This window comes from Convolutriloba macropyga, chromosome 11 (assembly GCF_964194025.1).
Source record: "Convolutriloba macropyga chromosome 11, txConMacr16.3, whole genome shotgun sequence".
In the NCBI taxonomy this organism is placed as follows: domain Eukaryota; kingdom Metazoa; phylum Xenacoelomorpha; order Acoela; family Convolutidae; genus Convolutriloba; species Convolutriloba macropyga.
The window spans coordinates 15,283,604-15,345,779 of NC_134478.1; the positions used below are offsets into that span (position 1 = coordinate 15,283,604).

The 62,176-nt window shown below is 36.4% G+C and overlaps 1 protein-coding gene across 1 annotated transcript; it reads right to left on the reverse strand.

Annotated features, from left to right (window-relative positions):
• Positions 1-26,297: 26,297 nt before the first annotated feature.
• Positions 26,298-55,486, reverse strand: LOC142349266 (uncharacterized). Its single transcript, XM_075400710.1, has 8 exons — positions 55,086-55,486; positions 54,947-55,020; positions 54,577-54,726; positions 53,765-53,947; positions 39,007-39,259; positions 38,034-38,507; positions 28,596-28,844; positions 26,298-26,765 (listed from the first exon to the last, which is right to left on the reverse strand). The coding sequence occupies exons 1-8, from the start codon at positions 55,450-55,452 to the stop codon at positions 26,458-26,460; spliced, it is 2,058 nt and encodes a 685-aa protein (XP_075256825.1). The 5' UTR covers positions 55,453-55,486; the 3' UTR covers positions 26,298-26,457.
• Positions 55,487-62,176: the final 6,690 nt, after the last annotated feature.

A 62,176-nucleotide genomic window follows, 5' to 3' on the forward strand; every position in this document is an offset into this window, starting at 1 on the left:
CAGGGATCATCCTTCTTAAGAACTGTGAAATTGGTTTTTTTATCTCACTTAGTTTTATAGAATTTCATCAAAGTCGGGGACATTCACTGGAGTAAGTGAGGAAGGAATCCCAAACCTTCCGTTTGCTAAAGCAACTTAACTAGACTCGATGATTTAACCACAACACCAAGTGAGACAGAAAGTTTTAGTTTTAGATTGATTAAATATGGATTAGGGGATATATAAAAATTTTTATTATTTTAATATTTCTTTCAATTTTTGCTCAAGTTTTCATTTTTGTTCAAGTTTTTTCGCAAGTTTGTTTACGTGCTTGTTATACGGTCTCACTAGTTTTATACTAGTATCTGGGGACGTCCACTGGAGTCAGTGGGGATAGATCCCAAACTATCTGTCTGAAAACGATTAATTACCAGCTTAACTCGACACTAGTGGGTTGCACCAAGTGAGACAAGTTAAAATATAAAAGAAGTGAATATAGAGAGAATGTATAGTAGTGGATAAAACAAGGAAATCAACAAGTAGTAAAATAGGCCCTATTCGACATGCACGATTAGCGTTTGGAGAACAGGCCAAATTTTGCTGGTGGTTGATTTCCTTGATTTATCCACTACTCGAATATACAAGTTTCTCGCTGTGAATTGTAGGATTAATAATTAGGCAAGATTTCCAGAAATCCTACTGGGATTTCCGGGAAACAACTAACAGCGCAATCAGTTCATTAAATCGGATACCAAGTCAGTAGTGTAAAACGTCGCGGGCTTAAGACGCAGGAGCTCTTCAGTCAAATGCGTATTTTTGGGTTGTGAATTAGGGCAACATTCCTTTTGCCTCAAAAATTCATCGCACAAAGAAACAGACAAAACAATTTTTATCAATAAGACACACACGTACTGATAAACAGTAGTCGATTATAAGAGATGATATAGTTTCATGTCTAAGTTTAGAGCATAAAATCTAACTAATGATTACGTTTTCAAACGAAAAAATTAATGTTTTTTGCCTTTTCTATCATCAACAATCTAGAAGTCAGAGAGCAAAGACCGTGAAAACTTTTACTTCTTGACTATAATTTTTTCCGAAAAACAGTTCATATCTGCACGCAACTAATTATTGAGAACAAAACTTGTTAAAAGTTTATTCATAAATAGAACGCTATAATCCTAACATTATATTTTATTACTTTTTTGTTAACCAGAACAACTGTAATATATTGTTAGGAATAAATCGTTCTGGCCATTAAGAAAAATTGCAGACAGCAAAACGAACTGTGTTAATCATTCTAGGCTCCAAGCGAATGTCTGTGGACATTTTCCAGACAATCGTTGTTGAAACGGAAGAAAAAAGAAAAGTAGACTGCGCATCAAATTTAAATGGGAAAAAACTTAAAAGAAACACTTTTTTACGAAAAAATCTTTCTTTGAACTTAGATCCATTCACAGTTTCATTTTCCAGATAAAACAATATCACAAAACGTACTGGGGTTAAATTGACAACATTAAATAAGGAATAGACAAAACGAAATTGGATAACTCACGCGTATTTTTTAAAAATGGATTTTTTTCACTGAAAAGCTGAGGATAGAAAGGACAGAAAATATGAGCAGAAATATTCGTGGTTTGAAGTAACGTTCATGTCATTGGCAGTTGAAGTCATGTCATGTCATTGTAATTGTCTCTTCAGTTATCAAAGAGAGAACTAAAAAGACAAAGCCACAATTGTGTAAATCAGAAATTATCAATCAGTGGCACGACGCTCTATTGTTTTTGGGAGCCTGTCTCAGCTCATCTAGGTTGTTGCAATTCAAGCATCTAATAATAATAATAATAATAATAATTTGTTCGTACCGCGATTACCATAAAATAGTATCAAAGATTTCATACAATATCGATTACAATATGCGACACTATAAGGTCGCCGACAACAATTTCTTAACGAATAAACAGATTGGCCTCAAAAATGGACCTGGTTCTATGTCCATACTACATCGATAGTTATTAATATCCACTCCAGGTCTACGCACCAAATCTTATGATTTAGCTTTTTTTTCTAGCAAGTGCTGCGATTACTGTGAAGTGGCCAAGTCCATCTTGACCTTGACACAATGTTGGAAATTTTTGCCATGAAAAATACATTTAATGAGGAAGTTGGCATTCCAAAAAAATATAGGTAATCGATAAGTCCAAGATCGCCCAAAAACTATATCAATTAGCATTGCAGCAAGTAAAATTCAGTAGCTAGACACTCACTTCAAGCTCCCTAGATTTGGATGACACTATCAGATTGGAAAACCAAACACAACTGCTTGGGGATCCTCATTTGGATAATTCTAAATTGATGTCGAATTACTGTCCCCCTCTCTTTGTGTGAGTTGAAATAGCATACATCTCCCCCTGAGTGAGTTTCTGGGTTGAATTCAGAGTCTGGGTCAATGGCATCATATCAACCAATACATGCGTTTGAATTATTCAAACAACTAGCAAAACTAATAAAAAATCAACCACTAAGTGAAATTTTTTCAAGCATAATAGCGGACTCCTACTTTAATGAAATCACTTTAGAGAAAATGTGGAAAGTATGTACAAATTGGCAGACAAATATTCGATAGTAGTTCATTGAAATGCAAAATTCATATCATCTGTGACGTCATCTTAGGTTGTTCCTGATTGTTTAATGAAGTAAATGATTTAGGTCAAAATTTACGATGTAAATATTAAATTACTGCAATATTTGCTTCTGTTTACATCAGCACGGATGTTTTTACGTAGCACTAGATGCCTTGAATAAATGTCACTTTTGCACCAAATAAGTGTTAACAGCCACACTTGCGAGTCTGATGCAAAAAAGTTCACGGGGTTCATGGTTAGCTCAGAGGCTACCCTAACCAAGTGCTAAGATTGTTGATTGCTCAGGTTTTTCCTTCAAAAAATCGGGGGGGGGGGGTGACAACCTTGGACAGACTTCAGTTTCTCCAGTTTCAAAGTTAATTCCTTCTGCCGGATGGCTCTTGCAAGTGAAGACAAAAGTAGCTATCTAGCCCTCTTAAATCATTACTGGCAGATGGAAGAGATTGCAAATCAGACATCTTTAGTCTCATCAATATCTGCAGGCTAAAAGATCTAAATGAGACAGTAGTTAATACTGGAAACGGAGCAAAAGAAAACATACAATAGAATGCTGAGTTCTCTTTCAATCATTTTTCTTCACTGGGAGGAGACCCAGTGTGGCCAACTCACGTTCATCGAAGGAGCGTGACTTGACAAATGGCAGCTCGAAAGATTAAAATCAAGACAGGAAACAGAGCAACGCTTGCCAGAGCGTCTACATAAGCTAAAAAAGAGTGTGACAAAAAGCAGCTCCGTCAAAAAAGAGCAGTTGCGATTACAAGATGAAGAATAACGTATGCGGCAGCAGAAGCATGAGCTCGAACACGAACGAGAGAAGGCAGAGGCCGACGGAGAACGAAGATTTTTGAAACGTTATCTGACCAAGGAAGCTCAAGATCATCTGGATCAATGGCAGATGAGATAGTCAGTGTTCAATCATGAAGCAGTCAAGAAAAACAGCAGTATGGGCGAAATCAATAGCTCAATAGTCTGACTTTAGCCGACCATTATCTCCAAACAATGCTGTCGACCATCCCAAGAGTAACACAAAAGATATAGGCGTCAAAGGTTTCAGCCCTTGTCTGAAAACTACACCTCCGTTTCAACCAGGTATGGGACTTTTCTCAGCGCCATTGATTGGACCAAGAATGCTCAGGAGGCTAGATATCTAGAAATCAATTTCGGGGACTGTCCCACAAGCGAAGTTACCCAAGACGAAATTTCAGCAGCAATGAGGGTCAGCATTTCTTAACATGCAGCAAAGTCAGTACACCAAGCACAACTCTCGAAACAGGTCTATAGAGAGCCAAAACCAAATGACAGTGATCCATGCCAGGTTAGATTTCAACCAGTAATGAGCAGTGGCTTCGGAGGATAACCAAATTCAAGTTAACTGAATTTTCAGGAGACCCACTACAGTGGATTGAGATGTCTGGACCATTTGATGTCACAGTTGATCAACAATTGCTAAGTGATAATGAAAAGATGCAAAGCATGAAGACCGGTCTCACGGGTCCAGCAAAAACAGCAATAGCTGGAATAAGGTTCAGCTCAAAATCTTACTATCAAGTCTGTGATAAATTCAGCAAGAGGTATGGCAGATCATTGTCAATTCCCAATTCAAAAAAATTACATGCCCCCTCGATTGCAGCACGACGATTCCAGCAGCGTCGTCGAACTTGCAAACGTGGTCACAAGTTTGTTTAAGACGTTGAGTAAACAGCTCTACACATCCTATCTAGTATCAGAAGGTGTACTGAGTTCTACAACCAGAAAACTTTCTTCCCAAATGAATGAACAATTGATGCAATACCTTCAAGATCGTCAACTACACCAAGAAAATCTGGTTATTTTCAAGAGTGGCTTGCCACAAAAACGATCATAAATAAAAACCTATTAGCCCAAACCAGTTAGTATTTCGATGGAAATAAATTAAAAAGCCGCGGCCAGCCAAAAACGAGTACTTTTGCGTCAAAAGCTGACTACTCAGCAAAATTTAAAAAATTTAGGTTTTTATTTTTACAGATGGACAGCATGCCATCTGTAATTGCTAGAAATTTGAAACAATTAAGCTAAAAGAACGACTGGAACAGTTGCAGAAGTTCATACTGTGTCTCAATTGCTTATGACACTGTCATCGCTCAAAGATGGCAAAAGTAGAATCTGCAGTGTGCCAAATTGTGGCAGCCATTGCGGTAGCAGCAAACCTTCTACAAGGAGGACTCCGATTGGGGCAGGTTAGGTTGTCAACGGGCACATAAACCTAACTGCGCCAGCAATTTGTGATTCTTAATCCTCAATCTCACTTACAGACATATCAATTGTGTCCAAACTTTATCTGAAAGATCGGAAATCATCTTTGTCAGCAACAGGAATTCACGGATTGCAAGATGTAAGGACGGAAATAGTGCCGACGGCTGTGTCAGCCCAAGCGAAATCGCAAAAATTTCAACAGTTTAAGTTTATGTTTACAAGAATGTGAAGTTGGGCAATCAGATTATAGATCTGCTACAACTGAAAAACCGATACTCATATTTGAGGAAATAGCTTAATCATAGTTATAATCAAAACGAAGTTCGATTCGTCCTTGGACAAACTGTTCTGACATTCATCACCCTCTAGAGTTCAAGAAGTGGGAAGAAAGAACCACGGTGTGGGCAGTGAGATCAAAGGTTGGCCGGGCACTAAGTGTTCTGCTTCAGGGGAAGCATACAGCAACACTTGGTATAACAAAAACTTCAATTGCAGATGACAAATTATCAGGTCGGTTAAGTCATGGTGGGAAATCGATTCCTAAGCATCTAACTGCGATGTCAACGATTATTTGAATTACAAACAGCAAGCAATGAAGACGTTAGAGCAGAGAGCTCGCTTCACTGATGGAAGGTACGAAGCTGGAATTCTGTGGCGAGTAGATGACGTGAGGCTGTCGAACAACTTTCAATCCGCTATAGGACATATCATGTCCCTAGAACGACTACTACAGAAAGGCGAGACTCTATGAAGGTGCTATCAGGAAACAATTGCCACAGATGACAAAGCAGGAAGTGTTTGGAAAATGTAACAAACAAATTGAGTCAAACCAAAGACAAATCGCAATGGTTTTTGCCACGTCATCCTCTTATCGACACAAATAAACCCGAAAAACTCAGAAGAGTATGCAACGCGGCATCGAACTACCAAGGTGTGCCCATCAACGACAAACTTTCATGTAGACCGGGCCTACTTCAGAGTCTGATCGGAATCATTTTTCACTGCCGAGAGCAACAAATAGCATTAGCAGCCCATATAGAAGCGATGCTTCTTCAAATTGCTGTCTCAAGCGATGACAACCGATGTTTAAGACTTTTCTGGCGAGAGGATCCAGAGCAGATCATACAAGTTTACCAGTACACACGACAAGCTTTTGGAAGCGAAAAGCTCGCAATTTTGTGCGAATTATACTTTTCATCAAGGAGCGAAAGATAATGCAAGCAACTAAGAAAGACTCGTCAGAACGGTCCTGTGAACCATCTACATAGACGATTTCCTCAAGTCAGCCAGAACCTCCCAAAAAGCATTCTAGATGCACCAGAAAGTTCGAAACATCCTCAGCAGAGGTACATTTAGGTTAACGAAACGGATAGGAAGTAAAGAAGAAGTCTAGTCACAGATACAAAAAGGAGACAGATCAACGAAATTTGTGAACACTTTCAAAGCTGAAACACAATCTTCTTCAATTTTTAGATTAAACAGGAATGTGAATACAGACACTCTCATAGTCTGTAGCGGAACCGAGCAAGAAATTGCAGCTAAAACAACTCAGAGAATCGTCCTATCTTTTGTCTGCGCAGTGATTGACCCACTTAGAATATGCTCACCCCGTATTCAGTGTTTGTTGCTCTGATTTGACTGAAATAGGCACAATGTCAATAAACAGACGTTCTTTTGAAAACAAATGTACAGACTTGAGGCTTCACATTTTCACCCACGCCTCAGAAGCAGCGTGCATAGTGGCATCTTTCCAAGACCAAGTGTCGTTAAAACTGACTTATCTTTTTTGGAAATACGTGCAGCTCCTATCAGCCACACAACAGTTCTCAGGTTCGATTTTCAAGTCGCGGTATACGGAGTCCGCTTCGAAATGCGGATATTGAGAAAACATGATGTAAAAATTGACAAATTTGATCATTGGACAGATTCGTTAACGGTGTTATAGGGGCTACAATCCGCTCTCAAGAAACAACAAGTCTTTGTGGCCAGCAGAAAAGCAGAGGTTTTGGAATAGTATTCATTGGATTATTGAAGACATATTAGAAGCATCGAAAACCCAGCAGATATTGGCACCAGAAAAATGTACATCTAAGATCTCAAGGAGTTCGTGTGGTTAAACGGACCGGTACGACTCCAGACAAATGACAAAAGGAGGCCAAAGCCATGATGCCAAGTAAACAAAACTGATCATGTGTCATCAGTACCGTAGCAACAGAGACAAAAAATGGATCAACCTTTTAATTCGAGACAATACAGTAACTTCAACCGGATCATTAACCTTAATGGCTATGGCATGAGGTTCGAAAGAAAACATAGGGGATTTCTCAAATCAAATGAGATCCACCAAGCAGAACAAAACTTGTTTCAATTTGTTCAAAAAAAAGGCTTCACGAATATTTCAAAGCCGATAACAAAAAGCAACGAAATCACAAAAACCTTAAAAATTTCCAAATCGTCAGCCTTTATAGAAGAGGAAGGAACAATCCGATTGAGAGGTCAACTGAAAAAAATTGAGTTTCGGTTACAATGCCACGCATCTAATAATACTGTAAGCAAAATAGCTAGTCGTACAACTTCTGTTGGTGAGAGCACATCGCGACAACCTATACGAAGGCACAGAGAACGTGAGAAATATTCTTAAAGAAGAAATCTGGGTAATTGGGTTAAGTGATGTTTTAAGAAAGGTAAAGTCAAGACGTGTCAAATTTTGGCACAGAAACAACAATTCAATTCATTCACCGACGGCAGACTTACTACAAGAGCGACTTGGTTTACATGTGATCCCATTTAACCATACCAGAGTTGATTACTTCGGACCTTTTGAAGTCAAGTTTGTACAATTTTCACCGGAGAGATGGTGTTGCCGTTTCATTTTTCTGACAACCAGAGCAGTACAGATCGAAGTGGCACAGCCATTAGATATCGAGTCATGTGTTGCTGCAGTTTCGAGATTCATTGAAAGGGGTGGCTACCCAAACATCATCAGTGACAACGGAACAAATTTTGTTGGAGCAGCTAACAAGCTGACAGCATTCTTGAACAGCCAGACAGGGCTTAGATTGAGTACCGTTTAGCCCAGAGAAAGATAGTTTGGAAATTGAAACAACCTGAGCGCCACGTTTTCAGTGGAATCTGGGAGAGACCAGTTCAAAGTTGAAAGAAAGACAAGATTGCAATCTAGGGCAACCAAAGCTAAAAGAAAGAGGTACCCAGCACAACAATATGTTTTGTGTAAAAAACTCAACGCCAGACCCCTGACAGCATTAAGTGACAATCCTGAAGACTTGACAGCAGTGAAATAAAATCATTTATTGTTAGTACAGAAAAACGCGAATGCTTCATTTTTGCCATCCAGTGGGTGTTAATAAGATAGAAAAAATTATTCAAAACGTCTCAATCATACGCAGACGTGATCTGGAAGAGATGGACTCCTAAATATCTCGCGCAAAAGAACCAGAGATCGAAGGGGAAAAAGAACTTGCGCGAAATATGTAAGAAGGCCTGTTGGTATGACCACTAGATTACTCTTTGAAATACTGTGAGTAATCTGGAACTAATCATGCAAAATTTCTCTGGGAACGACGGTGTTGTGCGCTCAGCGAGAGTCATAATGGCATATGGAGAGCTGAAACAGCCAGTCGTCAATTTAGCGCTAGTAATCTACGAAAGTGTTTCCAAGATTGAAAACGGGGTTGGCGCCACTTCAAATTATTAGTAGAAGCCAACAGAAAGCAAGAATAAACTGCGAAACTGAAATAATTTAGAGTTTTTCAAACCTCAACATTGACTGATTCCAAAAACTTTACAATTTGGGACTCCAAAATCATCCAGCCCCCTACTCCAATTTTTTGAAGGGAACCCTTGAGCACCCAACGGTCTTAGCACTTGGTTAGGGTAACCTCAGAGCTACCCATGAACCCTGTGAACACTTTTGTATCAGACCCCCAAGTGTAGCAAAAAAGTGTAACTTTTTTGGTGCAAAAGTACCATATATTCAACGCATCTATTGCTACGTAATAACCATCCGTGCTTATGTGAACAAAAGCAAATATTGCAATGATTTAACATTTACAATTCAAATATTGACCTAAAAAGTTTTACTTCATTAACCAATCAGGAACGAGTTATGATGACGTTGGAGATGATACTCCTATTATTGTTTACTTTAACCCATTTATTTGGTTGGTGAATTTGTATCGAATTTAAATCCTTAAGAAACTGGTACTGAGGTCAAATAGTTTTCAAATTGACTTTAGTTTGATTCCTAATGAACATTAGTCTTTGTCAAGTTTAGGCTGCTATGTTGTAAAATAGGAAAATTTTTTTAAGTCAGTTGAGCTTTCTTATAAAAAGTTAGAATTGTTAGTAACACCTACTGAATCCCTAAAAACTTCAGTAAGAGATTGGATTAGTTTATCTCTTAGGATATTCCTAATTTCAATCAAATCAAATCAAAAGTTCGACGAAACTATCAGGCAATCGAATTAAGTGAAGAACCAGGCTGATGTAAAGCACGAGAAGCACACTGTGATGTTTCGGTTCCGCTGAGACTCTTGAGCAGCTGCAACACATCTGGCATCGGATCAATAATTTGAGAATGAATCATCTTTCACAATTGATCCGATTATTCCATTAAACACCTGAATTCAATAGAAGCTGATGCAAACTTGATGTATTTTCCACCCCAGGGAGCTAATTTTGCAGAATTGCAGTCAGTTACGCAAAAAACACATCAATTTATTCATGCAAAATTTGAGGTTTGATCCAAATTGGTTACTCACTCTAAGAGAGCACAACACACCCAAATGACTGAAACATCTCCTACAGGAAAGAGATTGAAAGAATTAGCGACAGAAATAGAGATAGATAGAGAGAGAGTGGGAGAGAGAAAGAGAAAGAGAAAGAGAGAGAGAGAGTCTGTTTTTTACACTGTTCTGACTGAATAAACGTAGAACTGATAAATTCGCAGTTGTAGACATAGGCAACTTACTAACAATATGGGGGACATAACATGTTTTAAGATAAGCAATACCATATAGAGAATAATACAGGGGGACATATGGGGACATTTCAAGCAAAAACTTCTAAGTGGTAATTAACAATTGTCCCCCTGTAACAATCCGAACTAAATTGTCTACCATTGTAAGCGTAGAATAAATGGGACAAAAACATCAGAAAAGCGTCACGTAATTCAGTTGTTGTTTCTATAAGCCGAATACTCATTAGACTGAAAAATGAATTTCCTCTTGATTTTTAACCCTCAATTACGCGTTTTAATAATAACACAGTGGTGGGGGTGGGCGGGGGGGGGGGGGGGGTGGGAGGGGGAGATTTGCAATTTTTGGCCGAAAAATTTCCGGAAAGGCGAAGTGTCGGCCAAAAAGTCCTAATCTATGTTTGCACTGACCAAACTAAATACTAGAACAGAACCCATCAAAATTACTAAGCCTTTGATGTGCAAGATCTTTTTGAAGCATCTTGAAGAAAAATTGCCACAAGTAAAAATCATCAAAAAAGTCAAATTGGCTCCAAAATTGTTCTTCTGTTCTACTCCATGTTTCGGTGTAATCAAAGTCAGTGTTGACTCGGAAAATCATAAAAAGGCGTTCATATATTAAGTCCTGAAGAACTCTGCTTCAATTCACAAGACGGAAATCACGCTAACTCTTATCATTAACTTTCGGATTATGTCTCGGCCAGTAATCTTAGATAGTAATATCGACCAGATATTATCTGGTAATCAACAAAATTTGAAAAGAATGGTACGAAATGGTAAGAATAACTTTTTTGATGATATCAGATTTGTTTTTCTTAATCGTTCTTACGTTTATTCTGAACTGCTTTCCTCAGATTTCTACAACACGCTTTGTTAGTTTTTTTTCTCGAGAACAAAAAGGTAATATCAAGAACTAGAAAACACAACACCTTAGCTAAGAGTTGCATGCAAAGTACAAGAAAAGCGCAAGAAACATAATATGGAAGGCAAACGACGGCAACCAAAATAAAAGGCAAATTTCTCCTACGCAAACTAAAAGAACAGGAACGACAATTGCTTTTTTGGATAGAAAAAATCCGTCACTGGTACGAAATAACATAGCTGCGAAATAGTATTACTAACTACATATTTCCATTAGCGCAACCGATACATAATTCAGCTCTTGAGTTGATAATGGTACAATTTCGTTTAAAAACTTAAAAAAATTCAAAACGTTTAAAATTCATAATTTTTTGAACATTGCTTTAAATTTGACAAATTGCAGCAGTTAGCACTCCTATTTGACATTCTCTTTTTCCCTGCTCTTAATTTTGACCTTAAATTTTTCGTCAGTGGCTTTTCAAGTTTTAAGTACTTTAAAATCTTCGAGCAAAAAATCGCAACTACTTTTCGAATTATACCAAAGACAGCGCCCCGATGCAATTTAAAATCCTTGAACATGAAAAAGTCTAAGAGTACCAATATTTAACTTCGCGCATTTTGGAGCCTCTCAGCTTTAGATGTTGTCATTGGAGCACAACAACTAGCTGATTCAGGTGACGGTTGTATCGAACTGTAGTTGCAGATCATTGGTCAACAGGCCTTTCCTTGCGTTGTGGTTCTGCGTCGTGTTAGCTTCAAGCTAACTACCTGTAACGTATCTTATTAACCTTTCGTATTATTTTCGTTCTATCTGCTCATATTTTCCTAGGTCTATACTTTTGGGCCCTATTTGCCGATTTCAAGAGTTTTGAAATCTACTGCAAGAATTAGTAATGTGTATATGGCGACCTCCGCAGCATAGAGCCGCGATACGGTCGCCATACACACATTACTCTAATTCCCTTTATATATCCACTACTCTATATTCACTTCTTTTATATTTAAAATCTATCATTTCCTGTCTCACTTAGTGCAAACCACTAGTGTCGAGTTAAGCTGGTAATTAACTGTTATCAGACTGATAGTTTGAGTTCTATCCCCACTGACTCTAGTGGACGTCCCCAGATACTAGTACAAAACTAGTGAGACCGTGTAACAAGCACGTAAAACCAACTTGCGAAAATTGGTGTAACCACTTCGTGGATAACTTGAAAAAAAAACCAGCTTAACTCTTTTATAAATTTTAAATTTTGCTAATAAAAATTAATTGTAAATTCGAAATTCACCGTTACAACCCTTAATACCTTTATCACCAAATGGATCAATGGCTATCTTGTAATGTTCTTTTGTTTCTAAATGATGTTTCTTACTATCAATTATATAATTAGTTACATATTTAATTTTTGCATCATATATAGCGTTTTTATAGTCTTCAATAGTAATTTGATTTTTGATAGTAGCTTTAGTTATTTTTTTAAAGATTTTCTCTTTTTCACTTTTAACTGTAACATAACAATAAGCTTTAGCTTAAAGGAAACATGCTTCTATAATAGTACCATTAGGTAATTCATCATTCATATTACCTAACTCATTATTATGTAAAATATCTTTTATCTTATTCATTTCGGTTTCTATATTACTATATAAAGGAACATTTATGTTTACAAATATACTATCAGTATCTGTATAATGATAACTACAATCTAACTCTTTCTCAAAGTAATCAGATATAGCTTTATACATAAATATTTTAGCTTTTTTTATAATAACAAAACCAAAATAATTAAACTTATCTAACTTAACATTACCTCTTGTTTTATGTACAGCCAATAGATCATCATCAAACTCTACAGCATATTAAAAAAACTAATATTTTCTACTAATTTAATATATCTGTCTACTTCATTAACTAACTCTACATCTTGTCTATTGGATACATTTTCTATTGTTTTTCCATAGAAGGCATTATTCATCATTTTAAAGAATACATCTCCAAATTTATCACACTTAGCTTTAGCTTCTTTTCTTTTCTGAATATTAAACCCAAAATAGGGCTTTAACCACTCACTCTTACTATACTCTAGCTTTTGCTTAACTGTAATATCTTCCAATTTTAAACCACTAGCTAAATACCAATCTAACATCTCGCCATCAATCACATAATCTACCTTATCCGTTAGATTCAACATTAACTTCTCATTGGGCTTATATCCTTTCTTTTTATTAACATTTTGATAATCTCTAAACTGATCTACATTTGCTTTTGTCTTCTCTGGAAAGAATGTATCCTTGTTTGTTTTCTGTTTCAAGTCATCATTATACTTTATATCAATAGTATAGATATAACCCTTTGTAGAGCTAGATCTGGTATAGCCCAATTTTTCACATACATTGATCTCACCAATAGGTAAAGCTTGAACCATAGCAGAAGCGTATATTGATTTGAAGTCTAAGTATTTTAGATAATTCTCTTTCCCTGTATACTCAGGATATTTTCTTTATTTTTACATTTTCCGTGACAATCACCTAATACTGAAGCTAACCTAATATTGTTTCAGCTTAGAATAGAATGCTTCCTTAGGTGGTAATGTTGTTTCATGTAGTTTGTCTATACTATCAAACCATTCATATGGGAATATACCTTTACGTCACTCTAACCCAAATTTGTTTAAAGTTACACACTCTTTATCGCTGAATGTTTTACTTATAGCCTCTAAGCTAAGTGGATGGAAGAACCTAAACATATCTAATGCTTTTGCATAACCCAAATCAATACTAATATAATTCTCATCAGTTTTAGTTAATACTATAAGTCTAATCTTCTTTGCTAGTTTAGTTACAAATAAGTGATTATCATAACTAGTAGAGTTAAATGCATATATTGGTACGAATGCATTCTTATCTTGGAGGTTACATTTATTGTGAGCATCTCATCTAAATTTACCATTTAGATGATTATGGTCTCTAACAATGTCATTACCCAAGTTCTCTCTACAATAGAAACATTCAGTAGTAAGTGGAGTAATAGTATCTTCACTAAGTGGAATATTAATTTCAATTATATCTTTAAATAATTTATTATAATAATTTACTCTACTTATAAACCAATCAACTATATCTTCACCACAGTTATATTCATATCTATCTTCTAATATATCAGGATAGTCACTTTTTATATATAAACCACAAGCAATAGGTAAGTGTTTATCATCTTTTATTATACATTCAAAGTCATAATACATAGCAAATGGTACTCGGTTTTTATAATGGAACTTATCAAACTTTAGATATTCATCTTTACGGAATAATCTTCTTCCAACATGTTTCTGTGTATTACATAAATCCAAATGTTTATTTAATGCATCTTCAGACTGAAATGACACACAACATTTTAGACATGGATAACATTTATGTCTAGTTGATTTTCTTAATAAGAATGATACACCTTTACATAGGAAGTAATGATTATCCCAGTGTAATATATTACATCCTTCAGGATCATTATGATTGATTAAAACAGGATTAATAGTTTTATTTTTATTTAGATTGAATACATTAAATAATATTTTATTTTTATTTAATTCTTGTATTTTCTGTAAATCTTTATAACCATAGGGAGGTGGAATCTTTGGTAATTTTATCTCATTAATATACTCTGGTTTATTATATTTACTAACTCTATTTGGATCACGTGATGCAGGATGTAGATAAGCAATTAAACACCTCAATAAACATTTTTTATCAGTAGTATGTATATAAAGTATATATCTTGATTGAAATGGTAATTCAGTAATACATCCACCACTAGGATAAAACCTATGTATATACATTGTTCTTTTAATAAATCTTTGCAGGCTCCAACCAGATTGATTCATTTCTTTTTCTTGCATTCTGGTCTCCAACTCGCTATTCAACATATCCAAGTCATGAGGACCATTATATTGTCTAGTCATTAGTCTAAAAGTAAATTCGTTTTCTTCTAAATTATCATCTGTGGGTTTTGTATACCTAACCACATCAAAGGTGTTAAACTTGATATGGGGATGTATATTGTGCAATGTCCCCAATGCATTAATGAATTTAGGATCTTCATAACTCCTACTTGTTGTAATCAATTGATTATACTTCATGTTATGATCCAAGCCTAATTCATTAACTTTATCTCGCCACTTCTTATCAACAAGTTTTTTCTGATTATTATTTTCTTTATGTTCTTCTGATTCATTGTGTTTCCTTTTATTTTCATATCTGGTATTACATATATTGCAATATCCTTCAGTTAGATTATTATCTTCCCTAGCTATATTATTATTATCATCTCCAGTTATATCCTTATCAGTTAAACTGCTTCGCAGATCCTTACCCCCAACTTTTTCCAGATGCATCTTTGTTTTCAAATGTTGATCCACACTATATTGACTCAGAGAAGTCTTACATACTACTCAACCAAACTTACTCCCATTCTTTATTGTTTCCCCATTAACTAGTCTTACCTTATTCCTATGTTTTAATGTTGTCACACGATTATTATAAGCGGTATTATTATCTAGATATATCTCACAACTATCACAATACTTTATTCCTTCTTCTGGATACTGCTCATCTAACTTTTGTTCTATATCTTTTTTAGTAAATTTTATTCCATCCTCATTAGCACTCTCAATAATTTTATTTCTATTATATAGTCGTGCGTTCTTTTTATGTTTAAGTGATTGAATATGTCTGTTATATTTCTTTAGAGTTAATTCTTCCTTACATTCTTCACACTTAAATTTATTTGTTTTAGGCTTTTGGACATATACAAAATCATCAGATGAAGATGATTCTCTATCTGTATCCGAAAACAAATCCTTATCAGAATCTAAATCCTTATCCTTATCAGAATCTAAATCCGGATGATATTTAGCATCAGCCTCACGCATTAGATTTTTCATCTCCTCGCCCCTTTGTTTTATTTCAGCCGCATATTCACGTATGACTTCTTTGCTTCTTCGTTTACTTGATTAAGCCTTCTAATTGGTTCTAATGGATCTTCTTCTTTATCTACCAGTTTGATTTCTCCCCTTACTTTGTTTTTTTTTCAACATTTGGAACGCCATGCTAGTAGAACCAGAGGGACCTTGTCCATGAGATGGAGCTTGTCTATGAGATGGAGCTTGACCATGAGATTGGACTTGTCCATGACATTGGGCTTGACCTCTTCCAGAACATGTAAAGAAATTTAATATCCACAAAGCTGGTTCCCAGATCAGCGAAGCTGGTTCCCAGATCGAAGTTTAGTCCTATTAAGATGTTACTTGCGTTCCCGTTATTTATTATGATGATATGTATTATCATAATCGCTTATAGGAATTATGATAATTATTCTGATTTAAGGAAGAGATTCAAAGGATATAGGAATGTTATACAAGAACCATTTGAAACTAAAAAATTTGAAACATTTTAAACTTTATTATTTATGGTCCATCTAATTCTGGTAAAAAACAATTATAAAAGATTTTTGTGGTTTGTATGATACTGTTAATGTATTCTGTATTGATGGCAGTGATTGGAAGGGATATAATGTATATGGCATCGATGATTTAGAATTATTAGATAATTTAGATAGTTTTGCTAATAGTCTTATTATATTTGATGATATGGGAGAAAACATTAGACTACCAGCTATAGTATGTTTGTTAGCTAGTTGTCTTGTAAGTATTTATGCAACTCATAATCGTATTAATTCTAAATCTAAAAATGAGGGTGATATGTAGAGAATGTAATATTGAAATTGATACCAGTAGTGGATATCCAGAACATGAGCTATTGGATCATTATAATACTTCACATAAAAATTTAATGGGAAGATGTATGAAATGTATGTATAGAACATATAGTGGTTATCACTTTTTCGATAAATGTAAAGTTAATAGAACAGGCAATATAACATCAGTACATAGTTATATTGATTATACCGATATTAATGATGGTGATAGTAATGATAATATTGATAACAATAAAGATAAAGATAAAGATGATTTGAATAAGGTTTTGGACGAGCTAAAATATAATATTATAGAGAATTTGAAAGATTACGTTAAAAATGATTTAAAAATAGAAATTATAAATGAGATAAAAACAGATATTATAAATGAGATAAAAACAGATATTATAAGTGACTTGAAAACAGAAACAAATATTAAAAAGAAAAGTAATGAAAATGATAATAGAACAACTAGAGTTCGTTGTTTATGTAAAATTGAAAAGGATAGAGATTGTTTTTATAAATCTGGTTGTTTATGTAAAGATTGTTGTTCTCAAAAAGTTTCATGTCCCATATGTAATATTGTTATAAATAGATCTTCTCTTAGTAAACATAAAAAGGGCACATAATAATCAATCCCGAATTTCTAACAATATCTAAGAAAATTATTACAAATTCCAACGATTACATGAGATTACATAAGATTACATGGATTATTATAGATTATATAGATTATTTTAATCATGATAATCCCGCATCTGTTAGAAATTCGGGACTGATTACTATGTGCCCTTTTTTATGTTTACTAAGAGAAGATCTATTTATAACAATATTACATATGTGACATGAAACTTTTTGAGAACAACAATCTTTACATAAACAACCAGATTTATAAAAACAATCTCTATTTTTTTCAATTTTACATAAACAACAAACTCTAGTTGTTCTATTATCATTTTCATTACTTTTCTTTTTAATATTATTTTCTGTTTTTAAGTCACTTATAATTTCTGTTTTTATCTCATTTATAATATCTGTTTTTATCTCATTTATAATTTCTATTGTTAAATCATTTTTAACGTAATCTTCCAAATTGTCTATAATATCATATTTTAGCTCGTCCAAAACCTTATTCAAATCATTTTTATCTTTATCTTTATTGTTATCAATATTATCATTACTATCACTATCATTAATATTGGTATAATCAATATAACTATGTACTGATGTTATATTGCCTGTTCTATTAACTTTACATTTATCGAAAAAGTGATAACCACTATATGTTTTATACATACATTTCATACATCTTCCCATTAAATTTTTATGTGAAATATTATAATGATACAATATTTCATGTTCTGGATATCCACTACTGGTATCAATTTCAATATTACATTCTCTACATATCACCCTTATTTTTAGATTTAGAATTAATATGATTATGAGTTGCATAAATACTCACAAAACAACTAGCTAACATATATACTATATTAAATGGATGATTGAGATCATAATTGCTTTTATCAATCAAACCATAACCTAGTGACATATTCTTACCATTTTTTATTTTAATTTTTGCATTATCTATATCCATTATATCTATACCATTAATATTATTATTAATATTATTACCAAGTTTTTGAAAGTAAGTATTTACACCTCCTACTATAGCAGTTATACCAAATATAGCAACATGTCCACTATATATCTCACTAAAAACATTTTTTATATTTGTATATATTTTATACAAATTAATTGTTTTATGTATTCCCTTAAACTCTAAATATTCTTCAAAATAGAACATTAACTCCTTTTGTTTAATTTGAGTTGGCTCTATCATTCTATCTGTTAAACAACTACTTTGTATAATATGTTCCTTTTCCTTAAACTATGTATAATCAACATACTTCTCAATATCAAGATCACCTATTCTAGAATCATATACAACATTTTTATCTTTATCTAATACAATATAATAGTCACTAATAGTCTTATAATTTATTAGACCATAGTTATAACATTTAAATCTACATAGATTAGAATCAATTTTAAACTTCTCTTGTACTCTTTCAAAGAATTGTTGTGATTTATTTAAAGTAATATATATAGCTGGGGTGTTATCTCTTGCTTTAGAATTTAAATCTGTTACAGTATGACCTACACATATTATATTAATATTGTGATGTCTACCTTTAGAATACAGTGAGTCTATAGCTAAATTTTTCCCCATATCATCAAATATAATAAGACTATTAGCAAAACTATCTAAATTATCTAATAATTTTAAATCATCGATGACATATACATTATATCCCCTCCAATCACTGCCATCAATACAGAATACATTAACAGTATCATACAAGCCACAAAAATCTTTTATAATTGTTTTTTACCAGAATTAGATGGACCATAAATAATAAAGTTGTTTTTTAGTTTCAAATGGTTCTTGTATAACATTCCTATATCCTTTGAATCTCTTCCTTAAATCAGAATAATTATCATAATTCCTATAAGCAATTATGATAATAAATATCATCATAATAAATAACGGGAACGCAAGTAACATCTTAATAGGACTAAACTTCGATCTGGGAACCAGCTTCGCTGATCTGGGAACCAGCTTTGTGGATATTAAATTTCTTTACATGTTCTGGAAGAGGTCAAGCCCAATCTCATGGACAAGTCCAATCTCATGGTCAAGCTCCATCTCATAGACAAGCTCCATCTCATGGACAAGGTCCATCTGGTTCTACTAGCATGGCGGTCCAAATGTTGAGAAAAAACAAAGTAAGGGGAGAAATCAAACTGGTAGATAAAGAAGAAGATCCATTAGAACCAATTAGAAGGCTTAATCAAGTAAACGAAGAAGCAAAGAAGTCATACGTGAATATGCGGCTGAAATAAAACAAAGGGGCGAAGACATGAAAAATCTAATGCGTGAGGCTGAGGCTAAATATCATCCGGATTTAGATTCTGATAAGGATAAGGATTTAGATTCTGATAAGGATTTGTTTTCGGATACAGATAGAGAATCATCTTCATCTGATGATTTTGTATATGTCCAAAAGCCTAAAACAAATAAGTTTAAGTGTGAAGAATGTAATGAAGAATTCAATCACTTAAACATAAAAAGAACGCACGACTATGTAATAGAAATAAAATTATTGAGAGTGCTAATGAGGATGGAATAAAATTTACTAAAAAAGATATAGAACAAAAGTTAGATGAGCAGTATCCAGAAGAAGGAAAAAAGTATTGTGATAGTTGTGAGATATATCTAGATAATAATACCGCTTATAATAATCGTGTGACAACATTAAAACATAGGAATAAGGTAAGACTAGTTAATGGGGAAACAATAAAGAATGGGAGTAAGTTTGGTTGAGTAGTATGTAAGACTTCTCTGAGTCAATATAGTGTGGATCAACATTTGAAAACAAAGATGCATCTGGATAAAGTTGGGGGTAAGGATCTGCGAAGCAGTTTAACTGATAAGGATATAACTGGAGATGATAATAATAATATAGCTAGGGAAGATAATAATATAACTGAAGGATATTGCAATATATGTAATACCAGATATGAAAATAAAAGGAAACACAATGAATCAGAAGAACATAAAGAAAATAATAATCAGAAAAAACTTGTTGATAAGAAGTGGCGAGATAAAATTAATGAATTAGGCTTGGATCATAACATGAAGTATAATCAATTGATTATAACAAGTAGGAGTTATGAAGATCCTAAATTCATTAATGCATTGGGGACATTGCACAATATACATCCCCATATCAAGTTTAACACCTTTGATGTGGTTAGGTATACAAAACCCACAGATGATAATTTAGAAGAAAACGAATTTACTTTTAGAATAATGACTAGACAATATAATGGTCCTCATGACTTGGATATGTTGAATAGCGAGTTGGAGACCAGAATGCAAGAAAAAGAAATGAATCAATCTGGTTGGAGCATGCAAAGATTTATTAAAAGAACAATGTATATACATAGGTTTTATCCTAGTGGTGGATGTATTACTGAATTACCATTTCAATCAAGATATATACTTTATATACATACTACTGATAGAAAATGTTTATTGAGGTGTTTAATTGCTTATCTACATCCTGCATCACGTGATCCAAATAGAGTTAGTAAATATAATAAACCAGAGTATATTAATGAGATAAAATTACCAAAGATTCCACCTCCCTATGGTTATAAAGATTTACAGAAAATACAAGAATTAAATAAAGATAAAATATTATTTAATGTATTCAATCTAAATAAAAATAAAACTATTAATCCTGTATTAATCAATCATAATGATCCTGAAGGATGTAATATATTACACTGGGATAATCATTACTTCCTATGTAAAGGTGTATCATTCTTATTAAGAAAATCAACTAGACATAAATGTTATCCATGTCTAAAATGTTGTGTGTCATTTCAGTCTGAAGATGCATTAAATAAACATTTGGATTTATGTAATACACAGAAACATGTTGGAAGAAGAAAATTCCATAAAAATGAATATCTAAAGTTTGATAGGTTCCATTATAAAAACAGAGTACCATTTGCTAGGTATTATGATTTTGAATGTATAATAAAAGATGGTAAACACTTACCTATTGCTTGTGGTTTATATATAAAAAGTGACTATTCTTTTTTATTAGAAGATAGATATGAATATAATTGTGGTGAAGATATAGTTGATTGGTTTATAAGTAGAGTAAGTTATTATAATAAATTATTTAAATATAAATTTGAAATTAATATTCCACTTAATGAAGATACTATTACTCCACTTACTACTGAGTGTTTCTATTTAAGAGAGAATTTGGGTTATGACAATGTTAGAGATCATGATCATCTAAACGGTAAATTTAGAGGATATGCTCTCAATAAATGTAACTTCCAAGCTAAGAATACATTCGTACCAATATATGCATTTAACTCTACTAGTTATGATAATCACTTATTTGTAACTAAACTAGCAAAGAAGATTAGACTTAAAGTACTAACTAAAACTGATGAGAATTATATTAGTATTGATTTGGGTTATGCAAAAGCATTAGATATGTTTAGGTTCTTCCATCCACTTAGCTTAGAGGCTATAAGTAAAACATTGAGTGATAAAGAGTGTGTAACATTAAACAATTTTGCGTTAGAGAGACGTAAAGGTATATTACCATATGAATGGTTTGATAGTATAGATAAACTACATGAAACAACATTACCACCTAAGGAAGCATTCTATTCTAGGCTGAAACAAAGTGGTATTACAGATAAAGAATATAAGCAAGCAATAGATTATTGGAATAATACTGGATGTAAGTCAATAAAAGACTATATGATGTTATATCTTAAAACAGATGTATTATTATCAGTGGATGAATTTGAAAGGTTAAGAGATAAGTGTTTAGAATATTATGAAAATGATCCATGTTACACATATTCTACTCCTGGAGGGAGTAGAATTATTCTACTCCCTCCAGGGACATATTCTACTTGGTTATGTGGATTGAAATATACTAATGTTAGACTTAAAAATTATAAAGAAAATACAGTTAATATTTATGATACAATACAACATGGTATTGGAGGTGGGTTAGCTTCAGTATTAGGTGATTGTCATGTAAAATGTAAAAATAAAGAAATAGATCCTGAGTATACAGGGAAAGAGAATTATCTAAAATACTTAGACTTCAACTCACTATACACTTCTGCTATGGTTCAAGCTTTACCTACTGGGAGATCAAAGCATGTGAAGAATTGGGCTACACTAGATCTAGCTCTACAAAGGGTTATATCTATACTATTGATATATAGTATAATGATTACTTGAAACAGAAAACAAACAAGTATACATTCTTTCCAGAGAAGACAAAAGCAAATGTAGATCAGTTTACGGATTATCAAAATGTTAATAAAAAGAAAGGATATAAGCCCAATGAGAAGTTAATGTTGAAGTTAACGGATAAGGTAGATTATGTGATTGATGGCGAGATGTTAGATTGGTATTTAGCTAGTGGTTTAAAATTTGAAGATATTACAGTTAAGCGAAAGCTAGAGAATAGTAAGAGTGAGTGGTTAAAGCCCTATATTGAGTTTAATATTCAGAAAAGAAAAGAAGCTAAAGCTAAGTGTAATAAATTTGGAGATGTATTCTTTAAAATGATGAATAATGCCTTCTATGGAAAAACAATAGAAAATGTATCCAATAGACAAGATGTAGAGTTAGTTAATGAAGTAGATAGATATATTAAATTAGTAGAAAATATTAGTTTTAAATATGCTGTAGGGTTTGATGATGATCTATTGGCTGTACATAAAACAAGAGGTAATGTTAAGTTAGATAAGTTTAATTATATTGGTTTTGTTATATTAGAAAAAGCTAAACTATTTATGTATAAAGCTATATATGATTACTTTGAGAAAGAGTTAGATTGTAGTTATCATTATACAGATACTGATAGTATATTTATAAACATAAATTTTCCTTTAGATAGTAATATAGAAACTGAAATGAATAAGATAAAAAGATATTTTACATAAAAATGAGTTAGGTAAGATGAAGGATGAATTACCTAATGGTACTATTATAGAAGCATGTTTCCTTAAAGCTAAAGCTTATTGTTATAAGGTGAAAAAGAGAAAATCTTTAAAGTAATAACTAAAGCTACTATCAAAAATCAAATAACTATTGAAGACTATAAAAACGCTATATATGATGCAAAAATTAAATATGTAACTAATTATACTATTGATAGTAAGAAACATCAATTAGAAACAAAAGAACAATACAAGATAGCCATTGATCCATTTGATGATAAAGGTATTAAGGGTTGTAACGGTGAATTTAGAATTTACAATTAAGTTTTATATAAGTATTAGCAAAATTTAAAATTTATAAAAGAGTTAAGCTGGTTTTTTTTATTCAAGTTATCCACGAAGTGGTTACACCAATTTTCGCAAGTTGGTTTTACGTGCTTGTTACACGGTCTCACTAGTTTTATACTAGTATCTGGGGACGTCCACTAGAGACAGTGGGCATAGAACCCAAACTATCCGTCTGATAACAGTTAATTACCAGCTTAACTCGACACTAGTGGTTTGCACTAAGTGAGACAAGAAATGATAGATTTTAAATATAAAAGAAGTGAATATAGAGTAGTGGATATATAAAGGGAATTAGAGTAATGTGTATATGGCTCTATGCTGCGGAGGTCGCCATATACACATTACGGCCATATACACATTGGCATTTCCAGCAAGTTTTCAAGTCCCCCGCCCACTCTTTAAGGGTTAATGATGCCTCTTTACAAATTGGTGTTGCTTTGAGTGCAAGATACAATGAGCAAAATTTCACTTGTGGCTGAGGCGGGGTTTTAATACTATTGGGGTTCTGATTGTTGGGGGATTAATGATGTTATAGAAGATACAATTTTTAAGAAAAACGAACATCTGGAAGTTTTTATTCAAATCTGTAATCGATTAATCTCACCTGTTGACCTTTCGTTAACTTTTAGCTAGGATTCGTTTTTTGCACTACAAAAATACCTCCTTTCTGTGCTTTTACCAGGAGTCGGAAACGAAGTATGTTCATATATGCCTACATATATTACTACTATTGAGTGTAGCTTGAGACTCATTTCTAAACTTATTTTTCGTTTGCGGTACTTTCATATTATAATTATTTAGAAATTATTTAGCAAATAACGCTCCACTACTCCATTTGTCCAAACATCCAGACATCATCCAAACAATACCATTAAAACTAATTAAACTGTAACAAAAAATCCAAGAGAACCGCAATCAAGCTTCTCAACTTTGAAAGCTATCCGCTGAGGACAAAAAACAGCCGATTTACGTTGCAATTGTATCAACCTGTAGTTGCAGACAATAGATCAAAAGGCTTTTCTTTGCGTTTTGGTTCCGCGCTCTGTGATAACGAATATGATTTTACCTTCAAGCTAACTAGTTGTTATAAACATTAAACTTTCATTTTAGTATCGTTTCCACTTCTCAATGTCTTTGTTTTTCAGACCTCATTTACCAACTTCAGGGGTTTTCCACATTTCCGCGAATTATTTCAAGTTTTCAACTTTCCATTAAAAAAATTACAACTTTCCAGCGAATGTTTGCATTCTTCCGCCTAAATCTGTTCAAATTTCCTTTGTTGGGGCCTGAGTTAAGTGTAGAGAAAAGAGACAATATAATACTACAATTTTACTATGATTGTTATTGAGAAAAAGCAAAAGGTCATCATAACAAGATTGAAGAACAATTGTGTAAAGTCACATCACATTCTAATCTCATCCATTCAAATAAAACACATCACAAACCATCCCGCCATTATTAACTCAATAGATATTCCCATGGTACTTAGATCTATTCTACCCTACCCTGCCCCCTCCACTTAATAGTTGATGACGCCCATGTATAAATTGGTGTTGCTTTGCATGGAAGATACAATGAGCAAAAAAATAGAACCTGTGACCGGTGGGAGGGGGATATTATTGGGGGTTTCATTGTGGGAGCGGGGTTATTGGAGAACCTCTCACATCTCGGATCTTTCATTCCAGAACCTTCAAAATCATATATTTGACCAGTGAACTCTAACTTCTAGCTAGACCTCGTTTTTGCTACTTCAAAAATACGCCTATTCTGTTTTGGCCCCCCTAACTTAGTGGCCTTATATTTTTTACGCCCCCAGGCGCACGTGCTATTTTTTAATCTATTCTGTTCCCCTCCCCCCAGTGTTTTTTACGCCCCCAGTTACAAATTATATTTTGCTATATAGCACGTTAAAATGTAAGAAAATAGCACGTGCTCCTGGGGGCGTAAAAAAATAAAGGTGGGGGGGGGGGGGGGGGGGGGAGGGGGGAGGCAAAACGAAATAGTGTGAAAAACAGAACGAAATCCCTATTTTTTACATAGTAACGTGCTAGTAACATACAATTTGTAATTGGGGGGCGTAAAAAACACGGGGGGGGGGGGGTAGGCGAAACAGAATAGATCCAAATACCCAATGCATTTACCATGAATCAGAAACAAAATATGTTCATATACAGTTGCATATATTACAATTATCCACGTGCGATTTAGACTAAGTTTATATTTTTACTGCCTTTAGGACGGGACAGTTATTTTAATGGATCAATATTATAACCATATTTGCAGCATCTAAGCTAGAAAATGGGCGACACAGAATACTTCAAACAAATTCAACTAACTTGTGATAACACTGATAACTTTCACTGTAAATTTGTTAATCACAAAGAACAGAAAACATTGGACAAACAAATCGATATTGTTAAATTTTGTTTCACAAATTATCGAACAGCAAGCAAAAAATTTGCAATCACCAAGGTAAAACAAAGAAATAATCAGCAACCAATTAAAATTTTTAAAAGCTGCTTCGCGCATCAAAACAAGAAATAAAAGGAACGCAAAATACCTTTTGGAAAAAAAATACGGTAGTCTATAAAGAACATTAAAAAGCAGACAATATGCCAATAAAATATATGTATTCATTACTAATTTATCAATGCAAATATTTGACAATAATTAATATTACAACAAAATTTGAAACAAAGTGAATATTTACTCGTCTTTATTATTGTTTGTGTAGCTCAAATTTATGAGGATTAGAATCTTCATTGCAGACAATTTAAGTTTTTTAGCTGCCTCCAAGAAACACTGGAAACAAACTTAATATTATCATGGTTTACTTTTTTCAAGATCATACATTTCATGATTTTTCGCAAATTAAAATCGTACAAAGATAAACAAATTTCAGTTTTTTTTGACGTTATCACTTCAAAATTCGAAGGATGGATAAAATATTCACTTCATTTGATTGTGAGCTAAATTTTGGGACGCCAGTATTTCAGAGAAACGCTCTCATTTAATCATGCAAAACTTCGAAACCATGAGCGCTCTCCTCAATCTGGGTCCCAAAATATTGCAGGTTCAAATTTGGTACTTTATTGTCTATAGTTGACTTTGCGCTTCCTTAGCGAGTAGGTTCTTTCTTCAATCGGAGAACTGGATCCGGAATTGCTGTCATCAGCTTCGCACTGTGTGGAACCCTCTTGACTGTTGAGCTCCTTGGCCAGTTTAAAATCCATCTTGATTTGTGCTTCTCTGGAGGCCACGAACTGTTTGTACGCCTCCATTGAGAGGAATTCGACACCCGAGCGACGGCTGTTTATGAAAAGAGAGGGGTCCAGTTTGTTATTGGAGGAAGCAGACAAAGCCAGAGCCGCAGAATCGTCTTTGTTCAGATTAGCACCTTTAATTAAAAAAAAAACATTGTTAATTTCCTCTAATACACATAAGCATAAAACTCATATGGTAAAGAGGCAACGTACAGTTAAGAATATATCGTTATGTAAAAAAACCATTAAATTAGTTATTTAAAGAACTTGACCTAAAATAAAAACTAAAATAAAAAAATCGAAAAAACAGAAAAAATCAAAGTGAAATTGCCGCATGTGAACAAAAAAAAACCACTAGACAGAAAGCGAATTTTTGTTCAAACACCGTTTTCTCACTCTACTTTAAAACAAGAGTGAAAAAATTTCACGTCGCAAAACCACTCGCTTTTCGCTCCACTTCCTGTTTCGGCGTGACCAAAATCACTACTCCAATTTGACTTCAAAATTCATGAAAAGGTGTGAACAGATCTTAAAAAAAAGACAGCGCCCCAATACAATTCAAATTCTTTGAATTGTAAGGAGAGCGCCTAAATAATATAGCCGTCTGAGAGGCTGACTGCGGCTATTTAAAATATCTGTAGTAATTTGCTTCGAACAGTTCTCTCTAATGACCACTGCCTTCTGATATTAAAAATTCAAACTAAGTTAAATTTTCTTTTGCTTCAGGATCTGCTATGTGTCGGTGGTAACATTGTGCAAGTTCATATCAATGAGGCTCACTAAAATCTTTCAAATAAGTACTTTTAAAAAACCAAATCATAGCAACAAAGCAATGTTTTCGCAGTAGTTTATTTGATCGTGCTCTCAAAAGAACCACGTACACCAAGGACAATAATCTTGTTGGCAAATTCTGGATTCATTCTCTCAAAACTTGCAAAAAAATAGCATAAAATTGTAAAAGCTGATGCTTCGATATCTGTTCCGAAGTTCTTCGAACGAAGCAGGTTATTCATAATTTGAGCTAGTTAACAAGTTACAGTAGCAAAAGCTGCGAACTTAAAAACACTATAGCATGAAAACAAGAAAGACGTGAGCTGTTAACATTTAAGGCTGTGTGAACAAGCCTTTTTTGACCGCATTATATCAGATTGCTAAACTGGGTTCGTTAAGCCTTTCTTACTCTGCATAGAAAGGTCGAAAAGTTATCGATTTGAGGGGAAAACTTAGCTACAACACTGTTGAACAGATGATAGCAAATGGATTGTCGGCAAAACATCATGACTTCATGCTTATTAATACTGATTAAACTTTCGGATATATTCTGTCCCTCCCCCCCCCCCCCCCCCCCGTTTTTTATCTCCCCAATTACAATTTATGAATTGTTATATAGCACATTACTATGAAAAAATAGCACGGGCGCCTTGTGGTCGCAAAAGTTATAGATCCACTGAGCTCGGGGGGGGGGGGGGGGCTTCAGAAGAGAATTCAATACAAAGACAGTCGCAATATTCATCATAAGAACAAAAGAACAACGTATAAAAAAGCGAAACTAGACTGAAACTTGTCTCATTTATTCTAACCAACATTCTTTGATAAAATTGAGTCCTCTCCAAAAAGTTATGTTTGAGATTCTGCTAAGGTATTCCAATTTAAGGATGAGAACTTTGTCATCTGGTAAACAAAGTGCAAAAGAAAACCCGAATAACTTACAAACAGAACCGGGCTTGAGATATAATTACCGCCGACATGACCTCGTGATTGCAATTATGATAGTAATATCTTGAAGTTCTTTTACCCACTCCTCCGTTAACAAAAATACTGTTTTTAACAAGTGCGAGCAAACAATTGCACGAGTGCCTTGATAGAGACTAACCTTTTACAATGAAAACATCGTTACAGTTCGGTGATCAGTTACTGAAAATGACCAAGATATGGCCCTAAATTTCAAAAAATTGACAGCTTACCTTCAAGAGATTGTTGCAATAGAGCAGCAGCTGCAGCTGGATTCAATCGGAGACGTTTGAACTCAGGGATCTCCACCCGGTGACCCCCACCCGCGAACCCTCCTCCCCTTTCACCTCCTGCTCCTCCTCCTCTCTCTGTCCCCAAAGTCCCTTTGGCATAATAGCTATTCTCGTCATCGTCACAAGGCAGAGCACGCTTATTCTCCTTCTCATCAGGCGGCTGTTGCTTCCGCTTACTGCCCACTGTTCCTGTTGCGAAAAGAAACGTTACAACAATTACGGGAAAAAAATCAAAAATTGCAAGACCTCATGCAAGACCTTGTATCATCAAAATAATTGGAGAATGTTTAAAAATTACAAGATTATGTGATCTTTAAATCCATTACAATATCCAAGCCACAAACAAAACTCCATTAAGTCGACTGTCCATTATACTATAAGTAGCACACCACAAAACAATCGGATACATAAATCACATACAAAAATACTTATTACACATGATAACCTAATTACAAGAAAATTAGCCAAAAAAGGGTCCTAATCACTTAAGTACACACTAACCTCGAGAAAAAAAACAATGATTCAACTGCGGATATTACTAGAAACTTTCGCCTTTAGAATTGACAAAAGATTGACTTTTAGTAATGAACTGCCGCCACTTGATTACAGCTGGTGGCACTTAGGAATGAGACAAAATTAGATCATGCAAAACAAAAAAGTCAAGGGCGTAAAAGTCACTCGAAAAGTCAATACGGTCAAGCAAAAATTTTGCATAAAAATAGCCGGTAGAATACCGGAAACAACTCGCATAGTCACGTAACATAACCTCTAAGTCGGAAACATCAAAGAGAAAGAACCGGCGTTCTACCTTAACTAGAAACATCAGTGAAAATTATACCTTAAGAACTAGAGTGTTTCGAAAAAAGCGGACGCAATTATTAGTTCGAGAGGTGAGTTGCTTGGTGAAAGGTATGCAGGTAGGAGGCGGGGGTTAGGGGTGGGTCCGTTTTCTCTTTTCTTTTGGGGGGGGGGTAGATAGGTGGAGTGGGGGATCACTAAGTGGGGGTTTAGACAAGCTTGCTTTAGCTTAAAAAATACGATCTTTTCCGTTTCTGCCCCCAGCTTAGTGGGAGCATATTATTTGCACCCCCAAGAAGCACGTGCAATTTTTTCACAATGATTTAACTTGTAATGACACGTGCTCTATAACTGGGGGAGCATAACGTACTGGGGGGGGGGGGGCACAAACGGAAAAGGTCCAAAAAATATAGCCGTCAGAATACTCGAAACCACTCAAACAGTCGTGTAATAACACTAACTAAGCATAAACATTTCAGAAAAACCAAGAAAGGATCTTTTCCGTTTGTGCCCCCCAGCTTAGTGGGTGCATATTATTTGCACCCTTAGACGCACGTGCCATATTTTTACATGATTATGTACTATGTAATAGAATGTGCTCTGTAACTGGGGGGGGGGGGCACATATCGCACTGGAAGGGCAAAAACTGAAAAGATCCAAAACAGAATTAGGAACAAGCAATATATAGTTAGAAACAGCCAATTTTTATTTCGGAATGCTGTTAGTTGTAGGCGGAAAGTATGTAGGTGGGGGTGTGGCCGGAAGTCAGAAGGGGGGTTGGACGTGCGGGGGATAGGTAAAGGGAGGGAGTAGGCACCAAGCGGTAGTGGAAAGGGCAAGGTGGTTGTCAGGAGGGTTAGAAGCAGGTGTAGACAGCTGCTCAGGGGTTACAAGTTGAGGTTTACGTAGGTTTAGGGGGTTGAGTAACTGCTGGCGGTGGGGGGGGCTATGTGAAGGGGCTCTGAAGCCGTGTGCAAGGTGGGGGACTTATGCTAGCAAATTTCTCAAAATGATTTCACCTTAAAAAATACCAGCAATTTCATTACTTCACAAACTAGGCTACTGCTCAAGACCATCGTACGAAAACAGATGAATTCTCGGAAAGAAAGTCTAAATTCACGTCGTGAACAAATTTGTTTCAGCTAAAAATCAACCACAGAAGGCAAATATTTCTCTTCGAGTCTTAAAATCAAAACTTACAATAATTGCTGTCAACTTTGCTGGAGAGCATTATACACAGAAAATAATTTAAAAACGTACAGAATTTATAAAAATACTTTGCAAATGAAAAACCATTGAATCAAACGCCTTCAAAAGCATTTTTATGCTTCGTTGTGCCCTAAAACAACTTGCACGCTTTGAATTTAAATTGCTGCTGATAGTGGAAGAAACTTTGAATGACAAAATTTCAAACATTGCCAGTAAAGTTTGGGCGAACTTCGGGTGGAAAATAACCGCAGCACTAAAATAATTGCTACAAGCGTGGTATGAGAGCAATTGGAAATTACTGCAATTTTATGTTTTCAAATTTGTAGTCATTTTAAGTATGCTTAAGTTTTTTTTAAATATGTTAAATTTTTATGTGTTTCAGTTGGCGCATATACCAATAGTGAAACCAACACAGAACTAACCGACTCTCACTCGAATTAGGCAACCTTCCGATTCAGTACACTAAGCATTTGAAAGACTTTTAAAGCAAACTTGGGGACTGCAACAATTCATTTTAATACCCCAAAACTTTACTTTTCTATCTCTTTGAAAGCTCGAAAACATTACAAACTCCCTAATATCAATTACAAAATCTCAGCGCCAATACTACCAAATTAAACGGATCGTAAAAAAACAAAAAAGATCGCCTCGCGGCGATTAAGTTTACATATGTTTCAGTTGATACATATACCAATATAAATCCAACACACAGAACTAACCATCTCACTCAACTTAGGCAGCCTTCCAAGCAAATTCAGCACAATAATCACTTTAAAGACTACCAAAGCAAGCTTGGGGACACCAATGCACGTTAATGCCCCAAGCCTTAAATTTTTTCTCTTTGAAAGCTCAAAAACATTGCAAATACACTAACACATCAAAAAAACTCAGCGCCAATACTACCGTATTTAAAGGACCTAAAACTAGTGTAAACTTTTAAAGGTGGAGCGAGCCATCTCCGTCTTCTCAAGAATGCAAATTCAAAAGATTTCAGAAGTTAAAAAATTTCAGAAATTAAAACATAACAGAAATTAAAAGTTTTGCTAGCAAAAAAAATCCTAAAGCTGCGATTACCTTATTTGCTTATCCAACTTTTCCTGCGTTTTAGTGTTTTCCAGATATTCCATTTCTTTTCCAAGTTTTTTCACAAATATCTTAACAACCAATGATCGGGGACCAAGCATTTTGCAATAAAAGTATTTGAAAAAGAAAACTTGAAATACCGTTGGTAAATTCGTCTCAAAAAACCACATCCAATCCGTTCAAGATTTTTGCATCTGCCCAAAGTCATCAATAAATTGCCGACAAATTACCGAAAAACAGCCATCGTTGACCCACTTGACAAACCTCTAGATTGAAACAAGAAATGTCAAAAAAGGTTCTAATTGGGTTTGAAGTTTAATTTCGATTCTGAAATCAATCTTTATTCAGCTTAAATCTAAACTGAATGTCATAAAGCCTATTAGTAATGTAAGCTAGCAATTGTGCTAATCAAGATTGAAAACCTACTTATTCTGTTTCCTTTGATTTTTCTCTTTTGATTTTGACAAAACTCACTACATTGAATAAATGAATGATTGAACGAAATTAAAATCATTACGCCAGTGAAGACAGAGAGCGAGGTGAATTAGGAGTCAAACGTGGAATTAGTCAATCATGCAAAACAGCAGCACAGGTCTTGAAAATAAAACTATTGCAGCAACTTCAAACAAACACAATCAACACAGCCAATCACCATATAGGGGCAAAATTGGTCAAAAAAATTCTTTTTCTAATATCTAATAGTTAGGAATTAATAATGAAACTAATAATAACAACACCTTATAAAACAAATTAACTCTATGCATCCTTAGAATGAGTGCACAGTACAAAAACCTTGTGAGAATCAATAATACGTAAAGTAAAAAAGAGGTAAGCACAAAATTGTCAAAAATAAGAATATTTTGGAAAACCAGTTGCTTCAAATTAGGAACCACATAGCTACATGCTAAAATTCTTCACCACAGGATACCATAAAAATTAGAAGAGAAAAACATCTTTTATTAGTTTTAATGGCTGAATACGAGACGATGAATCTAGAAACGAAGGCAAGAATCATATTATGAAGGCAAGAATCAATTTATAAATAGGGAAATTGGTTAGTCGTAAGCAGACGCATGAAGCGGGGCGTGGTGGGATGTGGGAAGGGGAGTTGGAGGTGCGGGGGATAGGCAATGGGAGGGAGTACGCTTCGGGCGGTGGTGGAAAGGGTACGTTAGTTGTGAGGAGGGGTAGAGGCAGGGGTAGACAGCTGCTCAGGGGGTACGTGTTGAGGTTTACGTAGTTATAGGGGGTTGAGTAGTTCGGGGGCTATGTAACGGGGATCTGTAGTTGTGTGCAAGGTGGGTGACTGTTATGCAAGCAAAACTCAAATGACTTTGCCTTAAAAATACCAGCAATTCCATTATTTTACAAACAAAGCTACTGCTAAGGTCCAACATTCGAAAAAAGAGATAAATGTTTGGAAAGAAAGTCTAAATTCAAGTCGTGAACCAAATTGGTTCAGATAAAAGCAACCAGTAGAAGGCAAATGTTCCACTTCACTGGATAGCATTATACACAGGAGAAAACTTAAAAAAACGTACTTAGAAAACTTAAAAAACGAGTTTATGAAATTACTTAAAACAAAAAATCACCAAATGTCTTAGAAGCATATTTGAGCTTCATTGTACCCAAAATTAACTTGCAAGCTTTTAAGAACTTAATTTGCCGTTGAAAGTGAAAGAAACTTCGAATGACAAAATTGCAAACATTACCAATTAAGGTTGGGCAACCTTCGGGTGGAAAGTAACCGCAGCACTAATATAATTGCAACAACCGTCGTATGAGAGCAATTAGAATTTACTACAACTTTATGTATTTAAATTGACATCACCTTTGATAAAGTTTTTATGTGTTTCAGTTGATAAAATATACCAATAGTGAAACCAACACACAGAACTAACCATCTCTCACTCAATTTAGGCCGCCTTCCGAGCAAATTAAGCACACTAAGCACTTTGAAGTCTACTAAAGCAAGCTTGGAAAGTCCAACACATCGTTTTAATGCCCCAAACTTTACTTTCTTAATCTCTGCAAGCTCGAAAACATTGCAAACTCACAAGCACCTCTTACAAAAACTAAGCGCCAATACAACAGAATTCAAATGATCTGAAAAAATGATAGCCTCACCATCACATCGCGGCGATTACTTTACATAGGTTTCAGTTGAGACATATACCAATAAGGAAATTAACACACAACTAACCATCTCACTCAATTTAGGCCGCCTTCCAAGCAAATTCAGCACACTTATCACTTTGAAGTCCACTAAAGCAAGCTTGGGGAGTCCGATTTATTTTAATGTCCCAAGCCTTACTTTTTTAATCTCTTTGAAAGCTCGAAAACATTGCAAATACACTAACAAGTCTTACAAAAAACTAGGCGCCAATACTGGCAAAATTAAATGATTAAAACAAAAACACTCGCATCGCGGCGATTTAAAACATACCCGGCAGTTTCCTGGAAAATAGCCACCGTTGATTCCCATAACCACGATTGGGAGAATAGAAAATAATGGAAATGATTTTCTTAGTGAGACGATGCAGAAGCTAGTATCAATACCGATACGCATTAGAGGTGTTAACTAAGACTTATAAGAACCAATTTCGAGAAATGGGCATCCAAAACTGGGCTCTATGGGTTTATCCCGTTTCTATTTCAGACTTCGTTTTTTTGATACTGACTCTGTTCATTTTGAATTGCTCTGCTTCGCAACTGCTGTCTAATAGCACTTTGAGCAGAATGAGAAAAGAGTGGAACTAGCCTAGAGAATTTAGCCAAGATTTCGAGCAAAATGTTGAACAAGCTGTGAACTAAGGTCAAGCGAAAAAATTTTATTAGACGAAGTTAAAACAATAGTAGCGCTATAATAGCCGGCTGAATCTGAGGCGGCTTTTGAGAACTAGTAGAAAACTTTAAAGGTGGAGCAAGCCATCTCCGTCGCCTTATAAGCTGGGATTACATTATTTGCTTTTCTATCTTTTCCTGCGTTTTAGCAATTTCCCGATATTCCATTTCTTTTCTAAGTTTTATTTACAAATACTTTAAAACCCAGCGATCGGGAAACAATCTTTTCGCAATAAAAGTATTTGAAAAAGAAAACTTGAAATACCGTATTGGTAAATTCGTCTCAAAAAATTACATCCAATCCGTGCTCAAGATTTTTACATCTGCCCAAAGCAATAAAAAAGCCGACAAATTACAGAAAAACAGCCGTCGTTGACCCGCTTGACCAACATCGGGATTGAAAGAAAAGGAAGAGAAAAACTGCCAGAATTCGTGAATAAGTGTCAAAAATGGTTCTAGTTGGGATTGAACTTTAATTTTGATTCCGAAATTATTCTTTATTCAGCTCAGATCTAAACTGAAGGCAATAAGGCTCAAGTAATACAAGCTAGCAATTGCTCTTATGAACATTGAAAACCTACTTGTCTCGTTTCCTTTGATTTTGCTCTTTTGATTTTGACCATATTCACTATATTAAATAATTCAATGGTTAAAAGAATTCTAAAACTTTAAGTCAGTTAAGCCAGCGGGTGAGGCGAATTAGAAGTCAAACATGAAAGTAGTAACTCATGCAAAACAAATGGCATGATCGGAGTTTAAAGCGAATTACAAAAACATAGCAGCGCAAGTCTTGAATTACAAGCCAAAGAATTGTACAACTGAAGAACTGACAAAAAATCCTATTGCAGCAACTTCAAACAAAGACAGTCATCACAGCCCATGTCCATGAAGGCGCAAAAGGGATAAAAAGAAATGGAAAAAATAAGAAAATTCTTTTCAATATCTAGTAGCGCAAGAATTAATAATGTAAGTGATAATAACGACAACTTACAAAACATTAGCTCTATGGATCCTTAGAATGAGTACACAAAACAACAACCTTGCGCTTGTGAGAATCAATGCCACACAAAGTTAAAAAGAGGCAAACACTAAATCGTCCAAAATTAGAGTACTTTGGAAAATCAGTGGCTACAAATTAAGAACCCCATAACTACATGCTAAAATTCTTCGTCAAAGGATACCATAAAATTTAGAAGACAAAAAAATATCTTATCAGTTCTAATCGCTGAATACGAGGCGATAAATCTAGAAATGAAGGCAAGAATCAATTTCAAACATTTAGAACAAACGGTATACGAGTCAATGAAAACGTTAACTGAAAATTGGAGCCGAACAAAAACAAAATGACGTTGCACAAGAAAGCCAATGACAACCATTATTAATGAGAAAAAGCGGTAGGACCACAAAAAATACATGCAAGAAATCGATTTTTATTTTTCGAATAGAAAGTGCCAGAAGCAAAAAAAAACGATTGCTGTGATAGACGCTTGGAGCCTTCCATGAATTGAAACAACTAAAGAGAATAGATAGACAGATCGACCACCAGTGCTTTAATAGACCACAAGACTTTTTGGGTTAGCTTTGGACTGTCATGAGACACATAAGCTCTATAAGGAGAAAGCTCTAATAGGGCTTATCATAATTAGGATCTCTTCCGTTTGTGCCCTCAGCTTAGTGGGCGCATATTATTTCCACCCCTCAGATGCACGTGCCATATTTTTTACATAATGACTTACTATGTAATGGCACGTGCTCTGTAACTGGGGGGCGCAGAACGTACTGGGGGCACAAACGGAGAAGATCCCAAAATTAACATTAAAAATCAGAAACTCAAGACAATAATAATCAAGAATTAGGGCATATATGTTTGGCACTACTTAGATGCACATTAATGATCTTTAAGTGAATGTTCATAAAATTTGAAGTTCCATAAGTGAGTTCAGAAGTCATTTTTTTGGAGTGAGCTAAGTCATTGAAAAATTCAATTCCAAGAAGTCAGGGTAAGACGAAACAAAAATCTGTTAGACGAAGTAAAAAAAATTAGGAGCGCTATAATAGCCGCCTGGAATTGAGGACGCGGCTATTAATCAACTATTTCATTAGGAATGTAACCTCTCAATAAAAAGACTAAATGATCAGACAACATAAATTACGATCAATATTTGCCAAAACTCGCAAGTACCCTTTAAAAAGAAATGAATAAAAGTAAAACAAAAGCATTAAACTCTGACAAAATTATTCTGATTAACCTAATTCTCATAACCAACCAAACAGACCTGTAACTAATGATGTCAAGTAACAAGACAGCAATAAGAACCTCAAAAAAAACATAAAAGAGCCGCAGTCGACGCTTGTGGCTTTCCATGGAATTGAAACAATTAAAGAAATGAGATACAGATTGACCACCAGTCCTTTAATAGACCACTAGACTTTTTCGGTTAGATTCGGGCTTTATGAAACACATAAGCTCTATAAGGAATACGCTCCATATACGTTTGGCAATACTTAGATGCACACTATTAATCTTTACCTAGTAAACGTTCATAAAAATTAAAAACCATTAAGTGAGTTCAGAAGTCACTTTCTGGAGTGAGTTAAGTCATGCAATTGACATAAAAGCAGAACAAATGACGTCACGCACACAAATTTCAACTGCAAAGCAGTAGAAGTCACAAATTGAAAAGTCAATGGTCGCAGAATCATTGATGAAGACGACAAATTACAAAACCATAGCAGGACAAGTCCCGACCTACAATTTAAAGATATTTCGAATCAGTGCCCCAATGCAACTCAAATTCTTTAAATTGTAAAAAAAACACGATGTCCCAATAATAGCCGCTATTGCTTCGCGGCTATTAAACAAAACATAACCGACTAACGTCGGGCGAATTGCTCTCAAATGAACGGCTGGCTTCGTCAGTAGCTAGGCACGGTTTAGGGAGGCTAGCTTTAGCTTTATGGAAGGGGCATAAGTTAGCGCAGCGGAGGCGGGGGTGCACCGAGGGGTTGATGGGGTGGCAACTGTGGGGGGGGGCAACATTGGGTAGGGGAGTCAATCTCTAAGAACCGTCCTTCGCACCATAAGTACAAGTCTCCAAAAAATATTCTGTGAATAGCTTACTTGAAGAAATATTCTGTGAATAGCTTACTTGTGAATAGCTTTGCTTAAAAATCGCATAAAAAGACCGACAGGGTTAATATAATTGCTTCAAACTTAGTTTGAGAGCAATTAATTATCAAAAAATTAATTATTTTTTGAGAACGAACAGCGTATAATTCGAAAGCAACAGCGTACACGAACGAGAGCCACAGCTGAAATGAACTGAAATAATCAATTCAATCAACTTAGCAATCCTTAGCAACCGAAACGGCCTGTCAATACAGTTTCCGATGTAAAGGTACAAAAAGGTTGAAAATTTGTCTTTACGTTTGAGAAAAGTTAACCTGATGATGGTGCAGCTAATCTTGATGACCTTCCACTCCTCGTATTAGTTGGGGACGAGCATGCATTGCTCTGTAGAGCACCATGAGTTGTACCAATACTACCGCTAGCAGCGACACCTCCCGCCAACACATTCGAAGAGGTCACTAATCTATTGCTAACTGATGACGTAGAATCCGCCAGGGACTCCGAGACCAGTTCCATCAAGGAGTCACTACTCGCGACCAGGGTTCCACCTTTACTTAGTGAGAACTGGTTTCCAATAGCACCCATATTGTTGAAAGAATCCACTATCGGCGACACGAAGCCACTGTGGGCACTTGAGCCTGTGGATCCGTCACCACCTCCGAGGCTACTTGTGCCTCCCGAGATGAGACCCGAACTACCGTTGCCTCCTCCGCCACTCAATGAGATGACTGCGCGACGTGTTGCCGCCCTGGTGGGGTAACGCCTCCGAAATTTCTGTGGAGGTCCACCTAAACAAGTATTTCATGTAAATTCAATGATCAGTGTTTCAATTGTCCAGTGTTTCCAAATACAAACTTGCATCTAATTAAATGATCACAGCTTCCAAAAAATGAGTGTTACAGATTGATTGAAAAGAAGAGCAAGAAGAACATTATGGAGTGGGTTTAATCAAGTTCTCCCATCGCCATGAACAAAATCAGTCGGCAACGCACTAATGTATTTAGGGTTCAAAAATTAAAAGCCTACTATATAATACAAGCCCGTCTGGCAAAGAGACTAAAACATGGTATATCTAAAATTGAATAATCGAAATCTAATGCGTTGAGCAAATAGTCCTCAATAAACAATCTAATGCCTCGGAGATCATTCTGAGTTGCTCATCAAATATTCACAAGTACCACAAAAATATTTTTTAAACAGTAAAATTGAGTTTCACTAGATTGGAATGCATTGTGAAATTAACTAATGCCCACCCAAAACATCAACCACTATATCAATTTCAGCGACCTCTGAAGTTGCTCATAGATGAGCATGATGACGCGAATGATGACTCGGAGCTGGTGTCACACCCATCGATCACTCGGGGCACAGACCGGATGACTGGGGGGTAGGACACGAAGGGGGGCATGGTGGGGGCTGCTGCTGAAGATGCATGTTGGTGACCCTGTTTATGGGCTGAAGAGGAAACTGTGTTCCCACCACCTCCAAACCTCCTTGGAGGCGTACGTGGCGAACAGTGGATTGGTTTGAAGAGATAGCCCTGAGAAAAAAAATTTCAATTTATGATGCATTTTTGAATTTTCTTTCTATGCTCCTCAATTAAATTATATCAGTGGAAGCTTGAAACAACCAACTAATTGATTTGAAACTACGCAGCTGGGGGGTTTGATAATGCCTTGTTTTCATGCAGAAAGGAGGGGGTGGGGTCATCCCTATTATTGCCCCCATCAATGTATATTACGGTAATTCAGCAATTCTTCAAATTGATAAAATGAAACTAAATTCTGTGCAACTTCATTGAATTTTAGTAGACAGATTTTCATCTGCTCAAAATTCTGAATGAGAGTAATTTAGATCACCCAAATATCAAAAATTCAAGGCAAAAACGACCATCGAAAATTCAAATCTTTCAAGCAAAAATTTGCATTAATAAAATGGACTACAATAATTGCTACAGCTAAAATGTTTCGAACGTCACTTTCACTGTACTTAAAAAAACATATCCGGCAGATAGCCGGAAAATAGACCGGAAATAGCCATCTAAAATTGGGATTTATCCGTTTATCCCGTTCTATTCCTGATTTCATTTTATGACTCCGTTCATTTTATAGTGCTCTGATGAGCAAATTCTGTTTAAAAGCACTTTGAGCGACGACTAAAAACTAGCCAAAAGAAATGGAAATATTTCACGCAAGACGTTAAACAAGTTGTGACTTAAAGTTAAGCGAAATAAATTTTTATTCAACGAAGTTAAAAAAAACATGGCAGATTGTCAGAAAATAGCTGTAATAGCTTTGCAGATCTGCAGTCGCACAAAGAAAGTATAAAAAGAAACTTTATTTGATGCGGAGATGATATATTTGCTGCTTCTATCAGCCGCTATCAAATAACCTTCAATTAAAGTGACACAAACTCACTTGACCTTGTCTCTAAAGTGAAGGAAAGTCAATTTCAGAATGCGGAAGTCATTTTTTAGAGTGCGTTAAGTCACGAGTGACCAAACTATCACTCGAATAAACACAAAAAACTTGTTCCACTGAGTGAAAAATGACGTGACGTCACGCACATAATTCAGTTGAAATTGCATGAACGAATGAAAAAAAGCAGATTGGGACGTCATGTGATCGTAACAAAAACCCTAACGAAACAATAAAACATAACCGACTAACGTCTGAGCGAATTGCTCAGTGAGGCAAGCTTTAGCTTAACTTAAGGGTTGTGAGTTGAGAGCACCGGGGGTGATTCAGGGGGTGGGGGTGTTGTGTTTGTGATCGGGTCAACCGCTAAAAACCGCCCTTCACACCATAACTATAAGTCTCCAAAACATTTTCTGTGAATCACATACTTAGAATCTAGTGAACTGAAAGCCTCTAAAATTAATGCCCGCAGTGCTACCTGTTTATCCCGTTTTTGAGGATGAAAAGTCAAATGGGTCGGACGAAAAATCGGTCAAGCGAAATCGGTCAAGAACAACATAGCCGGCACATTGCCGTAACAGCTCCGAAAGAATAGACTTTTAGAGAAGCCTTTTAGAGTTCCTTTGACCTTAAACTAATTCAAATTAACCTTAAGTTTTAAAGTGCAGAAGTCATTTTATTGAGTGAGGTAAGTCACGTATGATCAAAATCTATTCACGCAAACGAACTTCGAACCTTTGCTAGAGAGAGAAGGAGAAATGACGTCACGCCCGCAAACGCCGTAAGTGAGAGGAAGAAGTCATTCAAAAAATTCGACTTTTTCAGCTTTGCTGTGTGAACAAATTTAAAACGAAAAGAGCGTCAGACTAAACAAAGAACATAACAAGACAAGTCCTGACGTACAATTCAAACAATTTTTATTGACTAAACAAAAAACTAGCCTAAAAAGGACTACGAGTGAATTGCGAAAACCATTCTAAAAAATCATATCAAAAAATTAACTAAAAAACCAAAATGAATGTCAAAATGCCGCATGTGAACAAAAAACTACCAGCTAAAAATGGAAATTTGGTTTCAACAAAAAACAAGGCCTAGAATCAACTATAATGGATTGGGAAAAACATTTAGAAAAATATCCGATCAAAAATATCGAAAAAACAAAAAAAAATCAACGTGAAATTGCCACTAGCGAGAGGGCGAATTTTTGTTCAAACACCGTTTTCTCAATCTACTTCAAAATTAGAGCAAACAAATTTCACGCCGCAAAACCACTCGCTTTTTCGCTCCACATCCCGTTTCGGCGTGACCAAAGTAACTACTCCAATTTGACTTCAAAAATCATGAAAATGTGTAAACAGATCTTATAAAAAGACACCGCCCCAATACAATTCAAATTCTTTAAATTGTAAAAAAAAACCAAGAGCACCGGCGATATGCTCCGCTCAGCTTAAAGCTTCGCAGCAATATAAAAAAGACAAACAAGAGTAATAAAATTGCTGCAAACTTCGTTTGAGAGCAATTAAAAGCCAATTGAAGACCAATAATAGCCGCAGCTATCGCTTTGCGGCTATTAATAATAAATAGGGCCGCTATAATAGCCGGCTTAGCAGATGAAGGCGGCTGTTAAAAAAGCAAAACGTTCGAAAATTACAGCAATACCATAACAAGAAAATCATTTACACGAATAAGAGCATTAAAAAAATTAGGGTTTCTGTTTCGCACCGACTCGGGCTCGAACCCATATCCCTCGCTTAACAGCCATAGGTCTCACCAATTACGCTAACTATGCGTGTTGCACTTGTCCTTTGCTCTTTCTACCGCAAATTTCTGGACACGGGCGTCTGTGACCCGCTTGTTTTTGCTATACCACATGCTTAATGTGTAAAAAAATGTACATAATAGGATGGCAAAGCGCGTCCAAAAACGCATTGATTATGCGCTAGGTTGCATGATTAAGGACCCCTAAAATATGTCAAGATAGGAGCAATGTTAACGATTGTGCTCGATTGCGACTGATGTTTAATATAATAAGGGAAGATTAGACAATATGACTAAAACTGCTCAAAACTTAGTTTCATAGTGATTTTATGGACAGTGGTAATAGAACCGCAAGTCAACAGCTATAAAACAAAACTCAACCTGTGGTTATCCTATGGAGGACAGAGAAAAATGTTTGATTTTTCCAATTCAGTCTGTTTGAAACTCTTGGTGTATTCTGTTTTTGCCTCTCGTTTCGTGGGGTGACAATTTGCTCAACTGGTTTTCTTGAACATTACATTTGAGAAGAGAAAAATAGAGAAGTAAATAAAGGGAGAGAGAGAAACAGAAACGGAAAGGAGATAGGGAGAGCATGAGAGAGAGAAACAGAACGGAGCAAACAGAAGAAAGAGAGGACGAAACACACATACACACACAGAGCGAGAGAGAGAGAAACAGAGAAAGAAAGAACAGAAAAATGATATCTCTAAAATTTGTTTACGGGCAACAATACTAACTGGAAAATCAAAGTGGTTCACGAAAAACGATCGTTGAAAGGCTTGAAATAAAAAAGACAAAAAAGACCAAGCGAATGGAAAGAAGAATTGCTACAAAGAGAAAACAATTGCCATTTTCATCCCCCCAAACACACACACGGGAACATAAACCAACTCCCGTCGCACGGTGTTGATTAGAAATTTTCATGTCTATAAACGGACAGGACTAGCAATTTTCATACCCCAAACACACACAGGAACATAAAACGAATGAGCGTCTCAAGAAGTGCTCTCAAACAACAGGCGACATGGAGCTGATTAGAATTTTTTTGCCTAAAAAAGGGAGGGTACCCAACACGGGTTCGAACCCTCGACCCTCAGCTTAACAGTCATCCATCTTACCAATTGCGCTATAACGACATACCACCTTTGCAGTATGTTTACAATAAGAACTTCAAACTCAGTTCTGGAGCAATTAAAAAACACGTAGTACCCAGGACAGTAAAACCTCCCTCTGGGCGAGCATAATTTCAAGCCCTCTTGCCTCGTGGTAACTGCACCCGACTAACAGTCTTTTGACACCGGTTCGGTTCTCACCCATTTACTTTGAGCCTTTTAGGTCATTGACCTCTCTCAAAATGTTCGCTTTACCATGCTGCTCAATGCGGCTCTTAAACATGCGCTTCGAGAAGCCCCTTAAACATGCAGAAATTCTGTCCCACTTTGAAATCTGTCAGCTCACATGTTTAATAAATAGGAGAAGCATTTTTCATCCCCAAAACACAGGAACATAAAACGACTCAGCGTTGCAAGTGCCCTCGAAAAACGAGCGGCATGGGGTTGATTAAAAAATTTCATGTCTACAAAAAGGAGGAAAAACCGACACGGGTTTGAACCCTCGGCCCTCAGAATAGCAGTCCTCCATCTTACCAACTGCGCTATAACGACTACATTCGACCGTATCTCAACTGCTTTTATCGTATCAATAAAAATTTCAGATTGAGAGCATTCGAGATCACACATTAAAAAAAAAGTTAAGCGTTAAAAACTTAGTTGAAAGTTAAGAGTGTTCTAGAAGAGCGCAGAATCTGTAAAGCTGAAACTTTGCAGAAGAACACGTTTACAATCAGAACTTCAAATTTTGCTCCGGAGCATTTAAAAAACACGTAATAACCAGGACAGAAAATTCCTACCTCTGGAAGAGGATAATCTCAAGCCCTCTTAGCCTTGTGGTAACTGCACCTGACTAACAGTCTTTTGACCCAGTTTCGGTTCTCACCCATTTAATTTGAGCCTTTTAGGTCATAGACCTCTCTCAAAATGTTCGCTTTACCATGCTGCTCAATGCGGCTCTTAAACATGCGCTTCAAGAAGCCCCTTAAACATGCAGAAATTTTGTCTCACTTTACAGCTCACATGTTTAATAAATAGGAGAAGCATTTTTCATCCCCAAAACACAGGAACATAAAACGACTCAGCGTTGCAAGTGCCCTCGAAAAACAGGCGGCATGGGGTTGATTAAAATATTTCATGTCTACAAAAGGAGGAAAACCGACACGGGTTTGAACCCTCGGCCCTCAGAATAGCAGTCCTCCATCTTACCAACTGCGCTATAACGACTACATTCCACCGTATCTCACAACTGCTTTTATCGTATCAATAAAAAATTCAGATTGAGAGCATTTGAGATCACACAATAATCAAAAAGTTAAGCGTGAAAAACTTAGTTGAAAGATAAGAGCGTTCTAGAATACTGCAGAATCTGTCAAGCTGAAACTTTGCAGAGAAACACGTTAACAATAGGAACTTCAAACTTAATTCGTGAGCAATTAAAAAACACATAGTACCCAGGGCAGTAAAAACTCCCTCAAGCCCTCTTAGCCTCGTGGTAACTGCACCCCACTAACAGTCTTTTGACCCAGGTTCGGTTCTCATCCGTGTACTTTGAGCCTTTTAGGTCATTGACGTCTCTCGATATGTTCGCTTAACCATGCTGCTCAATGCGGCTCTTAAACATGCGCTTCGAGAAGCCCCTTAAACATGCAGAAATTTTGTCCCACTTTAGAGCTCACGAGTTTAATGTATAGGATTAGCATTTTTCATCCCCAAAACACAGAGAAACATAAAACGACTCAGCGTTGCACGAAGTGCCCTCGAACAACAGGCGGCATGGGCTTGATTAAGAATTTTCATGTCTACAAAAAGGAGGAAACCCGACACGGGTTTGAACCCTCGGCCCTCAGAATAGCAGTCCTCCATCTTACAAACTGCACTATAACGACTACATTCCACCGTATCTCACAACTGCTTTTATCGTATCCATAAAAATTTCAGATTGAGAGCATTCGAGATCACACAATAATCAAAAAGTTAAGCGTGAAAAACTTAGTTGAAAGTTAAGAGTGTTCTAGAAGAGCGCAGAATCTGTAAAGCTCAAACTTCGCAGAAAAACACGTTTACAATCAGAACTTCAATCTTTGTTCGGGAGCATTTAAAAAACACGTAATAAGCAGGACAGAAAATTCCTACCTCTGGAAGAGCATAATTTCAAGCCCTCTTAGCCTTGTGGTAACTGCACCTGACTAACAGTCTTTTGACCCAATTGCAGTTCTCACCCATTTAATTTGAGCCTTTTAGGTCATTGACCTCTCTCAAAATGTTCGCTTTACCATGCTGCTCAATGCGGCTCTTAAACATGCGCTTCAAGAAGCCCCTTAAACATGCAGAAATTTTGTCTCACTTTACAGCTCACATGTTTAATAAATAGGAGAAGCATTTTTCATCCCCAAAACACAGGAACATAAAACGACTCAGCGTTGCAAGTGCCCTCGAAAAACAGGCGGCATGGGGTTGATTAAAATATTTCATGTCTACAAAAGGAGGAAAACCGACACGGGTTTGAACCCTCGGCCCTCAGAATAGCAGTCCTCCATCTTACCAACTGCGCTATAACGACTACATTCCACCGTATCTCACAACTGCTTTTATCGTATCAATAAAAAATTCAGATTGAGAGCATTTGAGATCACACAATAATCAAAAAGTTAAGCGTGAAAAACTTAGTTGAAAGATAAGAACGTTCTAGAATACTGCAGAATCTGTCAAGCTGAAACTTTGCAGAGAAACACGTTAACAATAGGAACTTCAAACTTAATTCGTGAGCAATTAAAAAACACATAGTACCCAGGGCAGTAAAAACTCCCTCAAGCCCTTTTAGCCTCGTGGTAACTGCACCCCACTAACAGTCTTTTGACCCAGGTTCGGTTCTCATCCGTGTACTTTGAGCCTTTTAGGTCATTGACGTCTCTCGATATGTTCGCTTAACCATGCTGCTCAATGCGGCTCTTAAACATGCGCTTCGAGAAGCCCCTTAAACATGCAGAAATTTTGTCCCACTTTAGAGCTCACGAGTTTAATGTATAGGATTAGCATTTTTCATCCCCAAAACACAGAGAAACATAAAACGACTCAGCGTTGCACGAAGTGCCCTCGAACAACAGGCGGCATGGGCTTGATTAAGAATTTTCATGTCTACAAAAAGGAGGAAACCCGACACGGGTTTGAACCCTCGGCCCTCAGAATAGCAGTCCTCCATCTTACAAACTGCACTATAACGACTACATTCCACCGTATCTCACAACTGCTTTTGTATCAATAAAAAATTCAGATTGAGAGCATTTGAGATCACACAATAATCAAAAAGTTAAGCGTGAAAAACTTAGTTGAAAGTTAAGAGTGTTCTAGAAGAGCGCAGAATCTAAAAAGCTCAAACTTCGCAGAAAAACACGTTTACAATCAGAACTTCAATCTTTGTTCGGGAGCATTTAAAAAACACGTAATAAGCAGGACAGAAAATTCCTACCTCTGGAAGAGCATAATTTCAAGCCCTCTTAGCCTTGTGGTAACTGCACCTGACTAACAGTCTTTTGACCCAGGTTCGGTTCTCAGCCATCTACTTTGAGCCTTTTAGGTCAGTGACCTCTCTCGATATGTTCACTTAACCATGCTACTCACTGCGGCTCTTAAACATGCGCCTCCAGAGGCCTCTTAAACATGCAAAAAATTTGTCCCATTTTAAAACTCACAGAAAATTCCTACCTCTGGAAGAGCATAATTTCAAGCCCTCTTAGCCTTGTGGTAACTGCACCTGACTAACAGTCTTTTGACCCAATTTCAGTTCTCACCTATTTACTTTGTGCCTTTTAGGTCATTGACCTCTCTCATAATGTTCGCTTAACCATGCTGCTCAATGCGGCTCCTAAACATGCGCTTCGAGGGGCCCCTTAAACAAGCAAAAATTTTGTTCCATTTTAAAGATCACGCGTTTAACATATAGGATTAGCATTTTTCATCCCCCAAACACACACAGGAACATAAAACAACTCAGTGTCGCAAGAAGTTTCCTCGAAAAACAGGCGGCATGGGGTTGATTAAAAACTTTCATGTCTAAAAAAGGAAGGATAACCGACACGGGTTCGAACCCTCGACCTTCAGAATAGCAGTCCTCCATCTTGCCAACTGCGTTATAACGACTACATACCACCGTTTCTCACAGTCGCTTTTATCGTATAAATAACCATATTTCAGATTGAGCATTTGAGATCACAAAAAATCAAAAAGTTAAGCGTGAAAAACTTAGTTGAAAGTTAACAGTGTTCTAGAAGAGCGCAGAATCTGTAAAGCTGAAATTTTGCAGAAAAACACGTTTACAATCAGATCTTCAAATTTTGTTCGGGAGTATTTAAAAAACACGTAATAACCAGGACAGAAAATTCCTACCTCTGGAAGAGCATAATTTCAAGCCCTCTTAGCCTTGTGGTAACTGCACCTGACTAACAGTCTTTTGACCCAGGTTCGGTTCTCAGCCATCTACTTTGAGCCTTTTAGGTCAGTGACCTCTCTCGATATGTTCACTTAACCATGCTACTCACTGCGGCTCTTAAACATGCGCCTCCAGAGGCCTCTTAAACATGCAGAAAATTTGTCCCATTTTAAAACTCACGCGTTCAATATATATAGGATTAGCATTTTTCATCCCCCAAACACACACAGGAACATAAAACAACTCAGCGTCGCAAGAAGTTTCTTCGAAAAACAGGCGGCATGAGGTTGATTATAAATTTTCATGTCTAAAAAAGGAAGGATACCCGACACGGGTTCGAACCCTCGACCTTCAGAATAGCAGTCCTCCATCTTAACAACTGCGTTATAACGACTACATACCACCGTTTCTCGCAGTCGCTTTTATCGTATAAATAAACATATTTCAGATTGACCATTTGAAATCACAAAAAATCAAAAAGTTCAGCGTGAAAAACTTAGTTGAAAGCTAAGAGTGTTCCAGAATAGCGCAGAATCTGTAAAGCTAACACTTTGCAGAAAAACACGTTTACAATCAGAACTCCAAATTTTGTTCGGGAGCATTTAAAAAACAAGTAATAACCAGGACAGTAAATCCTCCCTCTGGGAGAGAATAATTCCAAGCCCCCTTAATCTCGTGGTAACTGCACCTGACTAACAGTCATTTACACAGGTTCGGTTCTCAGCCATCTACTTTGAGCCTTTTAGGTCAGTGACTTTTCTCGATATGTTTGCTTAACAATGCTACTCACTGCGGCTCTTAAACATGCGCTTCCAGAGGCCTCTTAAACATGCAAAAATTTGGTCCCATTTTAAAACTCACGCGTTCAATATATATAGGATTAGCATTTTTCATCCCCCAAACACACACAGGAACATAAAACAACTCAGCGTCGCAAGAAGTTTCTTCGAAAAACAGGCGGCATGAGGTTGATTATAAATTTTCATGTCTAAAAAAGGAAGGATAACCGACACGGGTTCGAACCCTCGACCTTCAGAATAGCAGTCCTCCATCTTGCCAACTGCGTTATAACGACTACATACCACCGTTTCTCACAGTCGCTTTTATCGTATAAATAACCATATTTCAGATTGAGCATTTGAGATCACAAAAAATCAAAAAGTTAAGCGTGAAAAACTTAGTTGAAAGTTAACAGTGTTCTAGAAGAGCGCAGAATCTGTAAAGCTGAAATTTTGCAGAAAAACACGTTTACAATCAGATCTTCAAATTTTGTTCGGGAGTATTTAAAAAACACGTAATAACCAGGACAGAAAATTCCTACCTCTGGAAGAGCATAATTTCAAGCCCTCTTAGCCTTGTGGTAACTGCACCTGACTAACAGTCTTTTGACCCAGGTTCGGTTCTCAGCCATCTACTTTGAGCCTTTTAGGTCAGTGACCTCTCTCGATATGTTCACTTAACCATGCTACTCACTGCGGCTCTTAAACATGCGCCTCCAGAGGCCTCTTAAACATGCAAAAAATTTGTCCCATTTTAAAACTCACAGAAAATTCCTACCTCTGGAAGAGCATAATTTCAAGCCCTCTTAGCCTTGTGGTAACTGCACCTGACTAACAGTCTTTTGACCCAGGTTCGGTTCTCAGCCATCTACTTTGAGCCTTTTAGGTCAGTGACCTCTCTCGATATGTTCACTTAACCATGCTACTCACTGCGGCTCTTAAACATGCGCCTCCAGAGGCCTCTTAAACATGCAGAAAATTTGTCCCATTTTAAAACTCACGCGTTCAATATATATAGGATTAGCATTTTTCATCCCCCAAACACACACAGGAACATAAAACAACTCAGCGTCGCAAGAAGTTTCTTCGAAAAACAGGCGGCATGAGGTTGATTATAAATTTTCATGTCTAAAAAAGGAAGGATACCCGACACGGGTTCGAACCCTCGACCTTCAGAATAGCAGTCCTCCATCTTAACAACTGCGTTATAACGACTACATACCACCGTTTCTCGCAGTCGCTTTTATCGTATAAATAAACATATTTCAGATTGACCATTTGAAATCACAAAAAATCAAAAAGATCAGCGTGAAAAACTTAGTTGAAAGCTAAGAGTGTTCCAGAATAGCGCAGAATCTGTAAAGCTAAAACTTTGCAGAAAAACACGTTTACAATCAGAACTCCAAATTTTGTTCGGGAGCATTTAAAAAACAAGTAATAACCAGGACAGTAAATCCTCCCTCTGGGAGAGAATAATTCCAAGCCCCCTTAATCTCGTGGTAACTGCACCTGACTAACAGTCATTTACACAGGTTCGGTTCTCAGCCATCTACTTTGAGCCTTTTAGGTCAGTGACCTTTCTCGATATGTTTGCTTAACAATGCTACTCACTGCGGCTCTTAAACATGCGCTTCCAGAGGCCTCTTAAACATGCAAAAATTTGGTCCCATTTTAAAACTCACGCGTTCAATATATAGGATTAGCACTTTTCATCCCCCAAACACACACAGGAACATAAAACAACTCAGCGTCGCAAGAAGTTTCCTCGAAAAACAGGCGGCATGGGGTTGATTATAAATTTTCATGTCTAAAAAAGGAAGGATAACCGACACGGGTTCGAACCCTCGACCTTCAGAATAGCAGTCCTCCATCTTGGCAACTGCGTTATAACGACTACATACCACCGTTTCTCACAGTCGCTTTTATCGTATAAATAACCATATTTCAGATTGAGCATTTGAGATCACAAAAAATCAAAAAGTTAAGCGCGAAAAACTTAGTTGAAAGCTAAGAGTGTTCTAGAATAGCGCAGAATCTGTAAAGCTGAAATTTGCAGAAAAACACGTTTACAATCAGAACTTCAAATTTTGTTCGGGGGCATTTAAAAAACACGTAATAACCAGGACAGAAAATTCCTACCTCTGGAAGAGCATAATTTCAAGCCCTCTTAGCCTTGTGGTAACTGCACCTGACTAACAGTCTTTTGACCCAGTTTCGGTTCTCACCCATTTACTTTGAGCCTTTTTGGTCATTGACCTCTCTCAAAATGTTTGCTTAACCATGCTGCTCAATGCGGCTCCTAAACATGCGCATCGAGGGGCCCCTTAAACAAGCAAAAATTTTGTTCCATTTTAAAGCTCACGCGTTTAATATATAGGATTAGCAATTTTCATCCCCCCAAACACACACAAGAACATAAAACGAACTAGCGTCTCAAGAAGTGCTCTCGAACAACAGGCAGCATGGTGTTTAGAAATTTTCATTTGTACAAAAAGGAGGTTACCCGACACTGGTTCGAACCTTCTACCCTCTAAATAGCAGTTCTCCAACTTTCCGACTGCGGTATAACGAATTTACACAACCGTTTCTCTCAATCGCTTTTATCGTATAAATAAACATATTTCAGATTGAGCATTTGAGATCACACAAAAATCAAAAAGTTAAGCGTGAAAAACTTAGTTGAAAGCTAAGTGTTCTAGAATAGCGCAGAATCTGTAACGCTAAAACTTTGCAGAAAAACACGTTTACAATCAGAACTCCAAATTTTGTTCGGGAGCATTTAAAAAACACGTAATAACCAGGACAGTAAATCCTCCCTCTGGGAGAGAATAATTTCAAGCCCTCTTAGCCTCGTAGTAACTGCACCTGACTAACAGTCTTTTGACCCAGGTTCGGTTCTCAGCCATCTACTTTGAGCCTTTTAGGTCAGTGACCTCTCTCGATATGTTCACTTAACCATGCTACTCACTGCGGCTCTTAAACATGCGCCTCCAGAGGCCTCTTAAACATGCAAAAAATTTGTCCCATTTTAAAACTCACGCGTTCAATATATAGGATTAGCATTTTTCATCCCCCAAACACACACAGGAACATAAATCAACTCAGCGTCGCAAGAAGTTTCTTCGAAAAACAGGCGGCATGAGGTTGATTATAAATTTTCATGTCTAAAAAAGGAAGGATACCCAACACGGGTTCGAACCCTCGACCTTCAGAATAGCAGTCCTCCATCTTAACAACTGCGTTATAACGACTACATACCACCGTTTCTCGCAGTCGCTTTTATCGTATAAATAAACATATTTCAGATTGACCATTTGAAATCACAAAAAATCAAAAAGTTCAGCGTGAAAAACTTAGTTGAAAGCTAAGAGTGTTCCAGAATAGCGCAGAATCTGTAAAGCTAAAACTTTGCAGAAAAACACGTTTACAATACAATCAGAACTCCAAATTTTGTTCGGGAGCATTTAAAAAACAAGTAATAACCAGGACAGTAAATCCTCCCTCTGGGAGAGAATAATTCCAAGCCCCCTTAATCTCGTGGTAACTGCACCTGACTAACAGTCATTTACACAGGTTCGGTTCTCAGCCATCTACTTTGAGCCTTTTAGGTCAGTGACCTCTCTCGATATGTTTGCTTAACAATGCTACTCACTGCGGCTCTTAAACATGCGCTTCCAGAGGCCTCTTAAACATGCAAAAATTTGGTCCCATTTTAAAACTCACGCGTTCAATATATAGGATTAGCATTTTTCATCCCCCAAACACACACAGGAACATAAAACAACTCAGCGTCGCAAGAAGTTTCCTCGAAAAACAGGCGGCATGGGGTTGATTATAAATTTTCATGTCTAAAAAAGGAAGGATACTCGACACGGGTTCGAACCCTCGACCTTCAGAATAGCAGTCCTCCATCTTATCAACTGCGTTATAACGACTAAATACCACCGTTTCTCGCAGTCGCTTTTATCGTATAAATAAACATATTTCAGAGTGAGCATTTGAGATCATAAAAAATCAAAAAGTTAAGCGCGAAAAACTTAGTTGAAAGCTAAGAGTGTTCTAGAATAGCGCAGAATCTGTAACGCTGAAATTTGCAGAAAAACACGTTTACAATCAGAACTTCAAATTTTGTTCGGGAGCATTTAAAAAACACGTAATAACCAGGACAGAAAATTCCTACCTCTGGAAGAGCATAATTTCAAGCCCTCTTAGCCTTGTGGTAAGTGCACCTGAATAACAGTCTTTTGACCCAGTTTCGGTTCTCACCCATTTACTTTGAGCCTTTTTGGTCATTGACCTCTCTCAAAATGTTTGCTTAACCATGCTGCTCAATGCGGCTCCTAAACATGCGCATCGAGGGGCCCCTTAAACAAGCAAAAATTTTGTTCCATTTTAAAGCTCACGCGTTTAATATATAGGATTAGCAATTTTCATCCCCCCAAACACACACAAGAACATAAAACGAACTAGCGTCTCAAGAAGTGCTCTCGAACAACAGGCAGCATGGTGTTTAGAAATTTTCATTTGTACAAAAAGGAGGTTACCCGACACTGGTTCGAACCTTCTACCCTCTAAATAGCAGTTCTCCAACTTTCCAACTGCGGTATAACGAATTTACACAACCGTTTCTCTCAATCGCTTTTATCGTATAAATAAACATATTTCAGATTGAGCATTTGAGATCACACAAAAATCAAAAAGTTAAGCGTGAAAAACTTAGTTGAAAGCTAAGTGTTCTAGAATAGCGCAGAATCTGTAACGCTAAAACTTTGCAGAAAAACACGTTTACAATCAGAACTCCAAATTTTGTTCGGGAGCATTTAAAAAACACGTAATAACCAGGACAGTAAATCCTCCCTCTGGGAGAGAATAATTTCAAGCCCTCTTAGCCTCGTAGTAACTGCACTTGACTAACAGTCTTTTGACACAGGTTCGGTTCTCACCCAAGTACTTTGAGCCTTTTGGGTCATTGACCTCTCTCGATATGTTCGCTTAACCATGCTGCTCAATGCGGCTCTTAAACATGCGCTTCGAGAGGCCCCCAAACATGCAAAAAATTTGTCCCATTTTAGAGCTCACGCGTTTACTATATAGGATAGCATCTGCGGATTCAGAGGGGGGCAGACTTAGTGGCGCCTCACCATTTCCAAAAATATGCCATTATAGAGCTATAACTTTGCGCTTCCAATGAAATCTCCACACAACCTTCAGTCAAAAAAGGCACAAATGGCCAAACACAAAGATACTTTGAGGTTTTGGGATTATGTACAAAACGTATTTAATCAACTTCTGATATCTTAACAAAAACTACTTATACCAAACTCGGCTCAACAGCCGGGGTAGCATAGATTTATGAAGTTATAGAACACAAAATCATCCTTTTCGCCCAATTGTGAATACTTAATTTCTGTTTCGTTAAAATAAGTGGTTAATAATAGCATCGAAATCTCCCCACAGTGATCAATAAAGACACAAACCGACCAGATAATTACAGTGACTCTGACTCTGACAGAGTTCTCCTGACTCTGAAAAAGATTGTATCAATGAAGTTACCTGGACTTCTGGAGTAATAGAATCAATTGAGCTTGTGCTGGGTGACCTGTAGATGGTACCAAATGTGTTGCTGTCTCCACTCGCACCAACCCCAGAACTACAACCAGTGGCAGATCGACACCTTACGGGTCCACTCGGCTGCTGACCACTTGCATCCAAAGCAGCTGCACACTTTGATGACGTCTAAAACATTGCAACTAAAATTTTAAGAAGATACCATATGACCACGTGTATATACCAAGCATTAAGAAAGCAGTTCGACAAAAAAATTCCTCGGTTACCTTTGAAGGTATTCATTCGTACAGCAAATCCTTTAACCAAAAGCCCTTCAGTTTATGAGCCCAAAATTTTGCAGCTCGTTTGCCGTTTACAGCTGTTCAATTTATTTTTTATCATTATGTTTGCATCAGTTCACAGAACTATGACAGCTATTTTTAGCTAACATACTTCAACTAGTAACAATAACGCAAAACGCAAGATAATTCATTATAATAGAAGTGACAGTAAGTGATAAATCAAATAAAATTTGTCAAAGCATTCTGAATTTAGATGAGGTTTATATAAATATTGACAGTTGTTTTATAAGAAACCGTAATGTTCAAGGTTACATTAAAATACATTTACTTTGTGAAGACTAAAACCAGCTGATACTAGCCCTATCACTCGGGGAGCACTCTTCTTTAATTGACGTTTTACGCAAATTGACAAATTGAAGTAATGAAATTAATATTTTTAAATTCTTTTCGTATGTTTAAAAGCATTTGCTTCAATGGAAATCCATCATTAATAAAATGCTTCAAGAATCTACTTACATTTGTGGGGGGCTCCGCGGGAGTGGTTTGTTGGAATTGTAAGAAATTTTTTAGCTTTCGCCTCTTGTTGTCACTCGAAAGTTTTGCAAGAATGAAATCTTCGCTGGCCTTAATTTCATCTTGACGCTCTTGGCGGAATTCATCACGCACCTAGATAAGGAGAAGTACAATACAATTAACAATTATAAATTAAAAGTATTTACAATCAATGACCTCTTCCGCCGCTTTATACACTATACCATACATGAAAAGAATGCGGCACAGATCTCTTCATTTAAAAGCAAAAATGAAATTGTTATAGTTGAGATTTTGGGTCTAGGCTGGTGCGTCTCAAGTCTGTTTATTCCGTACAAGCCAACCCCAAACATACCCTTTGCAACTCCTGCTGATATTCCAGGGATATTTCTCCAGGAAGTGCAAAATGATGTGCAACTGCTTTCTTTTCTGAAACCGCAAGATTTCAAATAAATTTTGTTCAATTTTATCAATTGACAAGAAGCAAATCAGACCTGGCGTCTCCACGGCGTGTTTTGCGTGTGAAGTGCAAGAACATGGACTTGTCAAGCAGATACATTTGGCAGAAAGGAGACCCAAAGATATTTTACTCCGTATATGATCACTCACAACAGCTGGAAATTGCGCTTGAATCTGCTTCCACAATTCTTCGTCGACCAGGCTATTTTCTCTGGATACATTTCGAGCCCAATTACTTATTCGATGACGGCAAATCGGGCAAGTATAGTTCACTTCCTCAACTTGTTTATCAAAGCATGCAAGGCACAGTTTGTGATTGCAAGGAAGGGATACTGGTTCTATTAAAATAAAGAAGCAAATCGGACAGCGAAATTGTTCAAAATTAGTTATTTCACTTGACATTTCTTCACTTGAGTCATTTCTTCACTGAAACCAGTCAACAAATCTATTTCCAGATCAGCAACTAATAATTACAAAAATTTTTCGTTTGCGATTTAATTCTTAATTTGCACCTTTCAAAAAAAATCAGGTCGTTCTCATTCTTGCCCCAACCCCCATCATGGTATACAAAGCGTGATGAGGGCTACAATTTTGTTGGGGGGGGGGGGGGGTTACAACGGGAAAGACCCTATTTGAATCAAGGTAATGAAAATAAACGGGTCTCTCTCTCATTGTAGCCCCCCCATTATGGTATATTTACCATGATTGGGGGCCTATAGGTTACCTGACCACTGAGCTGGGGGGCTATATTGGGAAAGACCCAAATAAACATAAACCACCAAACAGGAACTTTTAGTTAATTTCCAGGGCTGCAATGGGGATTTTAATTTTAGATTGACCTCAGATACTGATACGTATGTGTGGTACTGATAGTTATGTATATGTATGTGTATATATGTATATATATAGGCGCTTTCATCTCCACTTGTTGGTTATTTTTATGACTGGGCCGTCTTTACACTGTCTGGAGGGCAACAGCTTGGAGTGCAGCATCATCCCTTATGTTCCGACCTACATCCATCGTTGCCGGATGGTGAACACGGTCCTTTTTATTTATTTTTTTAAAGATAGAGAGAGAGATACTGATAGGGTTGTCAATTTACGACCCCAATTACAAATTTTATGTCGTTATATAGCACGTTACCATGTAAAAAAATAGTACGCGCGTGGGGCTTATAAGATATAAGCCCACTAATCTGGGGGGGGGGGAGGCGCAAAACAGAATATATTAGATAATCTAAAAAGTGGCTCAGGCAAAGATTTTAAAAGTGATCTTTCGGGCTTCACAGTCGTGGTAAAAAAATAAGTAAAAATGAAACATAATGAAGGCTAGCCTACTAACCGTGCCACTGAAACGGTCAATTCAGTACAGAAACATAAAAAGCTACAAATAGAAACTCTCGTCAAAATTTGTTTTGTCATTCAGTTTCCAACACAGGGGCCTTTTGAAACCTGGAATTTCAAGTTAATTCTGTTTAAGAAAGGTGACGACTCTGAGTTCTCTGTTTACATCGCAGAGCATTTTGCAAAGATTTCTGAGAAAAGATTCGATGGATGACCCGGACGCTCCTCGCACTTCAGAAGCTATAGGGCTTCTAGTGGCTCACATTTTCAGCCGCCCAAGCTAAACAAGTGCAAGAAAAAGACTCGAGGAGAATTTGTCTACTGGACATGCAGAGTCATTAACACAATAAACCAAAAAATCCAGTTTTGCGACCCTGTCGGTCTAAAATCGCGAATAGTCAACCTGATGTGGAAGTTTGTCGACACGATTCTCAGATTCTAACCCTTGCACATGGCAACCATGTTGCGACTGCTGTGACTGTCGCAACATTTGGACATCGTTCTAATCAAAGTTATGGGAGAAAACCATCTGGTGTCAAACCCCAGGAATCAACAACAACAACCAGAACTAAAATTGTACAAAATATATGTCTCTTTATATTTTCAGTATCTGGATTTAACCAACTTCGGTATTCGATGATGGGGGCTTAAGTCCCTGGCTCCCAGGTGCAAATCTATTGAATTTCTTATTTGTTGATTCGACAGTTTCGGATTTAGGTTTTTGCAGGGATATCCATTCATCCATTGTGACGCAAATCTGTCTTGGAAGCTTTTGAACCGTTTGACTCCAAAAGGACATAGTTTGAAAATGAAGTCACGGAAGAGTTTCTCGTAAACTCACTTCGAACAATCTGTCTGATGCCCAGAATCAAACGACACTTCTGAATGTATCTTTTTGTACTAGATGACAAAGCCGCGTTTCAATATCAAATCAGTACGTTTTTACGGGAGAAGTTGAATGGATTCCTGAGTGGCACCACTGCTGAGGCAAAAGAAACCGGAAGAGCAAATATTTGCGCAGAAGAGACAGCAATCCACACCTTGAGGGGGGAAATACTGCATAAAGAAAAACACATTTTCATCAGGATTGGATTTTGCTACCCTACACATTCCTGATTACGAAATTGTAAGGTGTTCCTCCAATGAACGTTGTTCAAAGAAACAAAAGCTCATTCGAAGAAAGTAGAGCATTTTTGGCATAATGAAACAAGTTCGTAGGAGAAAGAACCATAATGCGCATCTAATTCAGGGAGAATTTCTGACATATTTTCATATCTTTCTTTTTTTCTGAGAGTAGAGAACGCCTCATGTTTTTTCCGATTGGGGCGTTCCTAGCGTTACAAGACTGTCTCTTGCAGTAACTTTTATCACATGGCACATTTTGCACTCTGGTTTAGAATGTTATTTCTCTGAGTCCGTTCTCCCAAAAACAAAACTCAGATTTTGCAAAGTGAAGACTCAAGCCGAACGCCTCCTCAGAATTCCTCAAAACTTTGTATTTTTTATAGTCATCTGCTTGGTTGCCGTCGTCATAATACAAAATGTTGAATTTTTTCTTTTCTTGGTTAACGTTGGCTTTATTATTTTAGCGAACAGTGGTGGCACTTCTGAGTCCCACTGTTGAGTCCCTTCCTCCAACTATATTATAGCTTCTCTAAAAAAATGGTTTACTATAGGCGGCGTATTTATAGTTAAAAACAATTGCTCTGACATTGCGTACATGCTTATAATTTGATTTACCTATTTAAGCGTTTTTAAAATCTAATTAAAACAAAACACACGCCTTGGCGGAAGGTAGTGCTTGCAGCTTTCTATAACGAAGAGCTGCTACTTCTGCATCCTTGCTAGTTCCTCAACTAACTTTCTGATTACCGAAATACGTCATACGTGCGTATATGTCCTCTGAGCCCGCACATCTGGTTTCAACACTTATGCTTTTCAAACAGCTATAGTGCGAAGAACGTCGCCAATTTTATCTAGCGCTGTCAGTTTTGCTCCAAAAAAAGTTTTCACTGTCTCGGATACCTTGTTTTCTACAATCCAGGTCACTAGTTTCGCTAAATCTTCTCAAAATTGTAATACTGCAATACTGTTAGATATACAAACCAGATCTCGCAGAACTTGGAACGCCAGACCACAAGCTGAAGGTTTCAACATATAACCACTTACGTCGGACAAGTTGCTCTTAATCGACGTGCGGGCTATTTGTTTCCTTCGAGAGCGGTAGTTTATATGAAATATTTGCTCTTGGGTGCAAATCGTCCAACCAGCGTGAACCCACGACTTCTGCAACCCTAAATAGGAGCAGCCTCCTCTCGGGTATTTGGGCGTTGGAATCTCGTCGGCTACAAACGTTTCTGTTTTAGCAACAAAAGCAATTGATTTGACGCCCCCAAATAGAATGATAGCTGTTTTAGAGAAAAGAGTTTTCTTTTAATTGACTCTTAACAAAGACTTATTTACCTTTAAAACAAGGCAAATTTAATGGTTGTGATTTCAATTTTACGATTTGTCATCCGTACTAGTCGTGTATGCAACAATAAACAAAAGCATAGGCAGATTTAACAGAAGTGAATTTAAATGGTTTTAAATTAATTTAAATAAAATGCCCCAATTGAGAAATCTGAACTTAAATGACGCAAGAAAATTTCCTTAACTTTGTTTTTCTTCATAAGAAATTGTCGGTATGATTGGTTTGAGAAGTAATAGATCGTTGCAATGTTCGGCCTGGAACCTTATAACGCCTAATTTTTTTGAGTACAGCAAGAATTGCTATGTTTGGTTTGGAACCTAGGTATGCATTGGTACGTTTGGTTTAGCAATGTTCGGTATGTGTGGTTAAATATTGTAAGAAGAATTCTGGTTTTCTTCAGTTTCGTACCTAACAAAAGATCAGTATGTTCGCTTGAGGACGTAGGAAATGTTGCTTATGTTAGTTAGGGTTATTTTCTATCTTGGAAAATTTGGTTCAACTTAATTTTTTTGTCATTTCAGTTAAACAAATTGTTATGAAAAAACAAAACACATATAGGAAATCCATTTTTGCGCTTAACCAATTACGTTTTTTTATTGAGGCATTCCGTTTGTGAAATTTTTTGTAGAACGCGGTAAAAAAACATCCGTAATTTTTCTGCCAAACAACTCAATAAACTTTGCGATCATGTCAAACAGGAACCCTGTTTCCAGATTTTTATTAATCCAACAGCACGCCTGAAAACTGGCAAAGAATAGTCGCAAGGCTAGCTTTTGTCCATTGATGTTCTCCTCTATAGAAGAGACCAGTCCATATGCATCTAAAGCCATACTGAATTTGGCAACCGGGATGTCCGATATGAGGGAAGATTTGCATTCGTATGTAATCAACTGCATTATGAATAAGAAAATTTTCGCAGTTTTGTCGGGCTCTACACTCTTCCTCTGAGACACGTGCTCCATGCGTCAGCGCCCTGCAGCGGAAAAAATTGGTGGGAACCACTCTGGAGGAGGGGCGGCTGTTGTTCTTCAATTATTCATGAATTGATTTTAAAAATGTGGATATACGCATTTTAAGTACAAAGACATTCGTAATTTTTCTTCCAACCAACTCACTGGGCTTTGCGATCTGGTCAAACAGGAGCCCTGTTTCCAGATTTTCATTAATCCAACAGGACGCCTGAAAACTGTCAAATGATAGTCGCAAGGTTAGATTTTGTCCATTTATGTTCTCCTCTATAGAAGAGACCAGTCCATATGCATCTAAAGCCATACTGAATTTGGCAACCGGAATGTCCGATATGAAGGAAGATTTGCATTCGTATGTAATCAACTGCATTATGAAAAAGAAAATTTTCGCAGTTTTGTCGGGCTTTATACTCTTCCTCTGAGACACGTGCTCCATGCGTCAGCGCTCTGCAGCGGAAAGAATTGGTAGGAACCACTCTGCAGGAAGGGCGGCTGTTGTCCTTAACTTTTTTATCGATTAGTTTCAATTATTTTTTCAAAATCATATTCTACAGATTGAGTTTTAAATTTGGCTTTCCTTGTTCAATATTCTTATTTTCGTCCCTTTCGCCTTTAATTTCAATTCAATTGAAATATTTGTCCTCTCTTGTGAATTTTATATATATATATATATATATATATAAGAATATTTATACACACACATGTTAATATATATATACAAATATTTATATATATATAAATATATATATATATATATATATATATATATATGTATATATATATATATATATATATATATATATATATATATATATATACACGTATATATACATATATAAATACACGCACACATATATATATAAATATATATATATATATATATATAAATAGGTAGATTGAAAGCAATTAATTTGGCGCGCCCAAAGAGAAGGATAGCTGTTTTAGAGAAAGACTTCTTTTAATTGACTCTTAAAAAGAATTATTTACCTTTAAAGCAAGACAAATTAAATGGTTGTCATTTCAATTTTTCCTTTTGTCATCCGTACTAGTCGTGTATGCAACAATAAACAAAAGCATAGGCAGATTTAACAGAAGTAAATTTAAATGGTTTTAAATTAATTTAAACAAAATGCCCCAATTGAGAAATCTGAACTTAAATGACGCAAGAAAATTTCCTTAACTTTGTTTTTCTTCATAAGAAATTGTCGGTATGATTGGTTTGAGAAGTAATAGATCGTTGCAATGTTCGGCCTGGAACCTTATAACGCCTAATTTTTTTGAGTACAGCAAGAATTGCTATGTTTGGTTTGGAACCTAGGTATGCATTGGTACGTTTGGTTTAGCAATGTTCGGTATGTGTGGTTAAATATTGTAAGAAGAATTCTGGTTTTCTTCAGTTTCGTACCTAACAAAAGATCAGTATGTTCGCTTGAGGACGTAGGAAATGTTGCTTATGTTAGTTAGGGTTATTTTCTATCTTGGAAAATTTGGTTCAACTTAATTTTTTTGTCATTTCAATTAAACAAATTGTTATGAAAAAACAAAACACATATAGGAAATCCATTTTTGCGCTTAACCAATTACGTTTTTTTTTATTGAGGCATTCCGTTTGTGAAATTTTTTGTAGAACGAGGTAAAAAAACATCCGTAAATTTTCTGCCAAACAACTCAATAAACTTTGCGATCATGTCAAACAGGAACCCTGTTTCCAGATATTTATTAATCCAACAGCACGCCTGAAAACTGGCAAAGAATAGTCGCAAGGCTAGCTTTTGTCCATTGATGTTCTCCTCTATAGAAGAGACCAGTCCATATGCATCTAAAGCCATACTGAATTTGGCAACCGGAATGTCCGAAATGAAGGAAGATTTGCATTCGTATGTAATCAACTGCATTATGAATAAGAAAATTTTCGCAGTTTTGTCGGGCTCTACACTCTTCCTCTGAGACACGTGCTCCATGCGTCAGCGCCCTGCAGCGGAAAAAATTGGTGGGAACCACTCTGGAGGAGGGGCGGCTGTTGTTCTTCAATTATTCATGAATTGATTTTAAAAAATGTGGATATACGCATTTTAAGTACAAAGACATTCATAATTTTTCTTCCAACCAACTCACTGGGCTTTGCGATCTGGTCAAACAGGAGCCCTGTTTCCAGATTTTCATTAATCCAACAGGACGCCTGAAAACTGTCAAATAGGAGTCGCAAGGTTAGATTTTGTCCATTTATGTTCTCCTCTATAGAAGAGACCAGTCCATATGCATCTAAAGCCATACTGAATTTGGCAACCGGAATGTCCGATATGAAGGAAGATTTGCATTCGTATGTAATCAACTGCATTAT

Excerpts from the sequence above, each read along its gene's own strand:
- LOC142349266 (XM_075400710.1), bottom strand. The coding sequence starts at position 55,452 with ATGTCAAGTGAAATAACTAATTTTGAACAATTTCGCTGTCCGATTTGC. Across the intron at positions 38,508-39,006 it reads ATCTATGAGCAACTTCAGAG|GTGGACCTCCACAGAAATTT; the intron begins GTCGCTGAAATT and ends ATACTTGTTTAG. Across the intron at positions 26,766-28,595 it reads ATTGCAACAATCTCTTGAAG|GTGCTAATCTGAACAAAGAC; the intron begins GTAAGCTGTCAA and ends TTTTAATTAAAG.